General features: G+C 35.0%; 3 protein-coding genes, 2 non-coding genes and 1 pseudogene across 5 annotated transcripts; 3 read left to right on the forward strand and 3 right to left on the reverse strand.

The window, feature by feature from the left end:
• Positions 1-25,727: 25,727 nt before the first annotated feature.
• On the forward strand, positions 25,728-25,872 carry LOC141663033 (small nucleolar RNA snoR2/U65). Its single transcript, XR_012551124.1, has one exon. It is a non-coding gene; the product is annotated as a small nucleolar RNA snoR2/U65 (small nucleolar RNA).
• Positions 25,873-25,906: 34 nt separating this feature from the next.
• Positions 25,907-25,990, forward strand: LOC141663029 (small nucleolar RNA snoR77Y). Its single transcript, XR_012551120.1, has one exon. It is a non-coding gene; the product is annotated as a small nucleolar RNA snoR77Y (small nucleolar RNA).
• Positions 25,991-29,942: 3,952 nt separating this feature from the next.
• LOC141659799 (uncharacterized) lies at positions 29,943-31,157 on the forward strand. Its single transcript, XM_074466726.1, has one exon. The coding sequence runs from the start codon at positions 29,943-29,945 to the stop codon at positions 31,155-31,157; it is 1,215 nt and encodes a 404-aa protein (XP_074322827.1).
• Positions 31,158-38,179: 7,022 nt separating this feature from the next.
• On the reverse strand, positions 38,180-40,648 carry LOC141661494 (L-type lectin-domain containing receptor kinase IX.1-like). The gene has a single exon (XM_074468518.1). The coding sequence runs from the start codon at positions 40,495-40,497 to the stop codon at positions 38,581-38,583; it is 1,917 nt and encodes a 638-aa protein (XP_074324619.1). The 5' UTR covers positions 40,498-40,648; the 3' UTR covers positions 38,180-38,580.
• Positions 40,649-43,597: 2,949 nt separating this feature from the next.
• Positions 43,598-45,603, reverse strand: LOC141659800 (L-type lectin-domain containing receptor kinase IX.1-like). The gene has a single exon (XM_074466727.1). It carries the CDS (start codon positions 45,601-45,603, stop codon positions 43,684-43,686), a length of 1,920 nt encoding a protein of 639 aa, XP_074322828.1. The 3' UTR covers positions 43,598-43,683.
• Positions 45,604-48,321: 2,718 nt separating this feature from the next.
• On the reverse strand, positions 48,322-50,099 carry LOC141659802 (L-type lectin-domain containing receptor kinase IX.1-like; annotated as a pseudogene).
• Between the last annotated feature and the right edge of the window lie 21,990 nt (positions 50,100-72,089).

Below are 72,089 nucleotides of genomic sequence, written 5' to 3' on the forward strand. Positions count from 1 at the left end.
ATACAGAGTAAGTAGCAGCATCAGCATTTACAAGGGCTTGCTTTACTGCTAAAGGAATTCTCAGGGGCCTCAGAACTTTCTTTTTGTTATCAGCAGTCAAAAGATCAGTAAAAGCCCTTTTTGCTAACCTAAAAGGTTCTATGTGTTCACCTGCTAATTGTGGTTCATCTGATGTACAGTAACTGTAAATTAACTGACATAACCTAGCAAAATAAACTACATTCATGTCCTCTTTCATTCTATCTCCTATAAAACATAACACAGTCTTGGCATAATCAAAGTGAGACTGGTTTAGGAGAGCATACCCAATTTGTTGAGTCGGAATCGGAATGGCGTCAAAATTTAAGCATTTGTTTGCGAACGCCTTGGTGATGCAATCGAAGAAAAATCTCCATTCTCTTCGAATATGTGGGCGTTTAAGTTGGCCCAACTTTTCCAAACTCTCCTCATACCCTAAATTAGCCATCATTTGCTGTAGTAAGGGGTCCTCCACAGCAGAACTGAATTGACAGTTTTCAGGTAGGTGTAGAGCTTTTCGAACTGTTGCCGGAGTAACAACATACTCAACCTCATTTGTTATAAACATGATGCTTGGAGTCCCATCCTTACCACCATCATCAAAAAGTCACGTACGTCAGAAAGTCGGAACTTGAGTTCCAGATAAACTGGATGGCTGCGTCAAAGCGAACCCAATTTCACTATGAGATAAGAAATCCTGAATAAAATGAAGTTTTGAAGGAGCTTCACTCTTAGTGAGAATGGCAGCGTAGTTGTTGGGGATGAACTTTGCTCCATTAAAGATTATATCCTTGGGTGCCATTGAAAAAGAAGTGAGAAATAAGAATGCCTGAAAGGTGTTTGGTAAAATGCCTGTGTAAAAACCGTCAGTGAATATGGAGAGAATAAGAGAAAAGAGAGAGAGTGTAGAATACAAAAGTAGATAAAAGATTTAAAATCTTTTCTCTCTTTTACTTATACACGCCACTTGACAGTAATTATGATTACTATGCACATGCAGTTTTTCAAAAAAAAAACTGTTCCCACTAAACAAGTAATTATGACTGTCTTTATCTCACTTAAACCAATATTCAGATAAAATATAACCGTTCAAGTATCGATCCAAAAATAAATCAAGGAAATAAATACTGCCACGTAAACATCAGAACTTGATTATTATCAGAATTTAAAGGTCATCAGAATATGGCTTCTGTACTCAAAAAGTGAATGTTTATTTCTGTAATTCTTCACACAAATACTGATATGGTTCCCGCAGAACTTAATCATCAGAACTTCCATCAGAACTTGTCCTCAGAATTTATGCAACTGACACTTAAACTGTTCATCTAAAACAACATTGAACACCACAATAATTTTCATCATTCATATGAAGTGTAAGTGTGTGCTTTAAGCTAAATATCAGACAAAGAGTAAAGTCTGATTCACTTCAGTACATCTTAGAAATAAGGCATAACTAAGAACTTTGCTCAAAATCTGTCATTAGTCTGAAGTCTACTATACAATGAGTTCATGCATGAGTCCACCTCAACTGTTTTGTGCTCATTTTATGCATCTTTTGATATTCTTTTTCACAGGAGCTCCTCAGTGTAAGTGAGTCACAACTGCTTATCAGAATTTATACTATTATCAGAGTATTTTTCTAGTAATCAGAGAATGTGAAAAGTCACCAAGAAAATTTTATTTTGCTTTTCTAATGCATATTACTTAATATCAGCAATGCACTTGGGTCTTCCCTTCCACATACATTTTTCTCTAGATCTCAAAGGAGTATCTGATATTTATTTCTTTTCTTTACTTTTTCTATTGATAAGTGAGGCTTATCAGCACTTAGTATATCCATAAGATTTACCAACATCAGAACTTAACAGATAAGAAGCACTATTCTAGTTTTTGACTTAGTAATAAGATACACAAAATAAACCTAACCAAGCTCAATATCAGAATTTTCTTGTGTTAAAAGATTTCCACATAAACAATTACTTCAAATATGGGATCTTTGGTATATTAGAGACTACTAGGTCAGCATCTAGCACAGTTATCCTCATTAGTTTGAATAGTCACAGAAACATTCATATCACTATTAGAGTTTAGAAATTCATATCAGACAACAGTCAGCACTTAGGTAAATTTCAATTTAAGCACATATTACATAAAGATAGTAATATCTGTAAATACTGATCATAAGGTCTGATGTATCAGAACATAAACTAAACAGATTTAGAGAAAGAACCTAAAACCATTCCAAGTTCATTTACCAATCTTGTAAAAGTAGCTTCACACAGTGGTTTTGTGAAGATATCTGCTAGTTGTTGATCTGTTGGAACAAAATGCAATTCTACTATATCTTTCATCACATGTTCTCTTATGAAGTGGTACCTAATGCTGATGTGCTTTGTCATTGAGTGCTGAACTGGATTACCTGTCATAGCAATAGCACTTTGATTATCACAGTAAATGGGTATTTTAGAATATGTTAACCCATAATCAAGTAACTGATTCTTCATCCAAAGAATTTGTGCACAACAGCTTCCTGCAGCAATGTACTCTGCCTCTGCAGTTGATGTGGAAATTGACTTTTGTTTCTTGCTAAACCAAGAAACTAATCTGCCTCCAAGAAATTGGCAGCTTTCACTTGTGCTTTTCCTGTCCATTTTGCACCCTGCAAAATCTGCATCTGAGTAACCTATTAGCTTAAAGTCTGATTCCCTAGGATACCACAATCCTAGATCAGCTGTACCCTTAAGGTACTTGAAAATTCTTTTCACAGCTGTTAAGTGAGGTTCTCTTGGATCTGCTTGAAATCTTGCATAAAGACAGGTAGCATACATAATATCAGGTCTACTTGCAGTTAGATAGAGTAGTGAGCCAATCATACCTCTGTAATCAGTAATATCTACTGATGTACCAGTATCCTTATCCAATTTTGTTGCAGTGGCCATAGGAGTGGATGCACTTGAACAGTCTTGCATTCCAAAATTCTTCAATAAATTTTTGGTGTACTTAGATTGACAAATAAAAGTTCCTTCTTCATTCTGCTTGACTTGAAGGCCCAGAAAATAGCTAAGTTCTCCCATCATACTCATTTGATATCTTGACTGCATTAGCTTGGCAAACCTTTTACAAAGTTTGTCATTTGTAGAACCAAAAATGATATCATCAACATATATCTGCACCAAAAGTAAGTCATTTCCATGGTTGAGATAAAATAAAGTTTTGTCAATAGTCCCTCTGTTAAATCCACTTTCCAGAAGAAACTGAGCTAATGTCTCATACCATGCTCTTTGAGCTTGCTTAAGGCCATAAAGTGCTTTATCAAGTCTGTAGACATGATTAGGAAATTTTGAATCTAAAAAACCTGGAGGTTGTTCAACATATTCTTCTTCTTCCAATTCTCCATTAAGAAAAGCACTTTTTACATCCATTTGAAAGACTTTAAACTTTTTGTGAGCAGCATAAGCCAGAAATATCCTTATGGCTTCCAATCTAGCAACTGGTGCAAATGTTTCATCATAATCAATTCCCTCATGTTGAGAATATCCTTTTACAACCAGCCTTGCTTAATTTCTTGTAATTATGCCATCACTATCAGTTATATTTATGAACACCCACTTTGTACCAACAACAGATCTATTCTTTGGTCTTGGCACTAGGGTCTAGACTTTATTTCTTTCAAATTCATTTAACTCTTCTTGCATTGCTTGCACCCAATCAGCATCTTGAAGAGCTTCTTCCACTTTCTTTGGGTAAGTCTGAGAAAGAAAAGAATGATAAAGACATTCATTTGAGGTTGCTGTTCTAGTTCTAACACCTGCTTCAGGATTTTCAATAATCAAGTTAGATGTATGTGCTTTAATCCACTTTCTTGCAGATGGAAGGTGATCTCTAGAACTGGATGCTCCCCCATAATCCATGCTGTCTCCATCAACATTTTCTGATACTCCCCCTGAAATTATGCTCTCTGAGTTGGATCCTTTAGAATTTGAGTTTCTAGAATTATCAGAACTTGGCCCATCAAAACTTGATGAATCAGAATTTGAGTTTCCAGAATTATCAGAACTTGGCCCATCAGAACTTGATGAAATCAGAACTTGAAGAGCCTGTTCTAGGTTCTGATGCTTCTTGAGATGTGGTTGGATCTTCAATATGCTCCCCCTGCATAGGTGCATTTTCCTTTGGCGTAGTCACCACAGTTTCAATAACATCAGAGTTTAACCCATCAGAGTTTGTAGCATCAGGTTTTAGACTATCAGAATTTACAGAATCAGAATTTAAAACTTCATTCTCAAATCTCAGCTGATCATGATCATTAAAATTTCAAGTCCAGTAATCTTCTTATCATCAAAAGAGACATTGATAGATTCCATGACAACCCTTGTTCTTAAATTGTAGACTCTGAAGGCTTTTGTGGAAAGTGGATATCCAACAAAAATTCCTTCATCAGCTTTTAAATCAAATTTGGATAGCTGTTCAGGATGAGTCTTAAGAACAAAACACTTGCATCCAAATACATGAAAGTACTTCAGATTTGGCTTCTTTTTCTTCACCATCTCATATGGTGTCTTTCCATGCTTGTTGATAAGTGTTGCATTCTGAGTAAAACAAGCAGTCTGCACAGCTTCAGCCCAAAAGTAGGTTGGTAACTTTGCTTCATCAAGCATAGTTCTTGCAGCTTCAATAAGAGTTCTATTCTTTCTTTCAACAACTCCATTTTGCTGTGGAGTTCCAGGAGCAGAGAATTCCTACTTTATTCCATGGTCTTTGCAGAACTCTTCCAAAATTATATTCTTGAACTCAATGCCATTATCACTTCTTATGATTTTCACAGAGTCTTTGACCAATTTATCCAGTTTTTTGACATGATCAATCAAGATAGATTCAGTTTCACTTTTTGTGTGCAAGAAATACACCCATGTGTATCTGGTAAACTCATCTACTATGACCATAGCATATTTCTTCTTTGCAATAGACTTGACATTCACTGGACCAAATAGATCAACATGTAGTAGGTGATAAGGCTCAAGAATTGAAGATTTAGTCTTGCTCTTGAATGAAGATTTTCTTTGTTTTGACTTTTGACATTAATCACAATGACCATCAGGAGCAAATACTGATTTTGGCAGTCCTCTCACAAGATCTTTCTTGACTAGTTCATTTATATTGTTAAAATTTAAATGAGAGAGTTTCTTGTGCCAATCCCAGCTTTCTTCAATTGATGCTCTGCTTAACAGACAGATTGCAGAACCATCAGAACTTGTTGAAATCTTGGCTTCATAAATGTTACCATGCCTGTATCCCTTTAGAATAACTTTTCCTGTAGATTTGCTTACAACTTCACAGTGTTCTTCGAAGAAATCCACATGATAACCTCTGTCACAGATTTGACTAACACTCAGCAGATTGTGTTTAAGTCCTGAGACTAGAGCTACTTTTTCAATGATGACATTCCCAAGGTTGATGTTGCCATATTCCAGAGTTTTTCCCATGTTACCATCTCCATAAGAAACTCCTAGGCCAGCTTTCTCCACAAAGTCTGATAGCAGGGTTTTATTTCCAGTCATATGTCCTGAACATCCACTGTCCAGAACTAGGATGTTTTTCCTGTTGCCCTGCAATCGCAAAAACCACTAATAATTAGTTTTAAGGACCCAGACTTGCTTGGATCCTTTTGCCTTATTAAGTTCATTAGCATTTGCAGCGGATTTAACTTCATATTTTATGCTAACATTTTTCATATCAGATTTTACAGTATCAAACTTTGCATCAGAACTTATACTAGAAGGAATAATGCTAACTTTCTTTAAAGAAGGTTTTAATTGATAATAATCATAGTACAAACTATGATATTCCTTACAAGTATAAATGAAATGCCATAAACTACCACAATGAAAACAAGGATTTTGTGGTTTAAACCTAACAGTCTGACTCTTAACTCCTGATTTGAGAGGTAAAGAGTTTATATCCTTATTCTTCCTGCAAAAAGAAGCAAGATGGTTAGTGTTTCCACAGTTACTGCATTTCTTTTTAGGAGTATTAGGAACAGACTTATAATTATTGCTTTTAATCACACCTTCCTTTCCATTCCTATTTTTCCTAGGTGGCTTTACCTTGTTTATATTCTTAATCTGTTTCATCTTATACTTAAGCTGCTTCTTTGTCATTAAGCCTATGTTAACTTCAGCTGGTTTATTCTGTTTTAATTTGTCAGAAGTTGACTCTGCCTTAACTTCTGTATCAATATCTTTCATCTTTTTAGAATCAGACTTTACAGTTTTAGCTACAAACTTAATAGGATTTATCTTTGGCTTAGTAGTCTGTTTAACAATAATTGGCTTAATTTGTTCAGTTCCTATTTCACTTTTATCATTTCCATATCCTAAGCCCTCTTTCCAGTTTCCACTACTTAGCAAATTCTGAGTTGTTCTGCCAGAGTTAGTCCAAGTCCTAATAATCTCTCTTTCCTTTTCTAACTCAGTTTTTAGAGATTGATTCAATTTGAACACTTCATCTCTAACATAAAAAGCATCATCTCTTTCTTTCTAAGTTTGATGGAACATAACTAACTCTTTTTCTAAATAGTCATTCATTTTCTTAAAAGCTAGATTTTTAGAAGTTAACCTATCACATGTTAAAGCATGATCTCTATAGCTAATGAATATGGTTTTAAGATAAGATCTCAAGTCAGTAATATCATCAGTATGAAAAACATAAGTTGTTTGAGGTACCTTTAACTCAGCAGCTTCAGAACTGCTATCAGCATTTTCCATCAAGGCATAGTTCACCTCATCTTCAGAATCTGAAGTGTCTGTCCAGCTTTTCTTCTTTGTGACAAGTGTCTTTCCTTTGTCACCTTTTCCTTTCTTGCAATCAGGAGATATGTGGCCTTTCTCACCATAATTATAGCATTTAATATTTGAGTAATCTCCTCTGTCAGACTTTCCTCCTTTGCCTTCAGATTTTCTGAAACTCTTCTTATCAAAACTTCCACTTTTCCTGGAAACTTTCTTTCCCTTTCTGAATTTCCTGTAGGCTATCTTTGTGATACCCCACACCATAAGAGCACACATTTTCATTATCTCTTCATCAGCATCCATCTCAGATAGACTTTCAGTTTCTGAATACTCATAATCATCATCAGAACTTGATGAATTTTAATCATACTTTATGATGAGAGCCTTTCCTTTGCCTTTCTTTGAGGCAGCCACTTTGAAGGATTCCTCCTCAGCCTTAAGAGCAACTGTTCTTGACTTTCTCCCATGCCTCTTGCTTCTTTGATCTATCTCAAGTTCATGAGTTTTGAGCATACCATAAATTTCATCAAGAGTAGTTTCATCAAGAGCATAGTTGTCTCTTATAGTAGTTGCCTTCAAATCCCAACTTTCAGGAAGAGCTAAAAGGAATTTAAGATTGGAATCTTCAAGATCATATTCCTTATCCACCAGTGACAGATCACTCAAGAGTTTGACAAATATGTCATATAAACCAGTTAATGACTCATCAGTTTTTGAGTCAAAGTGCTCATACTCTTGAGTGAGTATAGTCCTCATGTTCTTCTTAATTGCATCAGTTCCCTGGCATCTTGTCTCCAAGGCATCCCATATCTCCTTTGCAGTCTTACAGTTAATTACCTTGTTTGACATGACATTATCAATGGCACTATGCAACAAATGCCTTACCTTTGCATCCTTGGAAATAGATGAGATATCTTCATCTGTATACTCACTTTTCTCTTTTGGTACAGTCTTTGTTGGCTGATCTGCAACTACAACAAAGAGCTTGGTTGGCTTATGTGGTCCTTCATTAATTCTGTCAAGATATTCTGGATCTGTAGCTTCCAGAAACATAGCCATCATCACTTTCTATATGGGATAATCAAAAGGTCTCAGCATGGGAACCCTAATAGTCTCATATCAACTGTGGATTTGAGTCTTTGGAGTTTCTTCAGTTTTGGTGGGCTTGGTTGGAGTTTGTTCTTCTTCAGACATGATTGTTTTGGATCTTTACTGTATTTGTGTTAATAGATAGGCTTTGATACCACTTGTTAGATCACACACACTGTAGAAGGGGGTTGAATACAGTGTATAATATAATCAAATCGAATTAAGAACACAAGTATGTAACAAAGAATAATCTTATTAATAAAATAGTATTGCAATGGAACCGTTCTCTCTCAGTGATGAACAAATATAACGAGAGCTGCTAGGGTTACAATGAATAATACTCTCGATAATGATAACACTTCTAGTGTAAACCCTATGCCGTGGTTATATACCACACAATTACAAGATAATCTCTAATTGATATCGGATATAATTCTGTATCCTAACATATATCAATTAGTTATCTTTTCCTCCAAGTCTTCTATTCTTCATAGAATTCTTCTCCATGCATATCTCTTCTTATTTTAGTCTTGATCTTCTTTCCCTTCAATCAGCCGCCTTTCTTATCTGAAAGTCTTCTTAAGTCCTGATATTATCTCCTGATGAATATCTTCTGATATCTTAAGTTCTGATAACTTAAGTTCTGATATCTTAAGTTCTGACTTCAGTATAAGCACTGATTTCCAGTTAAGTCCTGATTTTTCCTGTTAGTCAAGATCTGAAAACTAAACACAAATTATTATTAGACATGACATCAAAAATATATGTAACAGTTCTTTAATCTTTATATATACCTCTGGCGGAAAGATCAATCCACCAGAAAGTTTTTAAACGGTCTTGTTTATTTACTTTGTGTTTGAATACTTGAATTCTTTCAATCCGCATTATTACATATTCATTCACAGTAATATGTATTTAAAAGTGTTTTTAAATTTCTAAAAGAAACCATTATTCCATTCAGCCCCCTTCTGTAATTCTGTTGTTAGATTGTTAGGGAATAACAACAAACCCTGATGTTCTTACTCATATAAAGGGTTCTACACTCATGGTTAAGTTTTTTCACATAATCAGGCCTAAGCTCAAACTCAAATGGATGCTCTTAAAGATGCCTTTCATGATGATAAGTCCAAAAGTGAGCTTGATCTTCATAAAAATTCAAAAACCTCTAATTGAAAGACAGGACAAAATTGAAGCCAATCAGGCTAGATTGGAAGCTACTCAGGTAAAAATCTCTGGTCAATTGGATGAGGTTCAGGAGTCTCTAGAACTGATAGTCTCTCTATTACTTGGTGATGATGCCAAAAAGGGGGAGATTATTTCAAAATCTAAATACAAGTAGCTCAAACAGCTAAATACGGATGATAGAGATGATGCTCCTGATGGTGGGAATAAGGGAGGCAAAATATCTAGAAGAACATGCGGAGATCTAATTATATCTTGTGGTACTTCTAAAAGCAATATCCAATCTAGAAGAGGTGGAGATGGAAGAAGAAGTGGGAAACAACAAGTCTCAAAGACTGTGCTCACAAAGGAGTTGACTATAACCGTGACTACAACTACTGAAAAGCAAACTCTGACAGTCACAAATGATGATGAAGACCATGCTAGTTTGGAGTTAGAAGTTGGTGTTGAGGCAAGTCAGTTTTTACAAACACTGAGGTACAAAGGCAAAAAGACTAATTTTTATTATAAAAATCTAAAAAGTCTAGCATTTTATGCTGGAGTAGCAAGAAGAGTGTTTGAAAGAGAATGTTCAGATATTAACATTGAACATATCAGACAGCTAGAAGAAAGTTTCAAACTGTTAAGAGCTGATACTATAAATACTGATGATGTATCAACATATGATGATGTTCCAGGGAGAGAAAGACCAAGAGAAGGTATTGTGATAAAAAAGTCAGTCGAACTGCAGATGCTGAAAAACCTGTTCGAAGGTCCCAAGTCATTTTAAATGTTGACATGAGTTATAAGGGGAAATAGAAAGTTGGTGAAATTTCAAAGTTTGAACTGGAAGACTTAAAGTCTGATTTTGAAGTCTCAACCCCTAATAAAGCTCATGTTGCAGACATTCCAGTAAAAGCTGATGAAAGTGTAAAATTAACCTCTAACATTGCTCAAGTTAAAGAAACTGAAGTTCAACCAGTCACAACCTCTGATACTACTTGTTACGTATTGATTCTCAATGATCAGAAGAAGCTCAGGATCTGACTGTTCGGGTGTCATTAGTATTTGATGTGTCGTCAGGATTTGACACATCATCAGCATTTAGTTGTCATCAGTATCTGGAGACAGTCAGCTTATAAGATTTGTTCTGTTCCTTGTATTGTGGAGTAGATATCTTTTACGTCTGAGTTATAGGACTTTATCTATTCAGTTGAAGATATGTATCAGTTTCAGTTAGCTTTTGATAATACATATCTTAGATTGTTTAGTTGTAGTTGTGTAGTATATAAACACAGTTTTGGTCATCACATAGTGTATCGATCTCGAGCATCATACGACCTAGCAGCTCTCAAGAATATCAGTATTTCTTGAGAGAGTTTTGTAACAGTTTTTATCAGAAATATAAAAAGTTGTTATATTTTATTACTTGTTCGAAACATTTATACAACTGTATCCAACCCCCTAAAACAATTATATCTTTACTGGGCAACACTACTCATGTTGATGACAATACTGCTCAAGACATAAAAGCTGATCACACCATTCTTGAAGGAGACTCAAATTTTGATACATAGGGCTCAAAAGCTGATAAGACAGAGCTTACTTTTGAAGAGAACAAAAAGCTATTGTAGGGAAGAAAGACACCAACACCAACGAGAGATTCTTCTGAGACTATTAACAAAATCTACGGTGGTAATTCACAATCTAGAATGGCTGGTAGAAGAGGTGGTTTGGGTCTTCCAAATACTGATAATTACACATGAAATGCTTTAATTTTCATGGAGACATGGAATTTGACAGGAATAGGTGAGAATGTGAAACTTGAAGATTTACAGAAGATCATATCAGTTCAAATAGTGCATGATTTGTTTGACACGAATAAACCAAAAGAAAAGATGTTGTATTTCCTCGAGTCAGGTAAAAGGTTGAAGATTTCACAAGAACAGATGAGAGACAAGCCATAACAGGAGTTGGAATATGTCATAACTTTAGTGAAGGTAATCAACTCTACAACTGCTAGGTGGTCTGCTTATCGGAAGGACTTTGTATCCAAAAAGCAGAAAGGAATGCTCATCAAATCCAAGTACATTCCAAAATACATTAATGAAGATGGTCACACTGTTAATATGCCTACAGGAGGATCTAGGGTAACTACCTATATTGGTATAAGAGTTCTCACTTTTAACCCAAATGGTAAGAAAGTTGGGTTTCTGGAGCTAGATGACTTGTCACTTGGCAGATCCAACATTCATGAACTCAAAGCAACTATTTATCAAAATGATGAATCTACTGAAGAGCTGAATGATATCAAACAGAGAATGGAGATGTATTTGAATGTTCTTGAAGAAAATCTACTCAGTAAATTCTTTGATGATGCTACTGGTTTTTCCAAAGTTCAAGATTGAAGACAAAGTGTGATACACTGATTGTAAGGTTGTATATTTATTAATATTTCTGCATTTAGATAGTTTTGACATCATTAATTAGGAACTTGTACATAATTTACTTAATGCACAAGTTGGGGGAGATTGTTAGATATTATTGATGATATCAGTATATAACTATCAGAGTTTGCCATCAACATTTGATATCAGAGTTTGACAAAGATGACGTCATCAGCATTTGTCATCAGTATTTGCTGATCAGTACTTGTGATCAGCATTTGGTCATATCCATGTTTGTCAAGTTAGAAATCGGGAGATGTTAAAGGAAGATATATTTGCAGAGACATCTCTATGTAGGAGTTTACTTTGTGTAGCAATCAATAGTTGGATATGTATTATGATTCCTTATTTATGTATATCATAGCAAATGATTGATTGTGTAATTGTATTGTATATAAGCACAAATTAGGTTAATATTATAGGTGGCGTGCATTGTTCTATCATACACATAACCTAGCAGCTCTCAAGGATATCTGTTCATCATTTGAGAGAGTATTGTAATTAGTTTTTATCCATTAAGATAAACTGTTCTTATCAGTTGAGTACTTTATTTCGAATTGATTGTTATAAACTGTATTCACCCCCTCTACAGTTAATTTAAGTCCTAACATCTTGTTCTCAATGTAAACTAATATTCCATCCGTTTGAAAATAGTTCTAACTTAGACTTATTTTAAAAGTTTTAACGTGTATCAAATAGTTCTACATATTTTTTATTATTTTTTAAAAATTAAATTTTATTATTAATACTTCTGTTAAAAAAAGAAAATTTTAAAAATATTTTTTTATTCATATTTAAAATATGTAAAAGAAAATTAAAAGGACTTTGGGATAAGATTGTACATTAAATTTATGAAAGTAATTACAAAGATGACATGGAACATAAAATAGAATTGTTCTTCTTAAAAATAACCATGTTATATGTCTTACGAAAGAATATCTATTCTAACAAATATTTAAAATAAACAAAAAACTAAGCTAATATTGAAATTACAAAAACTAAACACTAATTAAAACAAGACAATAAAATTAAAACAAGACAATAAAATTAATTAGATGTTTTTTGAAAAATACAACTTTTTAATTTTTTTTGCATAAATACATTTTTTTAGTATAAATTTAAAAAAAACGATTTTTCATTACCGACTACATGCAATCCGATGAAAATTCGAATCAATCAAAAAAAAATTAGTCATTTTTCTTAAAACGTTGAAGAAGCTACATATATAATTGCTTTTTTGGAAATCGTTTTTTACATAAATTTTCAAAAATTAACAAAATCGCAAATAAGTTTAAAAAATATTTTTTTATAATTTCTCAATAATTAATTATCATTTAAATTATCCAAAAGTTAATAAGAAGGCATGATATTAAATTAATAGCATGGGTATTTATCAAAGTGCCACCGCCCACAAATCCCCGCACGTCACGCTAAACCCGAAAAACAATGCAATAATAATCATTTTCATGTACTAATATTTAGGAATTTAGGAAGATGTTAAATTTAGAGCTGATCAAATTTTTTTAAATCGGATATATTAGTAAAATAACAAAGTCATAACGGAATCACTGATTTGATCTGATAGCGTCGGACGATTCACATTCAAAAAGAGGAGTGAAGAGCGAGTAGCGAGTGTATCCTACGAGGGGTTGAGCAAATCCTTAATGATTGTGCCTGATGTTAATTTTAATTAAGAGAAAATGTTACGGTTAAATCTTGGATGTGAGTGTGTGTTTTTTCCAGGAGATATTATGAATTGAGGAAGATGGTTCTTACGGCTTAGGTAAGTCCCATTTGAAGAAAACCATAAGCCATGGTATTATCCCACTTACTTTTACGTATTTTTATGCATCATTGTATATCAATTTATACCTAGAACACATATATCTGTACACACAAGCCGGAGGTCTTTTATGGAAACAGTCTCTTCATTATTTAGAATGAGGGTAAGGTTGCGTACGGTATACCCTAACCAGACACTGTCCTAGACGGTATTTACTGGGTACTGTTGATTGATTGATTGATTTTAAATCTAGAGTTGGTTTTTAAGTTTCAGAGTAAATAAATTGTATAAAGACTAAACTGCCCTCCTTGAATGCACATCAACAACCTTAGAAAAAATTAATTCGATGATAATATAATCTTTTACCAATATATTTGCTCTGAAAATTAAAAAATGTCTTTGAATGTAATATTTTCCAATATTTATCCAACCACTTGAAAAAGGGACCTTAGATTATTAGGCTGGTATAATATGGTTGTTGTCAGGGGCGGACAGAAAGAGGGACCAGGGGCCGGTATATTGGATAGAGTAACTCTTTAAAACATAAATCACCTGTTTTATTTATTTTATTATTAAGAGCTAGTCATGTGATTTTTCACTCCTACACCTCATTTGACTATTTCATTTGCCAAATTATTTTTTATATGCTCCTGTGTAGTAATGTTCTGGTACTTATAGTTTAGTTTAGTACATATAACACATTAATCTACCATGCAAAGAGAGAAGGCACTAATGTGTTTATAAAAAAATTGGTTACAAATTTTGTTAAAGATAATTTCAGTGATATAAAAGATAGAAGATCTCTATTTTAAGATATTATTATATATAAAAAATTCAATTATTTATATGTTAATTTTTTTGGCCACATTCAACTTTTGATCCTGAGTCACCCCGAGTTGTTGTAAGAAAATATTCATTTTTATAATTTAAATGTTCAAAAAGACAATAATTGTTGGGTTTGTGGAGTAGGAATTTCTGAACCACGTAAATCTTTGTCTTGTGTGATTGTCGTTTACTTTCTTGTTTTTGTTTATGCGCTTTGGGTTTTGCTTTTGTTGTTGTATACTCAACAACTGGTATCAAGAGCCTAGGTTTTTAGGCGAGTGAGAGCGATGGCAGAAGACGGGAAGGTAAAGATCGATAAATTTGATGGCAAAGTTTATGGGTTTTGGAAGATGCAAATTGAGGACTATTTGTACCAGAAAAAACTACATGAACCGCTGGAAGAGAAGAAACCAACTTCAATGAAGGATGAAGACTGGAAGCTATTGGACAGGCAGGCTCTAGGGGTTGTCAGGTTGACTTTGCGAAGAACGTTGCTTACAATATCGTCAAGGAAATGACAACTTGTATGAGAAGCCGTGTGTTTCAAATAAAATGTATTTGATTCGCTTATTTGTTGCCACAAGATTAAATGAAGGAGATCGTGTTGTTGATCATGTGAACGAATTTAATTATATCCTAGCAAGATTGGCATCGGTGGATATTAAATTCGATGATGAAGTACAAGCCTTGTTGTTGGCATCCTCATTACCAGATAGTTGGTTGGGATTTATCACTGCTATAAGTAATTCATCTGGGAGCGGTAAGATGACTTTTGATGGAGTTCGAGATTCGATTCTTGGAGAAGATATTCGTAGGAGAAACTCTGGAGAGTCGTCAAGTTCCTTGTTGAGTGCTGAGAGTAGAGGCAGAAACTTTGAAAAGGGGCAAAATAAGAGGCGTAGCAGATCGAAGTCACGGAATAGAGGACAATCCAAAGATCATAAGAAAATTTTTTGTTGGAATTATCAGAAGAAGGGTCACTTCAGGAATCAGTGCACGGCTCTCGCGGCTCCTAAAGGAAAGAGTAAAGAGGATAATTCAGCTAACGTAGTTGAAAAAGTGGTGGATGACGATACTTTGATTTATTGTGTTGAATCTTCGGTTGAATCATGGGTTATGGATTCTGGTACATCATTCCATTCTATTTCTTGTAAGGATTTAATGTTAAATTTCAGAGTTGAAAATTTTGGTAAAGTTCATCTTGCTGATGATGAGACTTTGGATATTCCGGGCATGAGAGATATTAATCCCAGAACCTCTTTGGGAACTAGCCGTTTGAGAAAGTTTCATATGCTTCAGTAATTGGATCTATAATGTGTACAATGATATGTATTTATCTTGATGTTTCGTATGCTTTGAGCATGACGAGTAGATACCAGTCTAATCCAAGTGAGGGTCACTGGATAGTTTTCAAGAATATTTTTAAGTACTTAAAGAGGACTACAGATTTATTTGGTGTATGGAGAAGATAGGGAACTAGTTGTAAAGGTTACACTGATGCTAGTTTCTGAACCTCATTTTTGGACAGACAAGGATGATTATGTGTTCATTTATGTTTTGTGTTTTGTCTAAATATAAGTGATGTTAGCTGGAATAGTTCACAAGAAGAATATTGATGATTCTATAATGGAAGTCGAATATATTGATGCTTTTGAAATAGCCAAGGAGACTATTTAGTCATGTCCTTAGGCCATATCACCTTATTAATGAGATTAATGATCAGGGAGATATAAATGTAAAGTGCATAGTAATGATAATATTGCAAACCAAATGACTAAGGCTTTGTCGCAGCAGAAGCACAATGGTCATACTAGTTCCATAAGTATTAGATACATGGGTGATTGGCTCTAGTGCAAGTGGGAGATTGTTAGTGTTTGTGCCCTAGAGACAAAAATATTATGTTTTAGTTTAAGACATTTGGATTATTAATATTTATGTTCTATCGATTATTCCTTTTATAATTTATTAATTCTTAATTTACTGCGATATAAATGTTAGATTAATAAATGTCCTTGGAGTATGATATCAATTCTATATCTCTAAGTACGTAACTTAGAAATGAGATTATGAGAATAATATCAATATTTCTAAAGGTCCCTAGTTGAGTATTATTATAGGGGACAATAATAATGCATTAAGACTAGTATGTTTGTTGACTGATGATCACATCTCATTGATCATAGGTATGGTGATACTAAAGTCAAAACACAGGCACATGTATTAGATACATGGTGCTGGATTGACCCGTTGAGAGTTACTACATGTTTATAGTGTCATAAATTATTCTCACAGTGATAATGATTTAATGGACCTTAGACCTGAAGTCATTATAATTCTATACGAGAATTAATATACTTTGATTCCATTAAAAGTTATCCTTGACCGGGTAATGATAAAAGTGGACATTGGGTATATTATGAATCGTATGAGAAATATGAATGATCTAGATGGAATTTAACCCTCCTATTTTATGAGTGATATTATTGACATCTTGTGTGAGCTAGACTATGAAATGTGTGGCCACGCTCAAATGTTGATTTGATATGACAGTCTACTCATTGATCAAGGAAACTTGGATTAAATTATGATGAGGATCACACATTACATGCCTTTAGTTTAATCTATAATATTTGGTTATAGGGATTATATCACATTGTACATTATCACGAAAGGTTTAATCAAATCACTGATTTAATTATTATTACTTGGGTAGTAATGATGTATTACAAGATGCTGCTAATTGTTTATAATTTTAATATGAGATATTAAAATTAGTGTCAATGTAATAATAACGTACAGGGTCACACACAAAGAACGCTTGAATGAGAAATAATTTAAATTATGAATTTAAATTAAATAGGTAATTTGTTTTATTTATGATATTAATTAAGCATGACTTAATTAATCAAATAAATAAAATAGAGAAATTACTTAAACTAATTCTAAAATAAGTTATTAATTAAGTGTGACTTAATTAAACAATAAATTGGGATTTCGAATTAGTATTAATTATAATTAGAATATAATTAGAAAACTCATTCTTCTCTCTATATAAACTGTTTGAGGGCTAATTTATAGATAAGGATATATTGGTTTACAAAACCCTAGCTGTTTAAGAAGAAAGAGGAAGACAGGTAAACATGGAGTTTTCGGGTGCTAGTATACATCAATCCTTCAAAAAAAGCGTTCGTGTGGATACCGTAGAGTATAACGACTCGTGTATTTTTGGATTATTTAAATGTATAATTATGTAAATTATTAAATAAATAAAATATGTGTATTGGTTTTGACCGCTATGTGTTGTTTGATTATTATCTATATGTGATTCATGGTGTATCGGGTTGTCCGTGTAATTAACTATGGAATTGTATTGAATTATGTTCACTTTTAAAAGTGGATTTAATGCAAATTTATTTGCATAAATATTCGGAATATCTCTAAAATTATTTTTATGGTTTTATAATTACAATAATTATTTTTGGGATTTTATAAAATTTGGAAATCAATATTTCATCAGTTATTTAGCCCTGTATGATTTTCTGACTTCATTTATTGGTAAAATCCATATTTAATTCAAGGATTCTTTAAAAATTATGAAACTCATATTGATTTAAGTTTGGAATATTCCGAGAATTTTAAAATTATTTTGGTAATTTTTGGGATAAATTTCACCAGCGCGTCGATTCATTTAATTGATAAAAGCGGGTATAAAATTGTATTTCAGAAATTATTTTGAAAATAAGAAATTCATACATTTATAAACTTCGGGATATTTGTGACATTTTAAGACTATTTTGGGATTATTCCGATTAACATGTATTCGTAAGTTGTACCGTTAAAATATTAAAACGATATAAAATCGGGCTTCCAGTCGGATTAAAGGACGCGTGGCCTAGAAATTAAGCTGCATGGCAGCATTCCCGTGCGCGTGTAGTGATCTGATAGGTGATATATTTTTATTTCATTTTCTTTTTTTTGCAGTCCCTCTTCTCCTCTCTTATCAATCTCTCTCGCAGTCTGTCTCTCTCGATCATCTCTCCCTCCCTTTCTTCTCCCCTCCATCCTCTCCGTTCACTTCCTGGCTTCTCCCTGAGTTTTCGCCGCCGCTGTATTTTGCGGCCACCGCCCTCTTTCTTCCGGTGATTGCTCCGGTTGTGCTGTTATTCTTATATATATATATATACGCGAGCATCTGTGTGTATATATCTATGTGTGGTTGTGTGTATGCATCGCAGTGTGTGTATTGTGCCCTGTGTTTGTTGCCCCTGGTTGTTGCGTTTCTGGCCGTATAATTATTTCCCGGCCCACGCGCGCGTGCGTGCGGGTTGGGTTTGTGTTAGCTGCCAGTAATTCGAAGGCTGGGTGGTGATCTTTTTTTTTTGTTTAATTCAGTGATTGCTTTTGTGATTTCCTGAATTTTAACTTCTAATTTTCGAATTATTTCGAGAATTTCAATCGGCGAAATTCGCGTTGGAAATCCAAATTATTCGGTACCCGCGAAATTTTGCCGCCGTCGACGGTGAACTTCGGTGAGTCGACGGTGGACCGTGATGAATTAATTATGAGTCCTATGAATAAAATTATAAAAATACGAATAAAAATATAAGATGTAAATAATAATTAGTTGGTTTAAATCGGTGGTTGGGAAATTGTGAATGTGGATTGCGTGATTGATTGATTGTTGTTGGTTTGATGTCGAGTTGTTCGACGGGTAGGCCGATAAACAGAGGAGGTGCTGCCCAAATTTTTGGAAATTAAATTCGAAAATGCGAGACATACCCTGTAATTATCGGAACGTCGAGCGAGTATAAATAAGTATATACATATATTTTGTGCGGAACCTGATTGTATGTAGTGGTAAATTGTTTTTCCAAAACCAATAGCCCTAATTTCGTAAAATAACTAGTATACATATTTTATGGAAACGAACACCGAACCGATTTTCGAGAACGTGAACCCTAAATTGATGCGTGTATTGTAATAATGTATATAAGTACGAGTCGGGATTTGATATTGAAGGGTAGATGTGTTATTGAGGATATGTCAAATATACCTGGTCGTCTAACGTAGGATATTTCGGCTCTATAGGTCCTAGTCGAAGGACTCAAGAATTGATATTAGGCTAGGATAACCTAGTGATCAGTCGACAAGCGCATCGAGGTTCCAAGCAAAGGACCTGAGCGTTGAGGTCGGATCTAGGGTAGTCTGCTAACTAAGTGATAAAGCCCGAACATCCGAGTCTATCAAAAATCAATCAGTGATAGTTGTAAAGCTCTGCAAGGCAAGTACCCCTGACCATTCTTTTATGGTTCAGTATATGTGAATAACTAATGTTTTAATCTCGTAATGGAACATAAACGTTTTATGTTACGTATCCCATGTATTTATAAATGTTGTTTAAAATGTTTTTGGAGAAAAGTAACTTCTGAAAGCATCTATCTCTAACCGTGATTTAAATGAAAAGAAGTTTTGAATAGTGTGCTGTGATAGAATGATTTTAAAAAGAGATAGGTGATAGTGATTTTGGAAACTGGATAAAAAGAGAATATTTTGATCCACCTATGTCATGGAAAGTTTTGATCCACCTATGTCATGGAATATTTTAATCCACCTATGTCGTGGAAGGTTTTGATCCACCTATGTCGTGGAATTTTTTGATCCACCTATGTCGTGGAATTTTAGAAAGAGGTAAAAAAAAAGGAATTCAGTTAATCTATTGGAGTTGCGTAAGAGGCCCGTTATTCGGTAACGACCCAACAGGTGGTGGCGTAAGAGGCTAATTCGGTTGGACGCTCTGTTTAACCGATTAGTTTAGCGTTGGGGGAAAGACCTAGCTAGTCTTTTCCCAAGTTCCGAAACACATTCTTTATTCTGGATGGCCGTTAGTCGCTGTCCGGTGATGGTAGACTGATCAGCTATCTTCACCCGTTAAACGTCCAATAGATTTGATTGATTCAGTTTTGAAATTGATTAACAAATCAACTTGTTGAGACAGATAATTTAAGAATGAAATAGCATGCTAAGATTTAATTCTTGTAATTATACACAACACACGACTGATAATGTTGTTTTTCAGAGCATGCTAGTTTTGAATATTCAGTTTATGAATGTTACTCTACTTTTATGAAAGAGTTATCATTTCTGTTCCTATCAATATTTTATCATAAATTGTTTTACTTATTATTCATATAGTGGTACTACTGAGCAATTGATTGCTCACCCTTGCAGAATATTTTAAATATGTATTACAGATGCCTAGGAGATTCTTTCGCAGTAGTCGGGCAGAGTTCCAGTTCCTTCCGTGTCAGGCTCCTCTGAGACAGTTCTGTTGGACCAAGGATGGTCTATTGAGTTGTTGTATTAAGTAAATTGCGTCAGGATAGTTTGTTTTAAGTCGGTTATGTAATAGTTGTAACTTAAATCATATTTAAACCTGGAAAAGGTCTTGGTAAAAAGGGGTCGTGGATATGTATAATTAGTGATTTGGATTTTATTATGTTTATTGTTATTGTTGTTGGTGACGTCAACCCCTGACCCCGGGGTTGAGGCCGTCACATAGAGCGTAGATCGAGAGAGCGGGATATGTGGTGATTCAACAAGGTATGAAACTCCATTAATCCTCCATTAATGAACTCTTAAAGCTTTTTTAAGGTAAAGATTCTTACTACAAATTAAATATCTATTTTCGCATGGATCCTGCGTAGGGTTTCGATTTTATTCTGGTTTTAATTTAATTTTACATCGTTTATGTTGCGTTTATGTGCTCGAAACCCTTTATCTACATGGTTCATCCAGAGGGATTTCAAGTAGATGGAAAGGAAAATCTTGTTTGCAAGCTTATAAAAAGCTTGTATGGTTTAAAGCAAGCACCAAGACAATGGTACAAGAAGTTTGACAGCTTATGAAGAATGGGTATATGAGGAGTGTTATGGATCATTGTTGTGACTTTAAATAGTTTGATTCATCTTATATCATATTGTTGTTTTATGTTGATGACATGTTGATAGCAAGATCAAACATGAGGGAAATCAACAGGTTAAAGAGACAGATGTCTGAAGAATTTAAGATGAAGGATATGGGTGCAATAAAATAAATACTTGGTATGAGTATCATAAGGGATATAGCTGAAGGTACTTTAAAATTATCTCAAGAAAAGTATGTTGATAAATTGTTGCAGAAATTCAGTGCCCATGATGCGAAGACCAGAAGTACACCGTTGGCGAGTCACTTTAATCTTACAAAGAACCAATCACCTTGTTAGGTAATGAATACAACACATAGGGAGTGAATGTGTTTTGGATATTTTTAAGGCTTTTTGAATGTTATTCACTTGGTTAACAAAGCAGATTAAAATGCAGTAATATTATGGTTGCTGAAATAAAACAGTGCACGAAATATTTCAAAACTCACTTAATTTTATATTAAAATCAAGCTAGTTTTTTGCTACAAATCTCGGGTTCTTTGTAAGTATAGAACTCAACTTCTTCCTTGAGTGGTACAAGAAAAACTAGATCCGTTTGATATAATTTAATAGCAAAGGATCAATGTTTACTTTATAGATTAGCAAACTCATGTTTACACAACATGAAAATAAGATGTACTAAACCCTACTTTAAGTTATCTTTAAAATTTTCCATTTATGGCTTAGTGAATCCTTGCATATCCTATAGATCTGTGACTTTCCTTTGTCAGTTAATCTTGGCTTTTGATCTTGTATTCTTCAAGCTGCTTTTGTAGACTTTTCAATCTAAGTTATTAGATCGATTGTTGATTGATAATCTTGAATATTTAACTTGTATGCATACTGTACTTGAGCTTCATATCGAGATCTCCGGTTTGTTCCATAGAGAACTGACATCTCGATAAGTATAATGGCTTATCGAGATCTCTTAGTTCTCTATAAGTGTCTTTGACTTGTCAAGGTCTCTGAGTTATCTATAAGTGAACTTGGCTTGTCGAGGTCTCCAAATTTCTGCATGTAGAAATGAATTGTTGATATCTCTGAGATCTCTATAGGCATTTTGATTTGTCGATATCTCTGAGATCTCTAATGATAAAATTGACTCGTCGATATCTCCAATCTTCATATCTTCATTTTGACTTGTCAATATTTCTGAGTTCTCTAATGTAGAAGTGACTTGTCAATATCTCAGAGATCTCTATATACATTTTGACTTGTAGATATCTCTGAGATCTCTAATGATAATTTAACTTGTCGAAATCTCCAATCTTCATGTCTTCATTTAGCTTGTCGATCTGAGACTTCTCTATAAGCTAATTTGGACTTCTCGATAAGTCATTATGGAGTTCTCGAATGACTTCTCTATATGACTTGATCTGTGACTTGTAATTTTTTTAACTTAGAACATTTTTCCTAAAAAAGATTTATTCAACTCCAAATTTCTTCACAATTTCTCTGAGGCATGTTCTTCTTGATCTTCTTCCAGAGTTTATTCTTAGGCTTGAGACTGTTTACAGAAAAATACTCCAGTCTAATTTTTGACATTTTTACAAACTCAAGTAATATAGTACAAAATACAAATTTAGATTATCATACAACTAATTTCTTTGGGCTGTCAATTTGACTGAGTCTTGTTATGATACAGGCATGTCTTGCACAACATAATTAAAACTGATGAAGGTAAGAAAGATATGTCTAAAGTTCCTTATGCATCTGCAGTTGGCAGTTTAATGTATTCTATGGTGTGTACAAGGCCAGACATTGCTCATGCAGTGGGAGTTGTTAGCAGATTTATGTCTAACCCGGGAATAGAGCATTGAGAAGCAGTCAAGTGGTTATTACGCTACTTGAAAGGCACATCCAAGGTTGCACTATGTTTCAGTAAGTAAGATGTTATCTAGGAAGGGTTTTCTGATGCAGATTTGGGTGGATGTTTGGATAAAAGAAATAGTACAACGGATTATACTTTCACTTTGGGTGGCACCGCAGTTAGTTGGATGTCTCGACTTCAAAAAAATGTTGCTCTTTCAACCACAGAAGCAGAATATGACTATCTCTGAAACTAGAAAGGAGATGATTTTGTTGAAGAATTTTCTTGAGGAGTTAGGCAAGAAACAGGCGGACAGTGCTTTGTATAGCGACAATCAGAGTGCTATTCATCTTGTGAATAATCTCGTGTTTCATACTAGGACGAAACATATTCAGCTGAGATATCATTTTACAAGAGAGTTGATAAGCAATGCTACTTTATCCTTGAAGTAAAATCTTTGGTTCAAAGAATCCTGCAAATATGTTGACTAAGGTGGTTACGAATGAAAAGTTGAAGTTTTGCGCAGTTTCAACTGGCCTTCAGAATTGATTCATGAGAAGGCGCTGCACTAGTTAGAGTTATTGATTGAAGAATTGATTTTATTAGAATTACAAGAGTGAAACGAAGATGTGGTCAAAATCCTAGTGGGAGATTGTTGGGTTTGTGGAGTAGAAATTTCTGAACTACGTAAATCTTTGTTTTGTGTGATTATCGTTTATTTTCTTACTCTTATTTATTCGCTTTGAATTTTGATTTCGTTGTTGTATACTCAACAGTAATATGACTCGACTCTTTAAAATACTGTCATGACACGTATTTGAGATATCAGAGTGACTTTTTAAAATTTTAACAAACACACGTGTGCAAAATATGTATTCACTTTCATCTTTTAATAAATACGCATTTATATAATACATATTTATAAAGTTAAAAAAATCATATACACTTTTGAGAGAAATACGTACTCAGTGAATATTATTATTATTTCCCTTAATAAATTTTTGAACTGCTAAAACTCAAAAATGGTATAATTGACCATTCTTTAATTTTATCACTTTCGGAGAACCCGGCGATAACAATAGAAAATTATAGTTTATCGGTCGACCGGCCCGAGCACTAGAATATGTTTAACTCAACATGCATGCCTCTCTTTCTTTGTCGAGGTCTACTTACATCACCTCTTAACTCTAAATTATCTGGAAAGTATTTTATTCAACTTTCAATTATTCATTTATTTATTCGCACATATATGTTAATTTTTCGAAAGTCCCCCGAGTTATTTTCTTGACAACATTTTTTTATGGAAGTTGAAAAACACCTACCAACCATAAAAGCAGGAAGTTAGCTTTGTCCATTATTTTAAAATACATGCAGCATATATTCAGATTTCATGTCATTAAAATTATGTGTACTTCTGCCACAACAGAGACTATTTTGATAAATTCCCCTTCTTATAAAAATACTAGCTTACGGTCCGTAGCTTTTGTTAATATTTATATATTTTTATTTTTATTTTTATTTTGTATAATTTTATTAAAATTTTATATAAATAATTAAATATTAAATAATGATTGTATAATTATATTTATTATGTATAATTTTAAGTTAAATTCAAATAATATAAATAGTATATGATTGATGAAATATTATTTATAAATAGAATGTAAATATTTGTCGTTGGTGAGTGAGATTTCAACCTGAAAACTTATATGCATCTTTATAAATAATATAAATATTTGTTATTAACGGGATTTGAACATGAGAACTTATATGTATATTTATAAATAATAATATAAATATTTATTTTTGACGGGATTCGAACTTGAGAACTTGTGAAGTGTATTTTTTTAGTATGTGGACCTAACGTTTCCAATTATTTGATGGAGAAGATCCGACGGTGGTGATAAAAAAGGATAACCAGAATCAGGTGTTAACCAAACTACAAATTATATCTTATTCCGGGTTAATATCGTATAGTATAAATATATTCAGTTTTTTTTTACTTTTTATAACAATTAATAAAATAGTGAGTAACAACATGAATAATTAATATTCGTATAAAATCAATGCATTATATACGTAAGAGGATCCATATTGGATATGGAGGCACGTGTCCCCTTAAAATAAATTTTTAAATTTTTCACTATTCAAATTTTTGAAATTATACAAAAGTAGGCCAGACAATTCAAAAATATACAAGTACATTCATAAAATATAAATATTTATATTACTCCGAAATTTAGTTTCTGAATCCGCCCCTAATTATATATAAATATAAGTGTACGTATTTTATCAAATTAGTTGATTTTGTTAATAAACGTTAAATCCAACCTTGAATATAATAAAAATCGACTGGACTCGTCATTACCGGGACCATTGCAAGGAAACGATGCCCCATGCTTTTTACTAAACTAGAAAACCAAACAAATTATTTCAACGATCAACAAAAACACAAAACAAAAACATAGTGCATATCTCCACTTACCGCATCAAAGGCCACCTTATTTAGACTGATAAACTGAAAAGGTAAGCACAAAATAATTTCATGTACTACTACCAAGAATTTAACGTGGAAATGGGCCCAGTCCATGGTTTTTTTGAATCAGGGCCCAGTCCAGAATTGGCATTTAAAAACAGGGTCCAAGTATATGACTGGACCCGGCCCATCTACGGAAATTAGGGTTTAAAATCTCATTATATAAGCACACACAAACTTTAAAACATCCATTATCATCTCTCTCTCTCTCTCTCTCTCTCTCTCTCGTTATCGAGAATATGAGTTTGTATTTATGTAGCCTCTGGTAATCAGTTTCACACATACAAAACACAGATAGTAGTTAAGAATGGTTCGATGCCACGTCGACGGTAGCCAAAGTGCCATGACCGACGATGCTATGATTGAACCTATATTAATTCGTTTCGCATTCTATAGGAACCTGTGGATTTTATTCATCCATATTTCCACGGAGCCGTTTTTTGCGATTACATGTTTTTTTTGTTGATTTTTATATTAGTAAAAATGAAGAGCCAATGAGGATTTACATTTAAATGTTGGAATTACCGACTGATTCACCTTGATGTCAACCCATCGACCATCTGAGGCTTTTATTTCTTAATCACAATTATAATATTATTATTGTTTTTATGATTTGTTTAGGGCGAACAAACATTTTTTTGGATTGGATCATATCATGTGTACATTTTCTTAAATTGTAATTTTTTGGTTATTATTAAATTTAAGGGGCTAATGAGGCTTTATGGACAGTTTTTGACTTGTGCTAATAATAGTTTCAGGATTGGTTTGAAGGAGATGGAAAGTTGAGTTTGTGAAATGTTAGATTAATATTACGAAATCGAATTCAGGTGTAGAATCCGACTCATACCTCAAATGTAAGAGTTTGTTTAATCGATCAATAATTGGATTAATTATACAAAAACCAGCCAACTTTATTTGAAAGGATAGATTCAGGAAATGATAAACTGTAGCAGAAATATATTAGTAGCATATACTAGAGCTACGAGTGATTTATGTATTCTATACAACTTGTGAAAAGATCGAATTCTTGAATGTAACCGGATGAGAATCCTACTGAAGATGATGCAGAGGAGATGCCCAAGTATAATGAATAATATAGCAATTGAAGACAGATTAGGACAGAATCCTGTTTTTTTGGGTCAGGGATGAATAAAAGTACGTGTGGCTGGGGCATCAAGCTTTTGGATAAAAAAAATGTTGTCATGTTAGCAAAATGTCAAAAGAGGAATTATATTTCCGCTGGGTAAAAACAAACACTATGTGATGAAAGTGGAGTAAGAAGAACACTTAGATATGCTTACTTACACCAGTTGCATTGTTGGATTCACCAAAATTAGGTTACTACAATCATATATATGTACATATGTGTATAGCCGGACTGCTTTTGCATAGTGATAAGAGTTTTCTGCTAACTGTGTTACATGCTCTATAACTGTTTGATGTAATGCTTCAAAGAGAAAGTTCTAAATTTTGAGATTATATAGGTTATTTATGATAAACTTGTTTTTTTTCAATTTATTTTTAAGTATTTTACTTATCATAACAATGTTCACCAAAAAAGGTAGCTGGGAAAAATTTTCTAGTTAGATTCGCCACTGGTTCGCTCCTGGTTCAATCAATCTTCGTCCTCGCGATGAAGGTCACTTAGAGGTTGGGAATTACAAGAGGAGGTTCACCTTCATAATATCTTGCACAATATTCAGCTTCAAACAAGGGAAGACAGATAATTTGAAAATTGGTTAATAAGGAGTGTACACCAGGGGTACAAAATTCTTAAGGTAATACAACATCTTCCCCGTGCTGGTCTCTGCTTTGGAAACAACAAACTCCTCCAAACGTCAAGCTTTTTCTCTGGAATACAATGAACAATGCATTTGCCAACATTAACCAATCTCAAATTTAGAAAAATTGTAGTGAATGACACATGTAAATGGTGTCGTAACAGACTTGGCTGGAAACTACTTCTTCAATGGTTTAATATCATATCATATCTATTCAACCATCATTTAACTCTCTACCGGCAGTGCTATTCTATTTTAACAAAGATATGGAAAGGTTAAGTGCACTATAATACTGTTAAATATTTCATAATTTGAGTTACATATTTAATTTTATGAGAAAAGTTCTATGGAGACCATTTTTTTATCGGAGACCTTGGAGACCACATATGTTCTTCAATCAAAATACTATAAAATTTAATATTTTGTAAAGTATATTCTACGAGTATCACTAATTCATTAAAATTATTGAAGATCATTTAAGTTTAATAAGTATAATGTGTATGTTCTGCAAGCTGAACAAATGTTCTGCAAACTTAACATGTTTTGCAGAATAAAGTATTTTTGTAATCTTTTACATGCAGTACATATATGATATTCAAGATTTTGAATAAAATAAAGATATTTGTAGAGCATGATTCATAAAATGATATGTTTTGCAATGTTTTTCTGCAACATTCTACTTGCAGAACTCAAGTGGTATCCAAGGTCTCCAAAAAAAAGTGGTTACAATAGAATTTAACCCCCTTAATTTTATTTATAATTATTATATGATTATAAGTTGAAGATTAAATAATGAAAATGCAAATTTTAGCACTTAATTATCAAAAAAAATCGAATTTAGTAAAAATGACAAAAAAAATTAAAAATAAATTTGAACTCGTAACATACTTATATAAATACATGATATCCTCAAAGAATGCGGACTCTAGATCCGCCACATATTATTGGTGCCCGATGTGAAAAAACTTGCGTAACATTCAGTAAGAAAATTGGGTCAAATTTAATTGAATTTGACCAAAATTTTCTAATCAAACTAAGGTAGTCTGAAATGATAAATCGGCCAAAAATAACATCAACTTTTAAATCTCATAAAGTATTCATGCTTGTAGTTTTTTCCCTGAAAAATAAATAAAATTCCATGAAGTCGCGGCATTTGTACATTTTACCTAGTAATTACATATAAATTGGTGTGGTTTTATTGAGAAAATGATAGATAAATACAGAGGAGATGGGAGAGCGAAGGGGGGCTTGATCGATTGATGGATGAATGTTAAAGAATGGAGAAGTGGTGGCTAGAACTCTAGTTTCGGGGGTCGACTGTCAAAACCCTAATCTTATAAATCTAACTACTCCCTCCTCATGTCTCGTCTTTTGACGTGAGAGAAGTCTGGTCTCGTTTATTGACGTGCTTATCTATTATCTATTAGTAGTTCGATCTACAATCACTAGTGATCCCTAATACCAAAACAGCTTATATTTAGTGTGGTACTTCCTTCCGATTAGTATATAAATTACAAATGGCTAGTTCATCCAGGCTGAATATCGAGGAGGAATATTCAAGGTTGGGTATCAATGACGATGATGATGAAGGTTTAGTCCTTGAAGGTAGTAATGAAGAGGTGCAAGGTTTGAATTTGGATTTCTGTCTAGTGGGGAGTTTCTTAACAGGGAGAAAGGTTAATTTCTCGGCTATGCAGGATACCCTTTCTTCCATTTGGAGACCGGTGAAAGGAGTGTTTATGGAGGAGACAAATGTTCCCAATCTGTACTTATTTAGGTTCTTTCACGAGCTTGATATACAGAGGGTCTTGGATGATGGTCCTTGGACGTTCAATAATCAAGCGCTGATGGTGAAAAGATTGGAGGAAGGCGAACAATTATCTGACATTGCATTGAATGAGTTATACATGTGGGTTCAAATATATGATCTTCCGGTTGGGTTCAATTCGGAATTCATTTTGAAGTCTATTGGTAACTACATTGGGAGATTTTTGAAGCCAGATACGAAGAACTTTCAGAGCATATGGAGGCAATTTATGCGTATAAAAGTAGCCCTGAATGTTCATAAGCCATTGAAAGGTCAAATGCGGATTAAAAAACAGGGAGGCGAGTGGGTGTGGGTGAAATTCAAATATGAAAGACTCCCTTCTTTTTGCTTCTATTGTGGAATCATTGGTCATTCGGAGAAATTTTGTGAAAAGTTGTTTGATAATGCTGGTACGGCTGAAAACAGGAAGTATGATGCATCTATTCGAGCTCCAATGCGGAATCAAACAAATGCAGTAAAAAACCAGTGGCTTAGAAATGCTGAGGGAGGTCGGCTAGGGCGGACAACGGTGGAGGAGGGTGGTGAGGATGATCGCGGGATTGTCGCAGATGATAAAAGATATCCCACAAAATCAGGGATAGCTCAAAAGGTGGGAGGAAAGATAGGAGATGTAACTGACAACGTGAATAAAGGAGGAAGTAAGGATAACACGGGTGAGAAAGATATGGAAAATATTCTTTCTACAATCACGGAGCGGGAAAATTCAAATGTAAAGACAGGGGGGGAAAATAAGTTGGGTGATGGGCTTTGAGTGGTGGACCCAAAAAGAAGAAGATTGGATGAGGGGTTAGAAGATGGGCTGGCCCAAGATAAAAACCAGGTGGATATCGTTATGCTTGAAACACAGGATATCAGCTTAATGAACCAAAAAAACGAATTGGAGGCGGGTGCTGCGATGCAGGCCCGCCTAGGATTATGAGTGTTCTAAGCTGGAACTGTCGAGGTATTGGTCTGCCCTCGAAGATTCAGTTCCTTAAAGACGTTGTACGTCAAGAAAGACCTGATTCTATATTTCTGTGTGAGACTATCGATAATAAAAATAAAATGGAGAGAGTAAGAAGGGCATTACGGTTTGATGGCCTAATTTCAGTAGATGTTGTTGGTAAGAGTGGGGGTTTGGCGTTTTTGTGGAGGCATAAGGATCAGGCTCAGCTTCGTAGTGAATCTCGAAACCATATTGATATGGAAATAAATATGAATGGCAAAGATAGATGGAGGTTAACTGGAGTTTATGGAGAGCCGGATAGAAATCAACGGAGGAAAACATGGGATCTTCTTCGAACGTTAGCAAGAGATTCGAATCTGCCTTGGTGTACTATAGGAGATTTAAACAATGTTTTGTCTCAGGAAGACAAGAATGGAGGTGCACCTTATCCTAGCTGGCTGATAGATGGATTTAACGAAGTTCTGGTGGACGTAGAGTTGATAGACATGGATCTTGTGGGACATCAATTTACGTGGGAAAAAGGGAGAGGAACTACAGCATGGACCGAGGTAAGGTTGGACAGGGCATTGACAACAATGACGTGGTTGAATATGTTTCCGGTTGCCAAGTTGTACAATCTGGAAGGATCATCATCAGATCACAGTCCGATTTTGTTAACTCCGGAGGGTAATACTAAGGCTGGGGTAAGACAGAAATTTAGGTTTGAAAATGCTTGGTTGACAGAACCAATGTGTAAGCAATTGGTGGAAGAAAGTTGGGGTCCTGAGAGTAGTGAAGATATTCAGATAAAAATCAAAACTTGTGGTGAAAAGCTTCAACAGTGGGGTAAGGAAATTACTAGCAGGTTTGGGGACAGAATAAAAAATTGTAAGAAGGAAATGAAAAGATTGAGAAAATGCAGAGATGCTTTGTCTGTGAAGGAATTTAATGATGCAAAAGCCGAGTTGTTTCGTATATTGGAACAGAGGGAAATATTTTGGCGCCAACGGGCAAAACAGTTGTGGCTGCATTCGGGGGACAAAAATAGTAGGTATTTCCATGCTGCAGCAACAGCTCGCAGGAGGAACAATCAGATTGATAGGTTGAAGAATGGTGAAGGCTGCTGGGTAGACTGGGATGAAGGGTTAGCAGAGCATATAACAGAGTTTTACAGCCATCTGTTCAGGGCTACTCAAACAAACTGACATGAGGTTATTGACTGTATCGACACAAAGATAACAGAAGACCAGAATAGAGAGCTGTTTCGAGTAGTAACTGATGAGGAAGTCAGGTCAGCCTTGTTTCAAATGGACCCAGACAAAGCTCCCGGCCCTGACGGGATGACTCCAGGGTTCTATCAGAAGCATTGGTCGATAGTAGGGGATGATGTGGTTTGTCTAGTGCGGAAGTTTTTTCAAGACGGTGTTATGCCTACGGGTCTAAATGATACAAACGTGGTTCTTATCCCGAAAAAGAAGAGCCCGATGGTGGTAGGAGATTTGAGACCCATATCTCTATGTAACGTTTTGGCAAGGATAGTTACTAAGGTGATGGCTAATCGTATGAAGCATATGTTGGACGAAGTGGTTTCTGAATGTCAGAGTGCGTTCATTCCAGGGAGATTGATTACTGATAATGTAATGGTGGGTTATGAGATGATTCATTATCTTAAGAGAAAAAGGAGAGGGAAGGACGGTTGTATGGCGGTCAAAATTGATATGAGTAAGGCTTATGACAGGATTGAATGGGGCTATCTAAGAGAATTGCTGTGCAGAATGGGCTTTAATGATTGGTGGGTTCATTTAGTGATTCAATGTGTGAATTCAGTCTCGTATACTATAATTCATGGCACAAGAGAGATGGGGCCAGTAGTTCCAAGTAGGGGACTTCGTCAAGGAGATCCTTTATCTCCGTATTTGTTCATCCTCTGTGCGGAAGGATTGTCAGCATTGCTTAAGAAATATGAGACCCAACGATTACTCCATGGGATAAAAGTAAGTCGTCATGCACCAAGTGTGAATCATTTACTGTTTGCAGATGATAGCTATCTGTTTTGCAAGGCAAATGAGGCTGAAGCTTTAAAGCTAATGGAGCTGCTGCAGATATTTGAAGAGGCTTCAGGGCAACAAGTTAATTTGTCAAAATCCACAGTGGTTTTTAGTTCAAATGTGAGCCTAGATAGTAAGGAACAAGTCTGTCACTTACTTCAGATGCATGAAGCTAATGAGTCAACAGTTTACTTGGGTTTGCCAAATGTGGTTGGAAGAAATAAGACGAGAGTGTTTGGCTTTCTAAAGGAAAAGATGAAAAATCGAGTCCACTCATGGAAAGAGCTTTGGATATCTCAGGCAGGACGTGAAGTGTTGATAAAAACGGTTGCTCAAGCTATGCCCACATATGCTATGAGTATGTTTTTGCTGCCAAATGATATAACGAAAGATTTTGAGAGGAGTCTGTCAAGATATTGGTGGGGGATTAAGGAAAATGATAAATGCGGAATTCATTGGATGAAATGGAGTAGGCTGAGTAAGCACAAGTCGAATGGTGGAATGGGGTTCAGGGACTTTCGGGAGTTCAATCTAGCTCTGCTTGGAAAGCAAGCTTGGAGATTGGCTACTCAAACGAAGACTTTGGCCAGTAAGGTTTATAAAGCTAGATATTTTGCAGACTGCCATTTTTTCGATTCAAAGCTGGGAGATAATCCTAGTCTAATATGGAGGAGTATATGGGAAGCTAAGAGTGTGGTGATGGCTGGGGCGAGGTGGAAGGTAGGAGATGGGAGTCAGATCAAAATTCGAGGACACCCTTGGCTGCAGGGAGTTACTAATCCGTGTGTAACGAGTGAATTACAGGGGTTAGAAAATGCTACTGTGATGTCTTTAATGGATATGGAAGGGCAACATTGGGATATAGATATTCTAAATGACTTATTCAATCAGAGAGATCAGCAATGTATTTTAAGTACGAATATAGGGGGGGGGAAATGAGTCAGATAAGCTGTATTGGAATGCAGATCTCGGTGGTGAATATACGGTGAAAAGTGCATATAGATTACTTCAGGTGCAAAAAGGGCAGTGGCATTCTTCGGATAACAGCAGCTTGTGGAAGTTGATATGGAGGGTTAAGGCTCCACCAAAGAGTATAAATATGGTTTGGCGTGCTCTTTCTCAATGCTTACCAACGAAGACAGTTTTGCAGGCAAAACGAGTTCCTATTAATTTGTTGTGCCCAGTTTGTGATGGTGCAAAGGAGTCAATTTTTCATGCTTTAGTAAGTTGTCCTTTTGCAGATCAATGCTGGAGAAAAAGAGGTGGAGTGTATTTGAATTGCCAAGGTCTTAATTTTAATGAATGGTTACAGCGGATGTTTAATCGAACGGGGAGGGAGGAACAGGGGGAAATTGTCAATTTGTGTTGGAATATATGGCAGGCTAGGAATAATATGGTGTGGAACCAGAAAAAGAGTGAAGTGAATGGTGTAGTGTTCTCGACGAAGCGGTATCTTGCAGATTGGAGAAGTGCCCAGGGTAATTCAACAAAAGCTCTGTACCAGGATGTTATGATCGGTGATGGAGCAGTCTCCTGGGTTAAGCCTAAGAAGGATTCAGTCAAGATAACAGTCGACGCTGCAACATTTGTGGATCACTCTAAGCATGGTATTGGTTTGCTGGCTCGGGACGATAAGGGGGAGGTTATTCAGGGAATGTCAGAGGTGTATGATGGAGCTGTTAGACCAGAAATTGCAGAAGCTATAGCAGTGAAGGAAGCGTTAAGTTGGGTGAAGTTGAAAGAATGGAGGGAGGTTGTTATTGAGTCAGACTGCTTGACTGTGGTGCAGGCGTTGAGAAGTAATGTTACCATGAGCTCTCAGTTTGGCAGTATCATTATGGAGTGTCGTAGAATGCTCCTTGATTTAAACATTGAGTTGTTATTTATTAGACGATCTGCTAACATGGCCGCTCACTATTTAGCGAGGGAGTCACGTTCTTTTCCAGGTCGAGTTTTTGATAGGAGGTCTGTTCCTATTGATTTGCAGTCCATTTTGATGGCTGATAAGCTTGAGTAATATATACTATTGTTTTCGTCAAAAAAAAAACATATAAATTGGTGTTTTTGTTAGTCGTCTATACAAATATAATTTTAATCACTCAGGTAATGCTGAGGAAACTGCGTCTAACATAATCAAATGGATTATGCATATCCAGCCACCCAGATAATATTCTTAAATGTTGGTTTAACTATATATTACTTCATTTTCAGCTCAAATTATTTAATTGTCATTCCCCAGGAAATCTCATTCCTGAAAGATCTGAAATGATTTTAGTACAGACTTAAATACGCACTCAACTAGTTTAGGTGTCTTGTAAGGTCTAAAATGATTATAGTATTATCTAAATAAGTAATTTAGGGGTGTTCAGATAAATTACACAACTACTCGTAAGTTGTAACCAACTTCGGCTCTGTTTGAGATTGTTGTTAAAAATTGTTGTACTGTTAGAAAAGGTGCTGCTGAAAAAAGTGTTGTTATAAAAATTAAAAATAATGATGCAAAAAATTAATTTTTTTGATACGTATATGTTTTGATGCAAAAAATTAAAAATAATGATGATTTTGGTAAGGTTTGATAGTTAAATCAGCATCTGTTTCCCGCAACAGCTAAAAACGGCTTTCTCTAAAAGCATGGGGGACTTGCTTTTTCTAACAACAGTTTTTAGGCCAAAAGTACTTTTCCGAAAAATAACTTTTTAATTTTATCAAACAGTTTTTTAACTGCTTTTCAGCGAAAAACTCATGTTGCTGTCTGCAACAGCAATACCAAACACATCCTTCATCTTGTTGATAATTACGAAATAGGGATTGGTTGCGAATTTAAACAAAATTGTAACCGCAATCGCAAACCGCGACATATATTTATAATAAAATATAATTTTTAAAAATATATTTAATATCATATAAATTAATAAATAAACACATTATTTTTTTTAAAAAAAGTTATTCTTTAATATTCTAAGATTAATTGATTTTTAATACTTATGTTTATAATTTATTCGTACTGAAATAATTTCACCTTGATCGTAAATATGCAAAATTTGCAACTTAATTTTCATGTTTCTAATTTTTGCATAAAGTACGTATTTTATTATATTTTTAGTATTCTTACTACATACGGAGCATTAGTTTATATTTTATTTTTGAATGTAAACTTATCAAGTAACTTAAACTTAAATTTATTAATATTCCGAATTTAATTCGCTTTGCAAATTATTAATTATTTTATAACAAGTGGTTGAACCGCAAATCGATCCGTAATTTTCGCAAATTTACAACCGCAATTGACGCGGTTAACCGTAACTGCAAATGAGGTTGAAGATGACAATTTTAAAAAACCGCTTTTCGCGGTTTGATTCGAATTTTATACCAAAATAGATCCGATCCGAATCGCGTACACCTCTAACATATTCAACTAATTTATGTGAGTATAAAAAGATCTTAATGTAAATGCTAATTTCGTAATTACAGAATTTGATTAAAAAAATGAAAACTCTCTCATTAAAAATACCTCGTGCATTCATTTAACTCCCTAAATATTACTTGGGGCATTTTTCTCGGAAAACAAAATAGAATTATTAAATAAATAGTTTCCACGTGCAATATTATATTCAAATGGTTTGAAATACTAAGTAAAATGTTACCATCAGTTATTACATCATACTAGAGCGGACAATTTGGTACACGACACGTGAACACGACACGAAACGACACGAAAAATATGGATATGGGTTTTAATTTTTGGTACACGAAACACGAATATACACAAACACGAAATTACATGATAAATTTAGTGTCAGATATGGGTTTCAATTTAGGTACACGAAAGTACACGAAATTACACGAGATAAATATATTTACAAATTAATATATATAACACATGCATATATTTATGTAAATAATATAAATATTTACAAGTTTTTATAAAATACTATGTAAAAATATATATATTTATATATACACTCTCCATATTTCATTAAATTATATATTAAAATAGATTTTTTTATATATTATATGTATATATATATTATATTAATTTTTTATTTAATATACACGAAAAATACACGGAAAGTACACGACACGATTCGAATCGGATATGGGTTTCACATATGGGTACACGAAATCATTTCGGGTCGGATATGAATTTTATGTTTACGTACACGAAACACGAAATTACACGACATGAAAGTACACGACACGACCCGATTGCCCACTCTACATCATACACAGATTTGAGTTTGTATGCGAGAAAACCATTCTCATGATGTAGGCTTACCTAGAAAAAGCTGTGAACATGAAAGCATGTTTTCAATGGTCACGTTAAAATATAATCAGTTATTTTTATAGGTTTTGTTAAATCAGATATTACAGTTAAATTGGATAATTTTAAAATAGCATCAGGTAGACCGGCCAAATTTACATTTATTTCAATCTTTTAATTTTATATACAAAATTTGTTACGTACACTGTTTGCACGTTTTTCGAGATTTCAATAAAATATAGTTTAATAATGTATTTTCTTAATTTTATTTTTGAACAAAAGTTTAAATATGAAACTTTTTTTCAGATTTTTTTTAGAATAATATACTATGAACATATACTTTAAACGAGTATTGAAAAGCGTGCCGAAAAATAACGTAAACAATCTAGTAGGACAGATGGAGTATATGTTACGAGAAAAAAATGATTATAATACCCCGTAATAATCGTGCCTAAATAACTGAATCACCCTTAGTTTTCGGGTGAGAATGTGGCTGCTGCAGCGGCTGAACAGATGCGCGTCTGGAGAAGAAAAACTAGAACTGTGTATAAAATATGAAGTGAATCAGCAAAAAACCAAGCAAAATGGATGAGAAATACCTTATTAATTTCGGCCAAATGTACTTAGAAAAATTATTACAATGGTTACACATGCCAATTTGTGTATAAATTGAATATTCGAACCCCTTTACTAATTGCCTACATATCCTGTATAGAGTGATCAAGTTTAATGTAATTCTTTTTGGTTGGACTTCATTCCTTAACCAATAATCCACATATTTGATAATATAAAACCAATTCCCATAATTAATCCAACCGTTTTTCAAATGAGAATATAATATCCAAGTGCGGCTGGACCCCATTTATATAATTATTAACATTTATCACATTTATATTGATTGAATTCTATTAAAAAGTCATTCCATAAAGATAAGAACGAATCCTCCCCGGAATACGGCCTTAGTAAAACTCCAATTCTGGCAATAGAGGTCAGTAGTCAGTACCTCTTTATTCTGTTTAGCTTTCCCAGTCCTTCTAGCACCACTATCCATTATAGACTATTCTCGGTACTCAACAACACCTTCGATTACTATATTTACTTACTGTACAGCTAAACCTCCTTAACTAGCAGTAACTTTGTAGATCTCGCACCTCTGTATAAGTACCTCCGAAATCAGGAATTCTTGGACCAAATTAAAACCAAAACATGTCCTAATCTATACTAACCAAGCTCAATCTTCTTATGAACCTTAAATTAAGTTCATGCAAGATTTTGGGCACAACATTATTCATAAATGTTAAAATTTTACTAAATTACTTGATTGTTATCGAATTTAACCCCGCATCTTTAGTGGTTGCAGATTTTCAAGTAGACGTTGAAGTAATATAAGCAAATCAAATCATACATACCTAGGTAATCCTATTAAAGTAAGGGCAAATTTGAGATGGTTTCCGTGAAAATCAATAATTTAGTGTACGGTGACAAAAATAGTGCGTGACAAATATAAATAGGAATAAAATGATAGATACAGCGATTCGTAAACTCAAAAAATACAATATGTATGTGAATAATAGTAAGGGTAAGTCGGAGATTGTTTCCGTGAAAATCACTAACTTAGTGCACGACGATAAAAATTAAAAATAGTGTGTGACAAATATAAATAGTAATAAAATGATAAATATTGATAAAATAATAAAAAGTAAAATAAGTGTACAAGACAATGAGATAAACTGAACACGATTATATTAACATGAGACATGCCTGATGCCTATAATTAAACCTCTCTGAATTTTCGATGCTTTATATTCTCGAACGGTGAGCGGAGTCGAGAGTGGATATATGCAAAACAAGTTAGCGATCCGTGAAGTCAAAAAATGCAATATTTATGTGAATAATAATTTGAAGGACAATATGCACACATAATTTTTATAATATTGACATATGAAAGAATCTTATAATACAATCATGAATCCTGAACCTTGACTTATACATAAACAATATGGAAAACCAAGTACTTAGCAAAAAAGATAAATGGTAAACCTAGTAGCAACATCATTACAGCAACTTTGCATTCATCATTCAGGAAGGCAGCACTCAGGTACGTAGCAAGGAGAACTGAAGCTGGACTAACTTTATTGCAGTAAAGTAATTCAAAAAGACCACTGAATTCCTTGAACATGTATACAATGATAACACTTCACAAACGTGAATCATAAATCAAACTTCATCTAGACACAGGAAGAGCTCTATGGCCTCTGCAGGGACTTGTTTCTCAACAAATAAGTTTAATAATATATGAACTTCAGCGTACACCACTGCTTAACGCCCGAGATTTATGCCTGTGCAAGTAATAGAAGCTTTAGTAGAGCTAATCGCCGGCATGCCTAAGGGTGCATCATAAATGGGAACAGGCATCTTTGTAGGAAGACTTGGCATCTCCCCCTCAAAGTTAAGTACTTGCATTGCCTGCCTAATCGATGGTCTCATATGTCGGTCAGGGTGAGCACACCATAATCCTACAATCATTAAACACTCCACTTGTCTCGCGTCAAACTCCTTGTTTAATCTCCTGTCCACAGCTAAAAGAAGCTCTGCACTTCCATATAGATTCCAAACCCACTCCAACAATCCCCATTCATCTTCTCCATCCTTCAGTGTATCCCTTGACCTTCTTCCGGTTACAATTTCTAAAATAACCACACCAAAACTATAAATATCCGATTCTTTACTAGCTCTACCTGTGCTAATATATTCTGGTGCCAAATAACCAATAGTTCCAGCCAATCCGGTTGTCTTAAGCCCTAGCTCGTTATCCATAAGTCTAGCTAAGCCAAAATCTCCAAGCTTGAGGTTGAAATTTGAGTCCAGCATTATATTGCTGGATTTGATGTCTCTATGCACCACACATTGCTCACATTCCTCATGAAGATAAAGTAAAGCAGAGGCAAAACCAAGCGTTATATTGTATCTGACCATCCAAATGAGAGAACTCTTATTGCGAAAAAGGTGAACATCAAGGCTTCGGTTTGGCATGAATTCATAAGCAAGTAGAAACTGACCCCGATCATGGCACCAACCTATAAGCTGAACTATATTTCGATGTCTTAACCTGCTAATAATCTTGACCTCAGTTAAATACTCTTTTTTACCTTGTCTGGAGCCCCTTGAAATCTTTTTCACAGCAATTGGTATATTAAGTTCGGTGAGGTATCCTTTGTAAACACAACCAAATCCCCCCTCGCCTAACTTGCAGTCATCCGAAAAGTTGTTGGTAGCAACAACGAGAGACTGGTAGGAAAATTTTCTAGGTCCTACTCCATCAAAGTCATAATCGAAGGATGTCAAATTCTTGGCTGCTTTTCTTGCAAAATGTTTTCTTCTAAACATAAAGAGTAATATGGTCAGAGAGAGAAGCACTACAACGGTCACTGTTGTAGACACGATAATTTCGCCATTCTTTGCTTCTTTAGTTTTTTTGGTTAAAGATGAACTAAATTCCCACGATTTAAGGATAGTTCGCTCTGCATTCAGACCACTAGCGGCGGAAAATCCCACAGTAGCGACCTCAGATAGGACGTCTCTGAGGTCAATTTGATAAGAGAGACTGGAATTTTTTAGGAAATTGGGGTTCTCTTTGTAGGACCAGAAGACAGAAAGCGTTTTGTTAGTAGAATTATACAGAACCCACACATCAGCAGTATCACCGCTATGCAATGAAGCGTTCCAAGGGGTGCTCACCGATGAAAAAAGTGAGTTGTTGTTGATTCCTACATGCTCATATAGAGGATCCCACTCAGGATTTGGGAAAGAGTCAAACTCAACCGCAACAATATGATTTCCAGGTAAATTATTATTGCTGGGGTTAAAAAGTCCTAGATATCCACCAGCTGAGTCGAGGGGGATCTTAGATCCAACAGGAGCAAGAAAGAAAGCGAGACCATGACCATAAGTGCTCCGAGATTGGGTGTCAATGGTAAAGGTGAAATGTGAAGTAAAATCTGAAAGCTTTCTGGAGTCGGAATCCCATATCTGCACGTTTTCTGCATATGTGACTCGACCAACACGGGACACGTACGTAGCCCTGTTGCTCAATTCAACAGCGCCAGCAGAAGCAACTGAGTCTCCTTCATAGTGTACGTTGGTATCGTTAGAACTAAAGTGAGATATGTGAAATTCAAGTGAATTACAAACACCTAGAAGGTAAAAGAAAAAGACAAGACCGAGAGCTATTCCCATCGTAGAGGACAGAGAAAAAAAACCAAGGAAGAGTTATTTCTATGCATTGATTAGATTAACTCTGTATTCTTTGGTCTCTATATATCAGCTTAAGGATGTAGCCAAGAAGACGATTGGTAATTGTTAAGTAATCGGGACCTCAAGGTTTAAGGTGTTAGCTTGAGGAAGGTTTGAATTGGATCATAAATTATATTCTAACACTACACCTCACTACAAAGTCTATCTGTGGGATTAACCGATCCATCTAAAAATTTAAGGTGTTAGAGAAATGTCATATTTAGATAATCATATATAATATTCTAAGGGTAACAGTTGTTGTAAATTTCACTAACAAATATTACAAGATAGAGGTAAGTGTATAAAGAATTTAGCAAGTTTAGGCCAAGATCACAGTCAACAAAACAAAGCATGCATGTAAACAAAATCAGTAACTGAAATAACGAAAAGAGAAAGGAAGATGTACCCGAAACCATAGCTTTCAACAATGTCTGAAAATAATGGTACACAGATACAAAAAACCAAGAAAATATGATCACAGCTGAGTCACCAGACATTGCTCGAAGTCCTGGCTGCTCTTGAAGAGAATATTGCCCCCTACCTGCTGCGTTTGGGATGCGTGCAATATCTCCACCAGGATAAAACAGTTCGGAATTGATGTTAACAGCAGCAACAAAACCTCCACCTCGACCAGCACCTCAGTCGCCAGAAAAACCAACCTACAGCACTTCGAACTTGTGTTTCTGGGAGAGAAAATGCAGAGAGGGAGAAAAGAGGAGAATGTTGTGTGGTGTAAAAAATACATTCACTCAAGCCTCTATTTATAGGAGAGAAAAAATGAAACTGTTCCACACTTTAATGTCTGAATTAAACTGCACCATTAATTTAAAAAATCAAAACTGATCAGATTTTGAATTTAAATTATTTGTAACAGTTTTTTTCACTTAACACCCACATTATTATCAGATTTAATTTTAATTCATCAGTTTCAGATTACTTGTCCAGGTTCAATGTATTTAGACTAAGCCCACTAACAAAGTGACTTAGCCAAATTTAATATCAAACCCAGCCCAACAATTTATTATTATAATCTAGTCACCGATAAATAAATTCGAATTAAAATTAATTCACAAATAAATAAAATTTATTATTATAATCTAGTCACCGATAAATAAATTCGAATTAAAATTAATTCACAAATAAATAAAATCCTCGCCCCGGTCGCCTCGCACGCGAGACGCCGAGACATTCGCCCATTGACCCGATGCGGTGCGTGGCATGGCGGCGGCGCACGAGTGTGTGCGTCACGCACACAACAACACAATGGACCATCATACACCTTAATAGTTGTATACTACTGATGTGGGTAATCCTATATAAAGCACACAATCCCCTTTATTTATTTAAATTTGGGACAAACATCCTCAAAATTTCAAGTTTTTCCAAGCTACTTTCAACTCTCAATTCATATGGATTTCATTAAGAAATTTTTTAAAATCATTCATGAAAATTTAAGTTCAAATATCATTGAACAATTTCCAATCATTAGTTTTTAGGATTAATATCAAGAATATAATTAAATTAAACTCTAAAATCCTAATTTTCTAGCAACAGTTACCCAGATCGCTAACAATTACGCAAAAAAAGTCAAGAGTCGTGGAACTATTATATTGGTAGCAGGAACTCATATCATTCAGTCATATATATTTATATAACATTGACAACAAAATGTAATGGAAAAAGTATAAAATGACCAAGCTCTTGAACAACTATGGGCCGGCTTATGTGGGTCGATACTCAACACACAGCAGCAGACAGTAGTTCTGGTTCCACAATACACAGAAATACAAACGTTCAGCACAAAAGAATCGATAAGTGGCTAATCAAAGTTCAACTAAGCCAGCACAATATCTCAGAGTAACTCATTGTTCATACAGGTTAAGCCTCATTTTATATAATTTTGTAGGTTGTTGTGTTTATCCATTGCATTCCACACTATTAATAGTGCAAGAGCATGTTTTTGGTAAATATATAAGTTAACTTGTATAACATATTGAACCATGGTTTAAATTATTTGTATAACTACAAATCTATTCATTTTTTGTTGCTGACAATGATTTGCATAAATCAGTATCAGCTCAATTCACATAAAAAAGGTCGACTTGTTGAATTTAATACAAGAAAATGTTGACAAACTACATACAGTGTAATTATTGTTTTTAATTATACTGGTATTTCCATGACGCTGGCTTTAAGTATACATTACTTTGCCGCTCAAATTGAGAATTGTCATGCTAATAAATTGAGGATTATATCAGCGGTATACAAGAATCTACTGATAAACCGCGCGGTGTGGTGCGGATTATGGTTTTAAATTTCAGAAATGTAGTTCAAACTGAATCACATTGCAATATTTAATATGTTATAGATAGTACACTCATTTAATAGAACTTAAGAGCTATAGTGAATTGAAGCTGGACTTTTAGTGCAGTAAAGTATCTTATTTGAAAATGGTTAAATATACTGCATCCAAATGTATCAAGTGAGTCACTGGTTACAAAACTGACTCAAATGAGTCACTCATTTAAATATTTATATCAAAAATATCACTTTATTGTTGGTCGAAATTCTTAAAAATATTATATATCGAGTTTTCCATATTTTTTGTTAATGATATTTTAGATAATATTGTTAGATTTTTAAAATTTTATCAACTATTTATTTTTAATTTTTTGATTGTATTATTTGATTTAAATAAAAATAAATAGTAAATAAATTTTAAAAAATTTAAAAATATTATCTAAAATACTAGAACTCAGAATCTTTCATTTGGATGTAATATCATTCATAAAAAATGTGTGAAACTCAATATATAATATTTTTAAGAATTTCGACTAATGATAGAATGATATTTTTGATATAAATATTTAAATGAGTGACTCATTTGAGTCAGTTTTTTGTAACCAGTGACTCACTTGAAACATTTGGATGCAGTAAGTGACCTAATTGTATTTAACCCTATTTGAAAAGACCTATGAATTCCTTGAACATGCATGTATACAATGATAAGGTTAATAATATCAAAAATCAAACTTCATCTAGACACAGGAAGAGCTCTATGGACTCTGCAGGGACTTGTTTCTCAACACATAAGGTTAATAATATATAAACTTCAGCGTACACCACTGCTTAACGTCCCAGATTTATGCTTGTGTAAGTAATAGAAGCTTTTGTAGAGCTTATCGCCGGCATGCCTAAGGGTGCATCATAAATGGGAACAGGCATCTTTGTAGGAAGACTTGGCATCTCCCCCTCAAAGTTAAGTACTTGCATTGCCTGCCTAATCGATGGTCTCATATGTCGGTCAGGGTGAGCACACCATAATCCTACAATCATTAAACACTCCACTTGTCTCGCGTCAAACTCCTTGTTTAATCTCCTGTCCACAGCTAAAAGAAGCTCTGCACTTCCGTATAGATTCCAAACCCACTCCAACAATCCCCATTCATCTTCTCCATCCTTCAGTGTATCCCTTGACCTTCTTCCGGTAACAATTTCTAAAATAACCACGCCAAAGCTATAGATATCCGATTCTTTACTAGCTCTACCTGTGCTAATATATTCTGGTGCCAAGTAACCAATGGTTCCAGCCAAACCGGTTGTCTTAAGCCCTAGCTCGTTGTCCATAAGTCTAGCTAAGCCGAAATCTCCAAGCTTGAGGTTGAAATTTGAGTCCAGCATTATATTGCTGGATTTGATGTCTCTATGCACCACACATTGCTCAGAGTCCTCGTGAAGATAAAGCAAAGCAGATGCAAAACCAAGTGTTATCTTGTATCTAACCCCCCAAACAAGTAAACTCTTACTGCCAAAAAGGTGAACATCAAGGCTTCGATTTGGCATAAATTCGTAAGCAAGTAGAAATTGACCCTCATCGTGGCACCAACCTATGAGCTGAACTATATTTCTATGTCTTAACCTGCTAATAATCTTGACCTCAGTTAAGTACTCTTTCTTTCCTTGTCTGGAGCCCCTTGAAATCTTTTTCACAGCAATTGGTATATCTAGTTCTGTGAGGTATCCCTTGTAAACACAACCGAAGCCCCCCTCGCCTAACTTGCGATCATCAGAAAAGTTGTTGGTAGCAACAACGAGAGACTGGTGGGAAAATTTTCTAGGTCCTACTCCCCCAAAGTCATAAGTGAAGGATGTCAAATTCTTGGCTGTTTTTCTTGCAATATGTTTTCTTCTAAACATAAAGAGTAATATGATCAGAGAGAGAAGCACCGCAACGGTCCCTGTTGTAGACACGATAACTTTGCCATTCGTTACTTCTTTATTTTTTTTGTTTAAAGATGAACTGAACTCCCATGATTTAAGGATAGCTCGCTCTACATTCAGACCAGTAGAGGCTGAAAATCCCACAGTGGCAACCTCAGGAAGGACGTCTCTGAGGTCAATTTGATAAGAGAGACTGGAATTTTCTAGGAAATTGGGGTTCTCTTTGTAGGACCAGAAGACAGACAACGTTTTGTTAGTAGAATTATACAGAACCCACACGTCAGCAGTTTCACCGCTATGCAATGAAGCGTTCCAAGGGGTGATCACGGATGAAGAAATTGAATTGTTGTTGATTCCTACGTGCTCATATTCAGGCTCCCAGTCAGGATTTGAGTAAGAGTCAAACTCAACCGCAACAATATGATCTCCAGATTGATTGTTTGTCGTGTTAAATAGTCCTAGAAATCCCCCAGCTGAGTTGAGCGGGATCTGAGACCCAACAGGAGCAAGAAAGAATGCAAGACCATGACCATAACTGTGACTGGAACGAGACTGGGTGTCAATGGTAAAGGTGTAGTGACAAGTGAAATCTGAAAGATTTCCGGTGTCAGAATCCCATATCTGCACTTTCCCTGCATATGTGACTCGACCAACACGAGACACGTATGTATACCTGTTGATCATTTCAACTGTTCCATCAGAAGGTTCAGCATCTCCTTCAAATAAAATGTTGTTTTCGTCACGACTGAACCGATGAATTTGGAAATCAGTCGAACTATTAGCTCCTAGAAGGCACAGGAGAAGGATGAGACCGAAAGTTATTTCCATTATAGAGTAGTGAGAACTAATCACCCAAAAAATAATTCTGTACATCAAGATGCTCTCTACGCCCAGGTTTATATATATAAGATTAATGATGTAGCCTAGAGGAAGATTTGCAACAGTTAAACAAAACAAGTCAAGAGGCGTGCAATTATAATATTGGTAAAAATAACTCAATTTCCTTTAACCAGGAGTATTTATATGACATTGAAAATGAAATATGACTGAAAATGTAGAGAGTGACGAAGCTTGGACACCGATGGGCGGCTGGCTTAAGTGTGTCACCGTACGACAGTAGTTCTGGTTCCACGAGACAAAAACATAACAATGTTCAGCAGAAAGAATCTAAAAGTGGAGAATCAAAATTCAACTAAGCCAGGACTACATCCCACAGTTACTCATTTTGATATAGGTTTAGCCTCACTCTAAATAATTTTGGGGTCAATAGTTTTTATGCATTGCATTCTATATTTATTAATAACTAGTAGATAACTAATGATTATAAAAATTTATTTTAATTTTTTTATTTAAATATATAATAAATAAAATTGTACGATTATTACAATTTTCATTTTTAAATTATATGTAGTTTTCATTAATTCAAATCTTATTATAACAACAAACTCAACGTTATTATGTATTTATTGTTCAAAAATACACAACTAATATTTTACATCAAAACTTTAGTCAAAAAGACACAACTAATATTTTACATCAAAACTTTAGTCGCTATTGATGGATAATTTAACAAAAAATTTAAATCAACATCACTAAGTAATTGCATATTAAATTTCTTATTGTTAGCTGAATTTGTGTTTTGATATAGTTTGTGATTGTATAATTTTTTCCTATAAAATATTCATTATGTATGTGTAAATTTGCAATTGGTGCTAAAATAGTATTCTGTAGGTATGAATCTAGAAATTATAATGTATATACGATTTTGTTTATATAAAAACAATATAAATATGTGGTATATAAGAATAAAAAAACGGGTAAAGTATTACATATAGAATTATAAATCATATATGAATAAAAAAGAATAAAAATGGTATATTTAGAGGTATAGCAAGATTTAAAAAAGGGTGAAACCAAAAATTTGTAAAATCGAAAAAAGGTGAAACCAAAGTATCCATTAAAAGATAATTTCCTTATTAATTAATAATAACACTGTTTAAAGGATTCCATTTTATTATTTTAATAAAAAATAAAAAAGAATTCTACGAAAAATAGAAATATCGTAATTATAATATGATTCCAATCTATATTTTGTTAAAAACAATATAGAACTTTACATGAAAGAAACAATAGGGGTGAAACCAAAATACGGCGTAACGTATTAAGATCAAACCAACTATCCTATGAAGAAATAATTTTTAGTTCTACGAAAATAGAATTATAATTATATTACGGTTTGAACAATTTTATTATTTTCTAGTGGTGAAACCAAAATATAATTTTTTATAATATTCATACCATTTTATTAAAATAGAATTCTACCAACAAATTAAAAATTTCTAAATTAAAAAATTTCAATTTAAACACATGACCTATTTACTTGGTCGGGGTTTATATTTCTCGGAACCTATTTAGTTGAGTCAATTTATGAACTTATTTATTTTAAAATATATTTAAAAATAGGATTCAAACCTATAAAAATAAAAAAAAATTATGGCTTATAAAAAAATTAAAAATGAGTAAAAATAATAAATATACAATTATAAGTCATATAAGAATAAAAAGGGATAAAAATAATACACTTGGAGTTATAAAAGGTGAAACGTGGAACTAAAAAATAAGTAAATATGTATCATTTATTAATAAAGAAAAACGGGTAAAAATAATAAATATAGAATTATAAGTCATATAGGAATGAAAACTATAAAAAAATTACACCTAGAGTTACACCATGAATCATAAAAACAAAAAAACAAAAGGGGATACAACCAAAAAATAAGTAAAAATAAAATATTACTTCAAAAAATTATTATTAAAGAAAAACAGGTAAAAATAATATATATATATACATATATATATATAGAATTATAAGTAATCAAAAAGGATAATAATAATATAATTATAGTTAGAGTTATAACATGAATCATGAAAAAGTGAAACCAAAAAGGTGGTGGTACCAAAAAATAAGTGAAACCAATTACCACTTGAAAAGAAGCAATGCAAAGAAAGTCCAGTAGAACTGTTGTTGGATTAATATGGCCGCTAACGTAATTGTCTCATGTATGCTCTTTCTTAATTAAGAGATGAAGATGGATTGCAACCAGAAAAGACACGTAAGAAGAGATTTAAAATGATTAGAAAGATAAGATGCAGAAGACTTGCTGCTGTTTATAAACTGTTTCAGAGATGCAGTAGCAAGACTAAGATACCATGACAATCTTCCGTCAGATATGCTAATGAAATATGAATGAGCATTACTTGAAAAAGCAAGTAAAAATTTTCTGTTCAATAGCAATATACAGAAGCAAGTAGCAACACAATGCAGATCAGCACACCACTTCCAGCTGGCCTAATAAACTTATTCAAGCTAGTGCAGTAACAAATTTCTTATTCAAATTTATCATTGCATCTCTTAATCCAAACAGGCATATACACAAGCACACATACAGAATAAATATCTGTTTAGATAACGGTTCATAAATATATATATATATATATATAAACAAACTGGCGCGGGAGTTCTCTCACAGCTATGCGTATACATGTTTAACGTCCAACATCAATGCTTGCTAGCCTGATTGATGGCCTCAAATTTAGATCAGGGTGAGTACACCATAGTCCTAAGATCATTAAACACTCCATTTGTTTCGCGCTGTAAGATGCTCTGCGCTACAATATGAATTCCAGACCCACTCCAACAATCCTCTCGCAGACTCCCCATCCTTCTGTATATCCCTTGACCTTCTTCCTGTAACAATTTCTAAAATAACCACACCAAAGCTATAGATATCGGATTCTTTACTAGCTCTACCGGTGTTCACATATTCTGGTGCCAGGTAACCAAAAGTTCCAGCCAGACCAGTTGTCTGAGGACCTAGCTCTTTGTCCAGAAGTCTAGCTAAGCCAAAATCTCCGAGCTTGACATTGAAGTTTAAGTCCAGCATTATATTGCTCGACTTAATGTCTCGGTGCACCACACATTGCTCACACTCCTCCTGAAGATAATGTAAAGCAGATGCAAAACCAAGTGCTATCTCGTATCTAATAGTCCACACAAGAGAGGTCGTACTGCCAAATAGGTGTACATCAAGGCTTCTGTTTGGCATATATTCATAAGCAAGTAGGAAATGACCCTGATCGTGGCAGAAGCCTATGAGCTGCAATATATTTCGATGTCTGAACCTGCTAATAATCTCAACCTCAGTTACATACTCTTTTTTACCTTGTCTAGAACCCCTTGAAATCTTTTTGACAGCAATATGCATTTCAAGGTCTGTGAGGTATCCCTTGTAAACACAACCAAATCCTCCCTCCCCTAACTTTTGCTCATTCGAGAAGTTGTTAGTAGCTAAATCTAGACACTGGTATGATAATTTTCTCGATCCTGCTCCTTCAAGTTCGTCATCAAATACTTCCAAATTGTGGGCGGCTTCTGTTGTTTTTTTGCAGTCCATATTTTCCGCCTATACCAAACTATAACTAGTAATATAGTCAGAGAAAACAGCACTGCAACGATCACTGCTGAACTTTTATTTAAGGTCACTCTCACTGTGACCTTCTTCGCACCTCCACTCGTATGTTTTATAGATAAAGTTGAACTGCAGTTAAACGATTCAAAGGTAACTCGGTTTGCAGTGGTTGAATTTTCAGTAGTAGTAACCTCAAGTAGAACCTTCCTGCTGATGTTATTTGTCAGAGAATTAGGTTTTTTTTTTGAAGTCCCTAAAAGCGAACCTTCGCTTGATAGGAGCACCAAACGGAACCGGCACAAGACCAGCAGTATTTACCAATATCTGCAATGAACTGTTCCAACTGGTGTTGAAGGATTTTAAAATCACATTATTGTTGATTTCCACATCCTCATGTGGAAGCCGCTTATCATTTATGAAAGGGTCAAACTCAGATGCAAAATTTTGATATTTAGGTATGTCACTTTTGCGTGTGTCCTGAAGTCCCGATAATCCACCAGCTGAGTTGAGAGGGATCTCGAACCCAACAGGAGCACGAAGGAAAGCAAGACCAGAACCGTAAGTGGGATGAGATGGAGTGTCACTGGTATGGTTGAAATGTGTACTGAAATTCGAGTACTTCCCAGAACAAGCTCCCATAGGCCATAGCTGCAACGTCTCTGCATAAGAAGCTTGACTGTCATAAGACTGGAACATACTACCGTTGATCACTTCAACTGCTCCGGCAGAAGGTACATCATCTCTTTCAAGGAGTTTGCTGGTTTCCTCAGTGCTGGAACGATGTAATTGGAAATAAACTAAACTACTCACACCTAGAAGGCAAAAGAGAAGGAAGAGACTGAGAGATATTCCCATGATTATAAATGAGGGAGCAGGAGAGCGGATATAGGAAGAGATATTTTATGAAATTAAGTGAGGGTCACATATCAAAAATAAACTTATAATTATCGGAGTCTCGATAACACCACTCTAGTTGAGAGTAATGACTTCCCCGTTAGTCAAGGATGTTGACTTGACGGGATAGTGGACGTGGCAGAGATGATTTGGACAGTATGGATGTAACGGTAAAATCTGTTGACGTGGCTAAATAGCAACGGTTATGTCATAGCTGCTTATACATATATAAACTAGGGTTCTTAGAATTAAATGAACACAAATCAAAATCATGTGGTTTTCTCCCCAATTCCTTCAGTATAGTTGCTACTCATATGTCTAAGTATCAAAGCCCCATAGGTAGAAATGCGGATAGTTCCTCCTCTGTGCAGTCGGTGAAGAAGGAAGAACATAAAATGTGTTTTTGTGGGAGACGAGCTAGAACATGTGTTTCATGGATTTTAAAAAATCTTGGAAGGCGTTTCTATACTTGTGCCATACCAAAGATAATATTTTGATTTTTTTTGTGTTTTTTTATTGTTGTAAATAATGTTTAAAATTTGTTAATTGTAGGAAGGTGAAAGCTGCCATTTTTTTCAATGGTTTGAGGAAGAATTATGCCCTAGATCAATGGAAGTGATAACTCACTTGAACCACCGGAGAATTTATTTGGAGGAGAAGTTAAAACTTGTTCAAGAAGACTTAGAGGAAAGTGTTGAAAAAAGGAAGATTTTGAAGGAGGAAAGAAAAGTGTTGATTGATGCAAGAAGTCAGTTAGAGGATGAGAAGAAAACGATGAAAAAATAACTCAAGATCTGTGTGCTATTTGTTGTGATGGTGGTTGCATTTGTAATGAATATGAAGTAGTTGGTTTATGGTGGCAGTAAAGATGTCTGTGTAATGGTAGTTAGGAGTAGTGAATGTAATGGTTTGAATAGATTGTATGGTTGAATGCATTTGTAATGGTTGTAATCAATGTAAAGGTCTTATGGACCACCTTTTGATATAATTTGGGATAAATTAGACTGTCATTTTCACCATGGTAATAATTGAAAATTAATATAACAGATACCAAATTGCATAATAGAAACCATTCATCATAAATAAGTCTTACAAACGCAAGTTACATCAGTTTTAAGAGATACCAAATACTTAAACAAAAGTTGCATCAGTCTTAACAATAACAAGTTCAAGAGAGACTTAATAGAATTGGCTTAAATAAAACTTCCAAAAGCAACACTACTTAAAATTCATTTCCCTAGGTTAATTGGATCTTCTGCAGTATTCTTGAAGCCACTTAACCTTTTTAATTCAGTGCTGAGTCTGAAACCATAACTTCTAGGGGCTGCTGCAGCCCTTGGCCTCTGCTCTGGTTTATGAGGTGGTGTGTTTGCAGGTGGTGTAAACCTAGGTGGTCTGAAAGGCACTAAGCCAGGTGTTGGCATGAAAACTGCCTTTGTACCTACAGGGCCTCTAAGCTCATCACTGAACCTCACATAATCCTTGCCACTGTTAGACCACTCATCAGTATTTTGGCCTTTAACCAAAGGCATTTTCTTCCTTGGAATTTTCTTGAAAGAGGCCAAGGGCTCATCATCTCCAAGCTCAACCATCTGTGCATCTTCTTGTGCTTCAACTTCTATCACCAACTTCATCTTTTTCCGACTTCCTTCATTGCCTTGAAAGTAGTCATCCTCAAACAACTTCCAAACCTCCTCTGCAACCCTGTCACTAGCATCACTGTCATCATCCAAACTTCCTTCATCTTCTTCTACCAGCTGTTTACCTTTGCCCTTGTATGTGTCATTTTTGCCTTTTGGATGTTTAAAGCCTGTTTGTGAACCTTGAGTCTGTGGTTCATTGATTGTGATTCCCTTAGTAGGTCTTCTCACAGTAAGCTTCTGTCTTGCCACCTCCTTGGCCTTCTTCTTCACTGGTGCACCCTGTGTGTCTTTCTTCTTTCTTGTCTCAGTTGCAGCATCTTTCTCTCTTATCTGTTCAGGTGTGGCATCTGTGTTCTTTGTTGGACACTTGGAGACTCTATGCCCTGGCTGTCTACAATTACTACAATGCATCACTCTTCTGTTGCTATACCTCTGTAGGATAATTCCTTGAGATGGTGTAGCCTGACTTCTGGTGCCACCTTCCCACTCCTCCCTCCTTCTCATTTTCTTTGGTCTTCCTCTGAGTTTCTTGGGAATGTCAGGAGGCATCATTGTTTCTTTTGAGTGAAAGTCCCAGTATTCCTCACCTTTCATTGTCTCAAGAGAGTGCTTGTAGCTTTCAAGATATTTCTCCCTTTTATAGTAGTCAGACACATAATCCCGTGGTTGGTGCCTCCTTGAGTGTATATCAGCTATGGCATGTTGGCATGGTATGCCTGTTATCTTTAAATTTCTTAGCATTTTGCCTAATGGTATGCAACTCATCATCACTGTCACATACATTATCAGGGCATACACTATCATCATCATCATCTGAATCCTCACTATCATTAGCAAGTCTGTACTCAGGGTCATAAGAATCATCTGTATCATCCCCATTATCACTATTATCACTATTATCCCCAACTATTTCTTCTTCCATCATTCTATTCACATTGTTCTCCTCAGGCACAGTTTTAATTTTACATTGTTTAGGGGTTTGCGGAACATCAATTAGGTCATCAAGGTTAAAATGATCTACATATGAATCAATCCTACCATACGGCTTAGACAAATCAACTAAATTCCTCACAGAACCATCATCATATATTACCCTGATACCTTCAGTAAAACTAAACCCATCACACTTAAAATAAACAAGAGAATTCACATCATAATCATATTTCTAGGCAAAATCTTCTAGGTCACGAAAGGACATCAAATCACTATCAAACTCTATAATGACCTCGGTTTTACCCCCAACATAAGTAATAGTAGGAGGAGGGGTAAAATCACCATGGTGGTGAAAATACAGAGTAGTAGACATGCTGAAAAAAATACAAAATAACATATAAATGTATATATGTGCACATATCAACATACTTACAGATACATACAAGTCAATACATCTAGGATTCGTCAATTAAAAAAATCGAAAATACCTTCGATTGCAGTATTAGATCTTCAAGTGATGGTATTCGCACTCCCCCCACAATGTTCTTCCAATTCTCCCCTCAATTGCACTCTCTCAGACGATTTCTTCACTTAGGGGTTTTCCCCCAATTTTCCAATCGCACTCTTCTCTCTCAGATTTTTTTTAATCGATTATGACTGTTTATTTTTCTTGTTTTTTTGTTATAAATATAGCTTTGCTTATTTGGAAGCCACGTAACTTAACACCTGTTGCCATGTAGGTGCCATCTGGATTTGCCGTTAAGTAAGTAACGCCTCCCGTCAAGTCAACGTCCTTGACTAACGGGAAGTCATTACTCTCAACTAGAATGGAGTCATGGAGACCCCGATAACTAGAAGGGTATTTTTGATATGTGACCCTCACTTCAGTGACTACTTTGAGATTTAAACCCATGAAATTAGTATTAGATAAAGTCTGGATGATAATTTTTATACATTTGAAGTAGCTAATAGGAAGCATGCATATTCCAAAAAATATCAGTCAACCAAGTATGCTTATGTTGTGCAAACATATTTTTGATAACAGTAGCTTTAACAAGGTATGCTTATGTAACATTGATAACGAGCATGGTAAAAAAATTTAGTAAATGACTAAGCTTGATCAATGATGGCCGGCACAAGCGTGTCAACGTAATACAACAATTTTAAAATCACAAGTAAAAATATGTCTTTAGTTGAATTAATCATTTAGCAGATTGCCTCGTCAATACAGATCTGATAATAGTTTAAATTTCATTAGAGCTTCTCCAATAGTGCATGCTATCTAGCATTTTCGTCAAACTTGATGATTCGAGCAGAGGTAGCAACTCCAGCAGAGGATGTGGCTGGGTACTTTCTTTTTGGACAAGTTATATTTCGCTCGGTTGTTTTGCTGAGTGAACAAGACTGCCCCTCAATCGTACGATACTTTTCGCTTCGATTGAAAACGACAAATACAACTAACACCAATACCAATACTAACAATAAATATTTAAATTAAATAAATGGAGGTGGGAGGACTCAAACCCTAAATCGAGCTCTAATACCCATGTTAAGTAACTGGTCCATCTAAAACCTTAAGGTGGTAGAGGAATGCCCGAATAGGATCTTATACTCTTTAACAAACAAGACTAAAAATTTTGTATTATTTTCTTCCTGCGCTTTTATAGTTTCTACCCTCTTGCTCAACTGAGAGCTCCTCTTCCAAACTACATTATCCTATTTAAGGGAAATATCGATAAACGTTACATATTTATCATCTGCTGGGGCTATTTAATGCTCACACATTAGTTATAATGCTCAAAATATGACTTATCAATGTGGGACTTATACCCATATTTTCCAACAATCCCCCGTATGGGTGAGATTGGTGATCTTAGTAGCACACACCAGACAGACAGACACAAGGTTTGACTTGGTGATAATTTCTTCGATCAGATATAGCATACGATAGGTAGAGAATGCTCCTTGAACCTTCGCTCGAGTAAACATACAGATTTTACTGGTAGACAGTAGACGTGCTTGTCCTTGAACTGTTCGACCGTTTGTGTAAACGATGATATGCATATCACTATATCTTTTCTGACTCGTTCAGCTCTCATGGGTATGTCCATTTTGGCCCTGGAACATCATCCCTGTTCTGCAAGAGTTTCTAAAGAATTGTGCCTCGCAATTCTCCTGGTGAATACATAGGTGATCTTTGTCTTAGAGAGTAACCCGCGTTTACTCAACTAAATTCCATGCATTCAATATTTTGAACTCCATGTATTCACCGAACGATCATTAAAAGCTCAGAAGCTTAACCTCGTACCTTCCGGGTCTCACTATTTCTCATCATAGGAACAGGCTAGGGGTTACCCCCACAGTGATTTGGTCATCATGATTTAGTGGTCCCATTGAAGCAAGTTCTTGGGATCTCCATTCAGTAATGGTTGGGTGTCCACCATGATGCCGTTAAACAATAGGCTTAAGGCCCATTCCTCTCGATGATTTCTCAACCACTTCTCTTGATAACCCTTTAGTTAGCGGATCCGCGATATTATCCTTTGACGATATATAGTCAATGGTAATAATTTTGGTTGAGATTAAATTGTCCAATGAAACTATGTTGTCATTGTATATGACGGGGCTTTCCATTATACATCGTGCTTTGTGCTCTGCCAATAGCGGATTGACTATCACAATGTATCTCTATTGTAGTTACAGGCTTTGGCCATCTTGGAATATCCTCGAGAAACTGGCGTAGATATTCAGCCTCTTCAGCGCATTTATCTAGTGCCACGAACTCAGCTTCCATCATGGAATGAGTTATCACTGTTTGCTTGGAGGATTTCCATGATACTGTCGCTCTGGCTAGTGTAAATACGTAGCCACTCGTAGATTTTAGTGCCTTCTTTCTAGATATCCAGTTTGCGTTAGTATATCCCTCTAATACTGCTGGATATCTGCCATAGTGCAGTCCATAGTTTCGAGTTTCCTTCAAATACCTCAGTACTCTTATGATTGTTTTTCAGTGATCAGCTCCTGGATTACTCATAAATCTACTCAACATGCTAATTGAGTATGCAATGCCTGGTCTTGTACAACTCATATGGTATATCAGACTTCCGATTATTCTCGAGTATTCCACTTGGGAGACTCCTACACCTTTATTCTTGGATAGATGTGAAGTCATATTCATAGGTGTCCTAGCTTTCTCAAAGTCATCCTTAAGAAAATTTTCTAGGATCTTGTCAACGTAATGAGGTTGATTTAGTGTGAGACCCTATGATGTTCTAGAAATTTGAATTCCTAGAATAACATTTGCTAGTCCCATGTCTTTTATGTCGAATCTTGATTTCAACATGTCCTTCATCAAGAGTAGTTTCATCAAGAGCATAATTATCTCTTATAGTGGTTGCCTTCAAATCCCAACTTTCAGGAAGAGCTAAAAGGAATTTAAGATTAGTATCTTCAAGATCATATTCCTTATCCACCAGTGACAGATCATTCAAGAGTTTGACAAATCTGTCATATAAAAAAGTTTGACAAATTCCTTAATGGACACAACATTGAGCTTAAAAAGCCCATCGGTTACATAACCATTACCTACAAACATACCACTCTTAGACAAAACAACTTTATCTGACTCTATTACAATGCGAAAGCCATGCTTATTCAATATAGAACCAGACACCAGGTTCTTGCGAATAGCAGGCACAAAAAGTACATTCTTCAAAAGTCAGATTCTTTCCAAAAGTCATCTTCAGAATCACCGTGCCTTCTCCTTCAATCATAGAAGTTGCAGAGTTCCCCATGTAGAGCTTCTCACCAGCATTAGAAACTTTGAGGCTGGAGAAAATTGCCTTGTCCGAGCAAACATGCCATGTAGCTCCAGTATCAATCCACCATTCCCTTGGATTTGAGCCAACGAGGTTTACTTCAGAGATTGTAGCACATAGGTCTATATCACCTATCTCCTTGGACACATTATCAATCATGTTTGCTTCCTTCTTTTTGCTGGGTTTCTTGGGCTTCTTGCAATCGTCAGAACTATGCCCCATTTTATCACAGTTGAAGCACTTTCCTTGAAACTTCAACGGCTTCAAAATTCCTCCTTTGGGTGCCGGCTTCCCCCCTTTCCCAAAATTGTTCTTTTTGGGGTTTGAGCTATGGTGCTCCACCATGTTTGCCTTTTTAGTGGCAACATTAGTTTTCCTCTCAGATCATCTGTTGTCTTCTCTGATACGAAGTCTAACGATAAGATCCTCCATAGACATCTCCTTACACTTGTGCTTAAGGTAGTTCTTGAAATCTTTTCAACCAGATGACAACTTTTCAGTCACAGCAGCAACTTGGAATGACTCACTTATGACCATCCCCTCAGCATAGATATCATGGATGATCACTTGTAGTTCTTGCACTTGACTGACCACAGTCTTAGAATCCGCCATCTTGTAATCAAGAAAGCGACCAAAGATCCACTTCTTTGCCCCAGCGTCCTCTATTTTATACTTATGGTCAAGTAATTTCCATAAGACCTTAGATGTTATTTTCGAGCAGTATACGTTATACAATGAATCAGCCAAATAGTTTAGCAAATAGTTCCGACAGATATAGTCGGTGTGCTTCCAGGCATCCGCAGCATACACAGTCTGCATATCACTCTCAGCAGTGTGCAATGGTACTTCCTCCTTAAGATATCGATCAAGGTTTAGAGTGGTCAGATAAAATAACATCTTTTGCTACCAGCGCTTGAAGTTCGATCCATTGAACTTCTCAGGTTTCTCAGCGTGTGCAACAGGTACAGCAGGATGAATAGCCACTACAGGATGCTTAGGCGCAACATGTGGGACAGTCGTAACAAGTGTCTGTACACCAGTATTATGTCTAAGAGGCACCTGGAACTATCCAACGATAATATGTCCCTAAGTCGTTCTTCCCCAAGGCACATATCCCGAAGGCACATGTCCAACCGGCGGCTGACCCCCATCAGGTACCAGTGTTGTACGTTAGGGTTTAGCGGCGGTTGGTGATCCCCATCAGATGTTATAATCTGTGTGTTGGGATCAACCACATCGTTACAAGTTGTATTGTTCACGTTCTCCATTAGTCTGTTAAACAAAAACACGCAAGACAGATTTGTCAGTCATAAATTAAACAAAATAATAAGCTTTAAGATTATTGTACAATCTGTGCAGAAACAAACCAATATGTTTATGTGTGTGAACAAAATGAACAAACAGAGTAACAGAAAAAGAGGAGAGAATGATATAATCCGAGTCCAGTGCAAACTGTCTCCTTAAAGCTTATTAGCCCTCACCGTCGTGTGCGAGCGAAAAGCCTCCCAGGATAAAACGGATTGCAGTGATGTAGAACAGCACTCTCTGCGAGCTTGAAACAGAGTAAGAAATTATCACCGGAGGAGAGATAAGCAGGGCTTTGTGTTTAGAGGCGAATGTGTTTTTGGTGTGTCTAACCCTAACGCCCTTGAGGTGTTTATATAGGTGTAGATAGACTTGTGTGCTACTCTTTTCCATAATTAAATATCATTAATTATGGAATCGGTGTAATACTTGCAAGCTACTCTATTCCATAAATAATCTGAAATAGAATCAGATTAAATATATCAAGACATACACCATACAATTAATCTGAAATAAAATCAAATTAATTTATGCCATAATATTTGAGCCAAATTCTAGTGGAAAATAATAATTTCCATTATTAAGAGAATATCATCATATCTCACACATCTTTTAGTCATAATGCTCAAAATATGATTTACCAATATGGGACTTATACCCATATTTTCCAACAATTAGGTGATGGTGTATTAAACAATTATGGAATGATATATGGTATGACGGAGTTTTATTGGCACAACAATATAATCTTCTGTACCTGTTACATTGCAACAAAAAAGGCACCATTAAAGAAATGGTTCGCTCCTGGTTCAATCAATTTTTGTCCTCGCGGTGGAGAAGATCACTTAGGGGTCGTTTGGTTCAGAAGACGGTATGGGTTTGGAATAAGGAATCGGGTTAGGCTGGTTTGGGGTTGAGGAATCATTCTTGATATCATGTGTTTGGTTCAGTGTTGAAATGAAATATGTTTCATTTAAATATTTTTGATTTATTGATTGAATTGAACTTTTATATATTGCATATGTCGAATTAAAGTTTTTATGCAACTTACAAACAAAAAATAATTAAATATAAGTGATTAAAAAATTAAAAATTAAAAATTAAATGTTAATTTATAATTTTTAAAATAATAAAAATAAAATATTACTATTTTGTATTAATTAAAAATAAGCATAACTTATTTAAAATTAATTATGATATTTAAGATATATTGTTAGGTCACACAACACTGTAGAAGGGGGTTGAATACAGTGTAGAATACAATCAAATCGATTTAAAACACAAGTAACAGAAAACAGATATATTCGATATAATAAACTCTGTTATAATGGAACTGTTTTCTCTCAGTGATGAACAAATATCACGAGAGCTGCTAGGTTACAATTGTATGATCTTCTCGATGATCGCAACTCCTATAGAGTAAACCTATGTCTGTGTTTATATAGACACACAATTACAAGATAACTTTTAATTGATATGGAATATAATTTTGTCTCCTAAAATATATCAATCAGATATCTTATACAATTCTTCTAGTCCTCTAATTCTTTCCATGCATATCTTCTTTTTGTATTAGTCTCGATCTTCTTTCCTGTAAATCAGCTTCTTTTCTTAACTGTTAGTCCTCCAGTACTTAAGTTCTGATATCCATCTTCTGATAATCTAAGTCCTGATATCCTTAAGTCCTGACTTCCAGTAAGTCCTGATTCTTGTAAGAACTGATATTTCCTGTTAGTTAAGATCTGAAAACTAAACATGAAACATATTAGACATGACATCTCAAATATATCCAACATATATGTTTTAAGATTGTATTTAACTTTATAAGTAATGAAATAATGAAATTTATTTTGATACATCATACCCCTCTCTCAAAGCCACCTCCCCCCTAGGGTATCAAATCTGATTCCAGACGGGTATAAGGAATGGGTATCAGATTTTAAAAACAGTTATCCAAACACCAGGTATAGGTTTGGAATGAACGAAACTCATACCTGATACCACAATTAGCCGAACCAAACGACCCTTAGAGGTTGGGAATTACATGAGGAGTCTTGCACAATATTCAGCTTCAAACAAGGAAAGACAGTAATTGTCATTTTATCCAAATCAACTTGAGCATTGTAAGTAGTTTATGTCTTGATAGCTTGATCAGAATTTGTTTTTTTCTGTACCTTCCTGTCCTTTATTCTGAACAACAACTTAAGCAGTGTCAGGGGTTGTTTTAGAATCTTCATTTAACTTTCTTCTTTTCAGAATTTGAACAGTTTCATCTTTAACAAGATTATCATCAGTTACTTGAACCATTTTATATACTGGTTTCATCAGATCTTGAGAAGTTTTCAAGTCCAGTGACTTGGTTGATTCATAAATTTTTCCTTTCCCTTTGTCTTTGGGATCACTCTCAGTGTGTGATCTAGTCTTGAACTCTGAAGTTTCAGAATTTGACTTTTCCTTTATCGCAATGCCTTTTTCCTTAGGCCTTGGAGGTTTCTTTGCATCAGAAGCTTTAGACTTAGGATTTTTCTTTTCAGCAGCAAATCTAGCTTCTTCCTCCTTGAGAGTTTCTAAATCCATTCCTGGATTGTGTTTCAGAAATAATCTTCTTGTTATCTCCACATCAAGTGTCTGGATTTTAGGATCTTTGTAATAAATAGTAGCCTGCTTCCCCTTTACTTCAGAGTTTGCAAAAACTTCTGAGAGTCTTCAGATCCTGACTGAATCAGAATATCAGAACTTGACATCAGACTTTGTTTATCACCACTTGACTTCGGTCTTTGAGCATTCACAGCATCAGAACTTGACTTGTTCTGAATAGAAGATTTTCCTTGAACTTTTCTTTGACCTCTGCTCTTTTCAGAGTTTCCTTGGTCATCACCTTTATCATCCTTTTTCTTCAGTTCTTGAGTAGGTGAGCATTTGGACTTAACTATCTTCTCCCCCTTTTTGGCATCATCAGGAAGTAAGAGAGAAAGAAGAAGTTCAACTGAAGATTAGATTTCATCCAATTGAGCTTTCTGAGAAGCTTGATTAGCCAGAACATCAACAATTTGGGAATGTTGCTTCTCTTGAGTTTTCTCAATGGCTTCAACTTTTTCAGAAATAGGTCTGATATACATGTTCTTGTCAAGCTTGATCTATAGATCTAGCTTATCAACTTTTTCTCTAAGTGTATCAACCTTTTCATGAGTAGAAGTATGTAGACCTTGAAGATGTTTTGTAGACAGAGCTGTGATCTTGAGTTGTGTCTTGAAATCAGCATTTGTGAGCAACTCATCAGCTTTTGTAATATGCTCTGTCAGAACTTTAGAACATGGAAGAAAATCTGATTCATTCCACTTCTTAGTCCACTCAACACCTCTGTGAGTATCCTCCCAAGGAATAGGTGCTTCCTTTTCAACAAATTTCTTCACCAATTCTTCCTTGCCCAGAATAGGTACTGGAGTCTTAACAGAAATACTGTCATCAGAACTTGAGGAAGACTCATTCTGTTCTGATAGCTCAAAAGTGTGTGAAGCAACTGGAGATTCAGGAATAACATCATCTAAATTCTGAGCAGCAGAATTTATCTCCAGAGCTGATGTCTTTGATGTAGATGGAGCTTCCAGATAAAGACCTTCAGGTATATTCAAATTATGAATATCTATTTCAGAATTATCAGTTTGTTCTTTAGCATTATCTGTAGCTTTAATAGGAGTGACAGGAAGGGTAATAACTGTGTCATTAGCAGTGTCTTTGGCTTGAGCTGGAAGGGCTTCAATGATAATTGGTTCTTGTGAGATCAGAGATTCCTGATCCCCTTCCTCAGCTTCTTCAGTATCTTCAGATGTAGCCGTAGCCAAATACCTCCTAGCCTTCATTTTCTTCAATCTCCTTGCCAATGAAGGAGTTGCTTCAGCAACATCAGAATTTACAGATTTCCTTTTTAAAGTATCAGAACTTTGAGCTGCTTTCTCTTTCTGAGAAGTAACATTCTCAGCTTCAAATGTCACAGGTTCAGATGCATGAACCCGTGCTTCAATTGTTTCCTCAAATTATCAAAATTTATTATTGACCATTATTGAATCAAAACATTCATCACAGGATAAAGTTAAAAATCGATGAAGTAAAGATTAACATATTGCAATTAAAACATGCACAGTCACATAATTTGAGAAACAAAGACCAAATCTTGCAATTAAAGGAAATTTCATTAATATATCAGATGAGTACATTTCATGAAATTTATCATTTACATGCAAAAATTACAAGATAGTCCTATTCTAAGAATCTTAACATCAACAACCTTAGTCCTAGTCTAAGAAGCCTATCGACTAGTTCCTTTTGCTGCTGACGAAGAACACTGCAAGACGGATGATTCGTTCTTGCTGACGGAGAGCTTCTCTCCTTGCCTCTTCCAAACGATCAAGATGGAGGTGGTAGTCCATCGAAAAGAACAAGAGGTCTGTGTGAACCTCTTGTGGAACTGAGTTCCAGAGCTCTTCAGGAATGGCGGTGACATGCCACTCCTGTTGCCAATCATCACAGCTCAACTCTATATTGAAAGTTTCATAGTTCATGAACAAGTTGAAACGGACCATGTTTTTGTTTGATGAGAATAAAAAGAGAGTGAGTTTGCGAGAAAATGGAAGATGTTTTGGCTGGGATGAATAGTCGGTTTAAATAGCCAATAGAATACCAAGGGACGTGAGGACTGTTTAACAATTACCAGTAAAAATAATGATCCCTCGTCTCCCTAGACTGATGTGTAATAATAACAGTCAGTAAAAAGATCTAACGCAAGAGTTAATTGGGCATGAGAAATAATTAACAATTATTGTGCACATGCAGTTTTTCAAGACATACACGTTAACCACTAACCCATAATGATTATGATTGTTTTTATCTCACCCAAATTTATTTTAATTTAAATATGACTGTTTCAGATTTTACCACAAAGAAGTCAAGTAAAGAAAAATGCCACGTAAGCATCAAAGATTCCATCAGGATTTAGTATCAGAACTTAACTTATATCAGATTTTAACAATCATCAAAACATGGCTTCTGTACTCAAAAAGTGAATATCTTGTTCTGTAATTCTTCATACAAATACTTACTTGTTTTCTTCAGAATTTAATCATCAGAACTTCCATCAGAATTTGTCCTCAGAAATTTATGCAAATGACACTTAACTGTTTGTCAACAACAACTTAATCACCACAGTAATTTTCATCATTCATATGGAGTGAAAGTGTGTGTGCATTTAGCAAAATATCAGATAAAGATTAAAGTCTGATAAACTTCAGTACATCTTAAAAATAAGGCATAACTAAGAAAAATGCTTAAAATCTGTCATCAGTCATGAAGTCTACTATAGAACAAATCTATGCAAGAGTCCACCTCAACTGTTTGTTCTCATTTTATGCATCTTTTGAAATTCCTTTTTACAGTTGCTTCTCAGTGTAAGTGAGTCACGACTGCTTATCAGAATTTATGTTGTTATCAGAGTATTTCTCCAGTAATCATAGAGTGTGAAAAGCCACCAAGAAAAATTTTGCTTTTCTAATGCATATTACTTAATACCAACAATGCACTTGGGTCTTCCCTTCCATATTTTTACTCTAGATCTCAAAGGAGTACCTGACTTTTATTCTTTTCATTTCTTTTGATAAGTGAGGCTTATCAGCACTTAGTTCATTCTTAAGATTTACTGACATCAGAATTTGACAGATAAGAAAGAAGAATCTAGTTTGTGACTTAGTAACAAGATACACAAAGTAAACTTGACTAAGCTCAATATTAGAATTTGCTTGTGTTAATGAGTTTCCACATAAACAACTAATTCAAACATGGGATTTCTAGTATGTTAAAGACTACTAGGTCAGCATCTAGCACAGTTATCCTCATTGGATTGAATAGTCACAGAACATTCAAAACACTTATCAGAGTATATAAATCCACATCAGATAACAATCAGCATTTAATGAATTTTTAAATTAAGCACAGATTACATATAGATAATACAATCTGTAAACACTGATCATAAAGTCTGATGCATGAGAACAAAAACTAAGCAAATTTAGAGAAAGAACCTGAAACCATTCCAAGTTCATTTACCAATCTTATAAAAGTAGCTTCACATAGTGGTTTTGTGAAGATATTTGCTAGCTGTTGATCTGTTGGAACAAAATGTAATTCCACTGTACCTTCATCCACATGTTCCCTTATGAAATGGTACCTAATGCTGATGTGCTTTGTCATTGAGTGTTGAAATGGATTACAGGTCATAGCAATAATACTTTGATTATCACAGTAAATAGGGATTTTAGAAAATTCTAACCCATAATCCAGTAATTATTTCTTCATCCAAAGAATCTGTGCACAACAGCTTCCTGCAGCAATATATTCTGCTTCTACAGTTGATGTGGAAATTGACTTTTATTTCTTGCTAAACCAAGAAACCAATCTGCCTTCAAGAAATTGGCAGCTTCCACTATTGCTTTTCCTGTGTATTTTGCATCCTGCAAAATCTGCATCTGAGTAACCAATTAGCTTAAAATCTGATTCCCTAGGATACCACAACTATAACGACTCGTATATTTTTATTATTTAAATGTGTAATTATTAAATAATTGCATAAATAAAATAGGTCTGTGGGTTCTGTCAGCTGGATATTATTTTTGTTAATATTTTAATTAATTATGTGTGATCGTTGGTGTTCGTGTATCAATTGTGTAATTCGTTGTGAAGCTGTGTTGTTTCACTTTTATATTCAAAGGTGATTTTATTCAGGATATATTATTATAAATACTTGGGTTATCTCTAAAATCATTTTTATGGCTTCATAATTTTATTAATTATTTTTAGGAGTTTTTAAAATTGAGAAATTAATATTTCATCAATTATTTAGCCATATATGATTTTCTGATTGCAATTATTTGTTAAATATGTATTTAATTCCAAAATTCTTCAAAAATTACAAAATTCATATTTTATTAAGTTTGGAATATTCCGAGAATTTTAAAATTATTTTGGTAATTTTTGAGATTAATTTCACTCGCTCGTTGATTCATTTAAATGATAAAAGCGGGTACAAATTGCATTTCAAAAATTGTTTTAAAATTTTGGAGTTTATGTTTTTTGTAAACTTCGGGATATTTCTAACATTTTAAGACTGTTTCCGTGATTTTCTGAATTTGTTTTAAGTCCAGCCGGATTGTTAATTGTAAAATGCGGGTATATTGTGTGTTTTAAAAACGCTCTTAAAATAATCACGAAGAATTTATTTTATTAGTTTCTAGTTATTTTGAGATTTTAAGATTCAATTAGTAAATTTTTTCGGGTTATTTTTACCCGTAAGTTACTCGTTGGGGTATTAATCGCGAGTCAAAAATTTAATTTCCGGGAGATTGTGTAGTCGGGTATATTACCAAGCAGATAAGCTCCTGCAACCTTATCTTTTTCCTCGCTCTCGTGCAATCTCTCCACAGTCAATCTCTCCCTCAATCTCTCTAATTCTCGATCTCTCCTCTCTCTTTCTGTCTCATTTTCTCTTTAATCTTCCCTTCACTCCTCCTTCTCTCTTCCCCCGCTTCTCCCTTCCCTTTCTTGTTCGATTCCTGCCATTTATTTTCTTTCCGGTAAGTGTCGAACTATCTCTTCTTTTCCGACTGGACTTTTCCAGGTTATGAGTGTGTTCAGTTTTGGGTTATTGTTGGTTGCGTGTATATGTATCAACGTGTATATATATATATATATATATATTGCAGTCAATTGTTATGGTTGCTACCTCTCGGAATCTCCGAGAGGTGCGGTAGCCCGGTCCCTTGTTGTTGCTGCTACGTTTCGTTTCCTTCCTGTTGTGTTAGTTTTTCCCGCCATACGTGTGTATCTATGGTCTGGTTTTTCTAATTGCCAGTAATTCGAAGCTATTATGATGATCTTAATTTGATTATGTGATTGCTGTCATGATTATTTTATTTTATTTTTGAATCATTTCGAAAATATTAATCGGCAAAATTTGCGTTGGAAACCCAAGATAATCGGGTACCCGCAAATTTTACCGTCGTCGGCGATGAGCCTCGGCGAGCCGACGGTGGGCGATGATGAATCAATTCTGAGTCCTACGATTTAAAAATACAAAATACGATTTAAAACACAAAATGTGAATAAAATTGTAAAGTACAGATTAAAACATAAAAATATGACTAACAATTAATAATTGTATTTAAGTGGTATTTGTGAATTTGCGAATTGTCGTTGTTAACTGAAGTCGGTGGTTGGAATTTGGATTGGGTTGGATTGTGGTTGTGATTGATTTGACGTCGGGATGTTTGACGGGTTAGCCGATAATCAAAGGAGGTGCTGCCCGATTTCCGGAAAATTAAATTACGGAATTACGAGGCCGTACCCAATGACTATCGGAATGTCGATCGGTTATATGTAACTATTTTGTACGAAACCTGATTATGTGTTGTGATGTAATGTTTTGCGGAAACCGATAACCCTAATTTCGAAAAAGGACAGATATACATATTTTTCGAAAATAAACACCGAACCGACTTTTGAAGACGTGAACCCTAATTGATACGTGTATTATAATATTGAATACGTTACGAGTCGGGTTTTGTTAACGTTCGGGTAGATTCTTAGCGAGGATATGTCAAGCATAATTGAATGTCTAAGTTAGGATGTTTCGACCTTGTAGGTTCTAGTCTGAAGGCCCAAGAGTTGGCGTTGGATAGCCTAGTGGGCAGTCGACGAGCTCAGTAAGGTTCCAATCGAAGGACCTGAGTGTTGAAGTCGAAGCCAGGGTAATCTAGTGGTTAGACATTAAAGCCTGAGTATCCGTGTCGGCTCAAGGTCAATCGATAATAATTGTAAAGCTCTGCAAGGCAAGTACCCCTGACCATATCTTTATGGTTCAGTAATATATGAATAATTATTGATTTAAATTTACGTACTGGAACAGAACGTTTTAAGTTGCGTATCCCCTGGGTTTCAAATTATTTTGTTAACTTGTGTTTTGGGGGGAAAGTAACTTCTGAAAATGCCTATCTAAATTTTGAATAAAATGAAAATGTTTTAGAAAGTGTGATGTGATACAATGGTTTTGAAAAGAGATAGGTAAGTGATTTGGAAAACTCGATAAAATTGATCAGATAATTGGATGAGTGTGCGCAAGGGGCCTGTAACGGCTTGGAAGTTAGCGTAAGAGGCGAAGTGGTTGTGTACCCTACTATAACCACCAGCCCAGCGTGACAGAGACCTAGATAGTCTCTGAGTTCTGGAACAAGTTTTCATAGGATAGCCAGGCTAGAGTTATCATATGGAGATAGCCTGATCAGCTGTCTCACCAGGGATCATCCAATACTTTTATATCTGAGCAAGTGATTTTGAGGTTCCCGGAGAGGAACAAGTTTTATAGGTCCTGGGATGGGACAAGTTTTATGGTTCCCGTAACGGAACAAATGATTTTGGGTCCCGTAACAGGATAAAAGGTTTTATGGGTCCTACGATGGGACGGAATAATTGAAAATGAAAGAAGCATGCTAAAATTGAAATTTGGTAATTATGCACAGCACACAACTGATGATTTGGTTTTACAGAGCATGCTAGTTTTGATATCCAGTTCATACACGTTTTACTTGTTTTCTAGAAAGTTATGATTTCTGTTCCTATAATTGTTTATCATAAACTGTTTTTGATTATTATTCATATAGTGGTACTACTGAGCAATTAATTACTCACCCTTGCAAAATGTTTTATATATGTATTGCAGATACCTAGGACATTCTTCAGTGGTGGTCGGGGCAGAGTTCCAGTTTCTTTTGTGTCAGGCTCCTCTGAGGTAGTTGTGTTGGATCCAAGCGGGTCTGTTGAGTTGCTGTACAAAGATAGTATTGTCAGGATTGTCTTTAGTAAGTTGGTTTTGTGAGAATTGTAACTTATGTCATACTTAAACCTGGAAAAGATCTTGGAAAAAGGGGTTGTGTTTATATAATAATGTTGAGTTGGATTATATTAAGTTGTTATTGTTGTTATTGATGACGTCAACTCCTGACCCCGGGGTTGAGGCCGTCATAGTTGGTATCAGAGCTACAGGTTTGAGTCCCTGATTTAGGTTAGGAATAGAGTCAGAAGAGTGCAAGAAGGTTAATTCTATATAGATGCGAGTCAGCAACTCAACCAGAGGAGCGAGTCTGTGAGTTTAGTCAAGGGTTTGAAGGCGTAACCCTGATGTTTGTTGGGGATTGGCTGGAACTGCCGTAGATTTTAGTAAGTCTCCCTTATATATAGGTATCATTGGAAATGTCTAGTTGAGGTTTCTAGTTTCTCTTCTCGAGCAAGCGAATCTGACCATGAAAGTTCAGGTGGAAGGGTAATAGTCAGCGGCTGCAATGACAGCCGAGTCTCATAGTGAATGTGGGTCGGTATTGTGGTTTATACCTTGAACCCTTATATTTCTTTCCTCGGAGGTTCTATCGGTTGATTGGGGCAAACAATACATATGATGTGACTATTTGTCTGTGTGACAAAGAGTCTGGTGGGACGCCACCGAATTATGTGTTGTAAACTGTATGGTACTAAGATTGGCCATCTTATGTACTTATATGGTTGCTCCCAGCCATATCCGCATTTCCTTCACATTTCTTTTAGAATGAATTATCCTGATTTCAAAATTTTATTTGGTATTTTATTGCAATGAATTTCCTTCGGTAACCACTGTGGTCAGATCGTCCTAGTTATGGAAAGTAAACGAAGAATTGACCGTCAGGAGAAATAAAAGTTCTGTATCCGGTTGCTATTTTGGAATGATGGCAACAGAAAGGATTTGTGATCCATTGGAAAAGGTTGTTGTCTTAGAAAAGTTAATTCAGTGATTGTCGAGTCTATGACAAATGATAGGGAACTGCCTTTACAAGAATGGTTGGATGAAACTTGGACTAGTAGGCCTAGTAGAGGTCCTGAAGTTGACCTAGTTTGCGAGGTTGCTTGTTGGTAATTGTGGCCGAAATAGCCAACCCCATTTTATTAGTTGGTTAGTGATACATATGGTTATTAATATGTTCTGTGTCACAGTATTGTGAATCGTGGAGTGGAGTGGTGGAAGATGGTTAGTATACTTGTTGGTGGTTTGGTTGATGTTGATGGGTTGGTTGATTGTTGGTGTCGGCTTGAGTCCGACTGGTAGTCAATAATATAGAGGAAATGCTGCCCAAATTTTTGGAAAATACCCTACTTTTAAAGATACAACGTATAGTATGATGTGTTACTGATGTTTCTGTTGATACTCCAAATGATCAATTAAAAGAGATAGTTGGTTAATTATACCAACAAATGGTCAGTTAGATAGAAGTCGGTTCCAATTAGAGTAAGTCAATTTCTGACATAATTTTCAGACCTGGAAACCAAGAACGTTCGATGTGTCACATGTGGTCATAAGGGTCATTATGCGTCGGAGTGCAATCCAGAAAATCCAAGAGTTACTTGTTATAAATATAGGAAGGTTGGGCGTATTGCAAGGAGTTTTGGAACGGTTACTCAAGGTACTACATCTCAAAGGTCAACATCCAGCATAGTTAGAGGCAGAACTTCCAGAGTGACCAAAAGATCAAGTGTTTAGAATTCGGACATAGTGCAGCTGATCTGACACTCTTTGAGCTAGAGGAGTTTGACATGATTTTAGTAACGAATTGGTTGTTCTTTCATAAGGCAAAGATTAATTCAGGAGAAGCGAATAGTAAAGTGTATGGAAGCCAGTAGTAGGGTGAGTTGCTAAAAGAAGGAGCAAGATAAGAAGCTCTTCCAATCGTGTGAAGAAAGGAGTTAATAAGCTAAAGAGATAAAGTAGATCCACCTTGTGTAAAGATACGAGGAAGAAAATACTTAAGTTGAAGGAAGTTGACTAATATATAATTGCCTTAGAATTTCTTTGAAGGCCAGTGGGGCGAAGTAATTAGTTCGATAATTGTAAAGATATTAGTAAGGAAAGTGAACATACCAGATATAGTTCCTTGGTTTACACCAGAGATGTTGCTGAAAAGAAGGATGAAATTATGAGAGTATGTAATGATTACCGGGAGTTTAATAAAATGACGAATAGGAATAAGTAACCCTATTAAGGATTGATTATTTAGGTGACTTAATTCAAGGAGTGTGTTATTTCTCAGGGATTGACTTAAGATCCAGCCTGAAAACGTATCGAAGACTGCAGTTAAAATGAAATATGGGCATCACAAATTTTGGTAATGTCATTTGGATTAACAAATAAATCAGTCAGGGAACATGGTGTATAAGGAGAGCTTGGATAAGCATGATTGTATTTATTGATAACATCCTCAGCTATGCGAAGATCAGGGATGTCCATGTGGAACGCCCAAGGATTTCCCTACGAAGATTAGAATGAAAACAACTATATATTAAAGTTTCAAGTATGAATTTTGGCTGAGAGTAACAAATGATTCTGATTATTCCGTTAACGAACATTTAAGGAAGGTCGGTGTAGTAACATATGCCCTGTATAGAAGGAAAGGATTAAATGTGATTAAAATCGCTAAGGAGTTAATAAAGGAATGGGGAAAAAGTGGAATGTGAAGTTTAAATATCTAAACGTGAGAAGAAGTGAAGATATGAGATTACTTTCCGGTCTTAACTGATGGAGAGAAGCAAGAGGTGTTCGAATGTTTGGAAACTAAATTAAAAATGAGCACCGCCTATCATTCGTAGACGAAGGGTCAAAGTGAAAGGACGATTTAGGCAATATAAGATATGTTGAGAGTATATAGTTTGTATCTAAAAGGAAACTGTGGTAAACACCTACCATTGATTGAGTCCTTTATGTTAATAATTATCATGTTAGTAGGGAATGCTGCCTTGCGAAGCCCTGTGTAAGCATAAGTGTGAGTTTCCCTTTATTGAGAGAAAGTGGGAGTAGAAATGTTGTTAGATCCTGAGTAAATTTAGCGCACCATGGACGTAGTGGTGTTGATTCAAAAAAGAGTTGACGCAGCTTGGAATGGACAAAGAAAGGAGACGGATTTGCATCGAAAGAGCATGGATATAAAAGTAGGGTTGTGGGTATCGATAAAATTTTACCTTGAAAGAAATTGGTTAAGTTTAGTTAGAAGGGGCGAGTTGAGCCCTAAATATATGTACCCGTTGGAGGTATCGAGGAAGATAGATTAATTGCTCATGAGTTAGCATTGTCATTACAGTTGCAGACATTTATAATATGATCTGCATATCATTGTTAAAGTGATATGTTCTTGATTCGAACCAAATCGTTGAGTAGGAGCCAATGGGCTCTTGTCCGAATTGTTCTGCATGGAATAATCGACTCAGATCCTAGATCGTTATGAGCAAATCCTTAGGAATGAATTTATATCTATAGTGAGTATGCTTTGAATAAATCCTCGGATGGAAGAGTCTACTTGGGAATTAGAGTCAGATATGCTTGACAAATATCCTCACTTGTTTAGTTAAATTAGATTCTAAGGACAGAATCTTTTTAAGGGGGGAAGAATATAACGACTCGTATATTTTTATTATTTAAATGTGTAATTATTAAATAATTGCATAAATAAAATAGGTCTGTGGGTTCTGTCAGCTGGATATTATTTTTGTTAATATTTTAATTAATTATGTGTGATTATTGGTGTTCGTGTATCAATTGTGTAATTCGTTGTGAAGTTGTGTTGTTTCACTTTTATATTCAAAGGTGATTTTATTCAAGATTTATTTCCTTAAATACTTGGGTTATCTCTAAAATCATTTTTATGGCTTCATAATTTTATTAATTATTTTTAGGAGTTTTTAAAATTGAGAAATCAATATTTTATCAATTATTTAGCCATATATGATTTTCTGATTGCAATTATTTGTTAAATCTGTATTTAATTCCAAAATTCTTCAAAAAATACAAAATTCATATTTTATTAAGTTTGGAATATTCCGAGAATTTTAAAATTATTTTGGTAATTTTTGAGATTAATTTCACTCGCTCGTTGATTCGTTTAAATGATAAAAGCGGGTACAAATTGCATTTCAAAAATTATTTTAAAATTTTGGAATTTATGTTTTTGTAAACTTCGGGATATTTCTAACATTTTAAGACCGTTTTCGTGATTTTCTGAATTTGTTTTAAGTGCAGCCGATTTGTTAATTGTAAAATGCGGGTATATTGTGTGTTTTAAAAACGCTCTAAAATAATTACGAAGAATTTATTTTATTAGTTTCTAGTTATTCTGAGATTTTAAGATTCAATTAGTAAT

Source organism: Apium graveolens, chromosome 5 (assembly GCF_009905375.1).
Source record: "Apium graveolens cultivar Ventura chromosome 5, ASM990537v1, whole genome shotgun sequence".
NCBI classification, from domain to species: domain Eukaryota; kingdom Viridiplantae; phylum Streptophyta; class Magnoliopsida; order Apiales; family Apiaceae; genus Apium; species Apium graveolens.

Coding starts and splice junctions, on each gene's coding strand:
- LOC141659800 (XM_074466727.1), bottom strand. CDS start 45,603: ATGGAAATAACTTTCGGTCTCATCCTTCTCCTGTGCCTTCTAGGAGCT.
- LOC141661494 (XM_074468518.1), bottom strand. CDS start 40,497: ATGGGAATAGCTCTCGGTCTTGTCTTTTTCTTTTACCTTCTAGGTGTT.
- LOC141659799 (XM_074466726.1), top strand. CDS start 29,943: ATGAGTGTTCTAAGCTGGAACTGTCGAGGTATTGGTCTGCCCTCGAAG.